This window comes from Gastrolobium bilobum, unplaced genomic scaffold, assembly GCF_033153095.1.
Source record: "Gastrolobium bilobum isolate Gb01-03AN ecotype WA unplaced genomic scaffold, APGP_CSIRO_Gbil_v1 utg6655, whole genome shotgun sequence".
Lineage (NCBI taxonomy): Eukaryota > Viridiplantae > Streptophyta > Magnoliopsida > Fabales > Fabaceae > Gastrolobium > Gastrolobium bilobum.
This window is the reverse complement of record NW_026895291.1, coordinates 53849-125937: the sequence shown is the minus strand read 5'-3', so window position 1 is coordinate 125937 and position 72089 is coordinate 53849. Positions and strand designations below refer to the sequence as shown.

Genomic DNA, 72089 nt, shown 5'->3' with positions numbered 1-72089 from the left:
AGGTGGTCTACGCGGTGGCATAGTGTTGCACAGGTGTTACAGGGTACAACAAAGAGTTAAAGAATAATTCATGTCCTAAAGATCAAAAACTGCTCTGACACCATTAAATGTAACACCCTATTCTAAGAGCTGTGGTGTTATCATTGCTTACACTTATGCGCTATTTAGGGAGCTTACTGGCAGCGGAATAAATTCTGTCTTCTACTACTACTAATTAGATGGTTGCTTAAGTGTCTTATGCGGATGGTGACTTATCCTACCATAAAGGCTTGGTCTTAATCTAAGTCATATAATTTGAAACCTTTAAGATTTCTTATGAAAACGTTCCTTGCATAGGTTTCTCTTTCACTTATTGTTACGTCCGTATAAGGGTAAGGTTTCTCACACTAATTCCAATCATATTAGCGAAAATTATAAGACGTCTAAAGCTTAATCATGATAACCTCAAAGTATGATAGTTAGGTACAGTCATCCAAAAGTAAGTACTACTACTCAATGTCTAGAGATCCATCCAAAAGCTCATAATATCCTAACATCTCATCCAAAACGAAATACATAGCGTGCACATATAACTTGTTACAAACTAATTTACTACAGTCATCCGGCAATAAATGTAACGCATCTTTCTTTACTTCCAGGCATACTAGTCGCTTGCCATCCCTTACCCACATCTTCATTCTTGGCTTTTACCTGAAAGGGATTCCCCAAAGAGAGGTGAGATAGGGGGTCTCAGTAAGGACTCACAGTTGGAGCAACCTCCAAACCATGATGCTTACTCCTGCAACTGTCATATAATAACATATACAATAATAGAATGGGAGAAACATTGAAACATAGTTTGGAAAATAATCATGCTTTCTTTTCTTCATACCAATCCTGCCATGGCAATTACTCTCCATGGTCTTACGGACGAATACCCAGGGTCCTCGTCAGGTTGCCTCTGTGGTATTAGTGCACAGGCCATCATAATACAACTTGCATGAACAAAACATTAGTTCCAAACAACCAAACATATCACTGTAATGTATCACATAACAGATTGCAGTCAAACCAACACTTTAACATAAAGGGGCAGCAACCAAGCACCCTCGGGTGTCTGATGATGCTATCCGGTTGAGATTATTCCCTTTTGCTGTAAAGGGAGAAGCACTTAGCTGGCTGGAGAGGTAGCCTGCACGGAGCATAGCTACATGGGATGATTTGTCTACAAAGTTCTTTGCGGAGTTCTTTTCCATGGAGAGATACAATCAAATGGTGAATGATATCACCAACTTCACTCAAACTGATGGTGAAACATTGTGTGCAGCCTGGAACAGGTTCAAGGACTTGATGATGAGGTGCCCTCATTATAATTTGATTGCTGGTAATCAAGTCAAAATATTTTTCAATGGCATCACACCTGAAGATAGAATGGTTTTGAATGGTGCAGCTGGTGGTACTATTAAAACCATGAGGGCGAATGAAACTCTGGAGCTGATAGAGAGGATGGCCAGGAATGAAAATAAGAGGGGTATCTTCAAAGTCTAAGAAAGGTAGCCTTCATCTAGAAGGTAATGAGTCAGTTCTGGCTGAAAATAAATTGCTAGCTCAACAAATGGCTAGTTTGACTTCCAGGCTTGACAAGATGCAGATCGCGGGAGTTCAAGCTCAGTCTGTTGCCTTTGTCTGTGACTACTGTACGGACAGTCATGCTCCTAATGAATGTCTATCTCTTGCTTCTTCTGATTCACCTCAACAAATGCAGGTGAATGGTGGTATATGGTATGACCAGCGCCCTCAGCAGCCAAATCTTCAGAGAAATCAGAATTTTTCTGGTGGTGGTGGTAACAATTTTCAGCGGAGAGCTCAAGGAGTTGGCATGGATTTCAAATCTAATAATTATACTCAGCCTTCACAGAATCAACAACGAGAGCCTGCTGAGTGGGAAAAAGCCTTTGCACAAATGGCCAAGACTTCGAATGAGATGGCTCAGACCACTAATACCTTTATGGAGGAGACTAGAGCCAACAACAAAAATACAAATGCTTCTATAAAGAACCTGGAGAATCAGATAGGCCAATTGGCAAAGCAAGTTTCAGAAAGAATTCCAGGTACTTTTCCTAGTAACACAGTTACAAATCCCAAGGAGGATTGTATGTTTGTCACAACTAGAAGTGGAAAAGTGGTAGCAGCTCCAGAAAAGCCGAGAATAAATATGGAAGCTGAAAAGAAGCTAAAGGAGGTTAAGGAGCCAGAAAATGAAATTGAAAAATCTGCTGAAGTGGAGAAGCCAGTTGAAAAGAAGAAGTTTGAGTTGAGTCCTGAATATGTGAGAGCCATGGCACCTTATCCTGACAGATTCAAGAAGGAGGATCAGAAGCAACAATATGGAAGGTTTCTTGATATATTCAAGAAATTGCATATCAATATCCCTTTTGCTGAAGCCTTGGCTAGCATGCCAAATTATGCCAAGTTCATGAAGGATTTGTTGTCAAGAAAGCACAAGTTGCAAGAATGCCAAACGGTGACACTCGCTGAGGAGTGTAGTGCTATTATTACAAAGAAGTTCCCGCCTAAGCGTCATGATCCAGGGAGCTTCAATATTTCTGTTGAAATTGGTAACACAAAAATTGGCAGAGCATTATGTGATCTAGGGGCTAGCATTAATTTGATGCCCCTTTCTATTTGTAATTCCTTGGGGATCACCGAGTTGAAGCCTACTTTAGCATCTCTTCAACTTGCTGATAAGTCTTTAAGGAAGCCTAGTGGTATTATTGAAGATGTTCTTGTGAAGGTGGACAAGTTCATCTTCCCTGCTGATTTTATGGTGTTGGACATGGAAGGGGGAGCTGAAATGCCTCTTTTGCTGGGTAGACCTTTCTTAGCTACATCTCGTGCACTGATTGATGTTGAAAGCGGGAAGCTCGAGCTAAGAATGAATGATGAAACTATTACTATTCACATCTTCGATTCTCTAAAACAGTCTTCTCACAAAGACGATTGTTTTAGTTTTGAAGTCGTAAAGAAAGAAAAAGATGTAGCGATTGAGGTTCCTGAAAAAGCAGATGATTACAAGGAAGATGGAACCTCAAAAGTGGAATTGAAGGATCTTCCTCAAACTCTAAAAGATGATGTCAAAGAGGTGAAGACGTCTCAAAGGAGGCGTAATCCGATACTGAAGAAGGTACTAAGAAAGAAAGTGGTGAAACTCTTTGATACGAGTTGGAAGAGACACCGGGAGCTGAAGTTTGACAAGAGACACCGAGACTCTATCTCTCGGAAAAATCAAAGCTTGAAAGAGTTCTTAACATGGCTTCATGGTTTGGAACAAATCTGGGAATGGTGGTCTCATACACCAAAGCATCCAGTACCACCGGATCCTCCATTTGCTGGGTCATCCCACGCTGCTGAGGGGGATGACATGGAGGGTTGATTATATCTCCTTGCTGACGGAGATTTTGTACATTAGTTTATTTTTTTGTTTCGTATTTTTAGTTGTTTTGTGTTGGTATATCTCTTTCTGATGTTTTAATGTGCGCATTATAGTTTATCCTATATGCCACTGTTTGTTCCATTGTGCAGGTTTTTCTTCCTTCTTGTGGTTTAATTACTGCTGAGGACATCAGTGTTCTAAATCTGGGAATGGAAGGCCAAGCATGCTAATGGATTACAACGTTATCAGGGGAGATATTCTAACCAATTGTTTTAGTTTTATTTTTTTTAGTTGTTTGTGTGCTCTTTTCAAGAAATTTTTTTGGAAATTTTGGAAAATATGATTCTAAAGCATGCCCAGGTTTAAATGTGTTCCCTATGCAACTTGCATGATTATATTTGAGGAAGCATATTTGTTATAAAAATCTAGCATGACATTACTTGGGCATGATTAGTTTTCATGATTGCTCGTTTGATTGAATTCTGTGATTTGAAAGATTAATGATGTTTGATGTTCTTGTGATTAAGTCTAGCTTGATAGCCATAGCTAGTGAGGTTTGAGCCTATACAGTTAAATTTTTCTTGAGAGGCCTCACTAGAATAGCACTCTAGAACTTGCTCTATTTCTCTGTTATGCATGCATTGATTGAAATGATAAAGGCATTTTATTCTTGTTAGCCTCTGGACAAATAGCTCACCTTATGAATTTTCCATTGTTAGCCCCTTTGAGCCTGAGCCTATTTGTTCATGATACCTGATTGATTGTTTAACCTTGTCCATGCCTATCTTGATTGAGATTGAAATTGATATGTTGAAAAATAAATAAGAAATTGAGGTAAGCTCCACTAAGGTTAAGTAATTAAGGGTCACCCACAAAGAAAAAAACAGAAAAAGAGAAAATTCTGGAAAAGAAAGAAAGATGATATGTATGAAGATCTTAAGAATAAATGTGGGTGAAAGGAATTGATTCCCGAAATTCTGTGGGAATGTTAGTGGAGCAACATCGTTGAGTTGAAAATGTCTTTGAGTTGTGAATTTATCAGTTTTTCAATCTCATCGTAAATTAGCCACTATCCATATATCCTTACCCCTAGTCAGGCCAAGATACAACCCGTGAAGTCCTTTTGATCAATTGTTGCATGTGTAATATTCCTTATTTTTAGGAATTTAGAGAATATGGTCAAGCTTATGGTAGTGCTATTGTTGTGATGGACTGAGTGATTTCTATCCCCCTAAACACTAAGTGTTGAGTGATACATGTTTATCTTGGTGAGGGGTGATCAAGTTATATTCTAATGTTCATGAGGGCAGAGAGCATTGTTAAGATTTCTTTGCATTGAATCAGTCATGCTTAGTATAGTGATTTCTTGATTGTTTGAGTAATGGTATGGTGGATTGATGATTGCTTGTTTCTCCATGTGAAATATAGTTTGTTGCTAGGGACAGCAACATTTAAATCTAGGAATGATTTGATGTGGTTGAAATATATTTGAGTTTCCAAGTTAAAATACTAAGCTTTAAGGTCAAAAGAGCATATTTATCAATACATTTTATGGATTAATTGTTAGTTTTTCATTTTCAATGTTATTTCTCACTCAAGTTTATATTTGGATAGGAATTTAGCATGGAAAAATGAGAATTTGCGCAAAAGGAAAATTTGGATCAAATGGGTGGCGCTATCAGCGCGGAATAAATGCATTTTCAGTGAAAATTCTGCGCCATCAGCGCAGAAGAAGTATGATCGGCGCCATCAGCGCGGATTAATTCAAATTCAGTGCAAAAACGGCGCCATCAGCGCCGGTTTTCGAACAGGAAGACACCGTGTTTTGAACGTGTGCGAGCAAAATAAAAGGAGGGGGATCAAAAGACAAGAAAAAAAAAGAGACGAAGAGGAGGAGAGAACTTCTGGAGCTTTTTGGGTGGAGATTGATCTTGGAGATTATTTTCTTTTCCTTTTGAATTCAGCTATTATTCTTTTTTTATGAATCATTGTAATTCAGCTATGACCATGTCTGGCTAGTTTCCTTCATTGTGGGTAGGGTCACAAACCCTATGTGAACCTTTTGTTTATTTATGGAATGGATTACTTTTCGCTCTTTAATTTAATTGATTTATGCCTACTCTGTGCGTATTGCTTATCGTTTTTATGAAATCTGATCAATTTAGTATTGAATGATAATCTGAGGGTTAGAACCCTAGATAGGAATATTGTGGTTTTGGTCCAGAAAGGGGGTAGGATAATAATTAACATGCGTGCTAGGAATAGACGCATTCTTGATTACAAACGTTTAATTTATCTGTGTAATGCTTGATCTCAATTGAAACATTGCAAGGAATTGGGGTTTTAATTGTGATTAAAGGGCTAAATTTGCAAGGGATTGAGGTTTAGGTAATAATTGTTTGGATGATAAATTGTTTGATTGTTTATTTTAATTGAGCATTGTGAATCAATCCGTAGTGAAAAGAGGGGATCATAGGGCGAGTGTACTTACCTACAATATCTCTCATATTTTTATCCAAATCATTTTGCATCATTCTCTTATTTTTAAAATCCAAAAATATGTCTTTGTCTTTAATTTCTATTGTTCTTCAAATCACTTGGGTTTTATATCTTGAAAGGACGTTTATAAGACATTCGCTCACAATCCCTGTGGAGACGATAACTTACTTATCACTTTATTACTTGAACGATCGGTACACTTGCCAGTTTGCAACAGTCTCCATAATACGATTTAGATCACCTCCAATGGACATATTACTATTTACAACTTTAATTACAACACCATAGCTTTCAAATGAAACATAATAAATAACCACTAAATTTAGCCAAAAAGAGACATGAACAAGATGACAATATGAATGGTCATAGCTCAAAATAATGTTCATGTCCTAAGTCTAGCTTATGTCATGTGACCCCAAAATACAAAATCCACAATATGCCCATGAGCATCATCCTACGGGCCTCTTGCCCATCGCTCCAACACCACTGACACTACCTGAAATAAATTCCCCAAAGCGGGGTGAGATATACGAATATATCTCAGTAACCCAGAGGTTCTGAAGAATACTCCGTCCAATGGCTCACTTCGATACATATCAATAACATAATATAACATTTAAAAACAGGATAAAGCAATGGATTTAGTGAAATAGGGGAGCATATGAAAACAAAATACGACGAAGCTGGAATGGTCAATGCCAAAACCACACAACGTCCAGCCTATTGGCTCGGCATATAAGCCTACAGGTTTCAAACCAAGGCGTGTTCCCAGAACATCAACCAAAGCACCCTCCATCCATATCCACCCGAGACTTCCTAGTGTGCTCCTATCCAGATCACACACCACGACCCCAGGTCAACTGGAACTCCCTCTCGTAGACCTATCCAGTGGAAGTATGTAACGCCCGAAGGCAACTGTCTACTTGCCAGAGACTCGGTACATCCAATGTACCACTAACATACAAAATGCATGAACATGTTATACTACATTATTCACATACACTTCCAACCACTACCCTCAACAGGCATGGTGGAGCACACACGGGGATCAAACTCCAGTCAAGGGATTACCTGAATAATCTCTTCTGCTTGATATCTCCTAATCACAATATCTCCAAGCTTGGTTTCACCATAAATGCCTACACATAGGCCATTTCCATCTCAATTTCATCCAACCAAATACATGCAAGTTTATCAAGTATACATGCATAGGTTCAAGAGCACTTAACAAAATCCCTTTGGTCCGGGACCAAAGGCAACCCACCAAGCTCACGGTTCTCATTTCAATTCTGTGGGAGGCAACCTACAATGATCGCACAAGGATCATTAATAGAGGTGAAATCCACAAAGATTACAAAACATCAAAAATCCTCCCCTACACATGGTAGGTTCGGCCAACATAAGCTTAAATCCCAAAATATTTTCCTAAATTTTCTTTTTATTTTTCTTTAGAATCCTAAGGCTACCACAACACCATTTTAGGTGCTACTTTCCATCCCACACCATCACAACATCATTTTTCCAATTATTCCTCTCTAGGTCCAAATGTACATCACACACAATCCAATTATTTTTCCTTAAATGTCCAATGCATCAACTCAACACACAACTCATTTAAACACCATTTTTAATCATACAACATACATTAAACAATTTTTTGCATCATCACACCCAATATACCCTATCATGGCCGAATTCTAGGGGAAATCATACCAAGGGGCTTCCAATCCAATTCAACACTTTCACATACCTTACAATCCTATAATTAACTCATACAAACTCTCCACAACTCAATTACACAATCATAACACAAAGTGTTGAATTCCCACATCAAATTTTCCTAAGTTATACAATTATTTCCTCAATAATTTTTACGGTTTCTATCACTCTAAAACATCATTCTATGCCACTTTTATCTAATACACAATTTCAATTTGAGCTCTCTAACTACATCAATCAAGCATGCAAGCTCTAGGGTTCATGAATTTGGATCCATCAATTCAACCAATCAAAAGTGTGGAAACTTACTCACAAGCAAGGCCTAGGACTCCTCTCCAACATACCAAAGCATTGGAGGATCAATCAACTCCAAGAACTCCAAAATTCCTCAAATGGTCGCTGCTTTAAATGTGTGATTTCTCCCAAATGAATGAGTTTCAAGGGTTGGGAGTAGCATTGTTGCGTGCGGATGATGTTTTACTTCAAATTTCATGTAGTGGAACATTAATTTTGGTGGAGATTTGATGTAGTTTTGGTGAAATGAAGTTTTCAAAGCCATTTTTGCACAATAATAAAGGGGCTGCGAGTTTGGAGAAGAAGGGGGTGATGCAATAGTGATTTGGCCAAGTGGCACAAGTCACTCAAGTGTGGTGGGTCCCACCGCCACCTCACGCGATTCAAACTAATACAAATCTCCCGGTTAAACCACTAAACGTCCATGAACTCTTAGACTATTTAGAAACTCTAATTTTTAACATTAAACATTGTCCTTTAATTACCCTTTATCAGATCAATCCGCAGTTTTTCGATCGTTCGGAGAAATCGCAGTTTTAAGCTGTTATGTGCCTCACGCTTCCCCAAACACACTAATTTTCATCATTTTTTTTTCCAGAAATCATATTTCCTAGTCCTAGGTACGATTTATAACTTATATCCAAACCTAGAGCTCAAAATTCATTCGGCACATTTTACGGTGCAACTGTACCGCGGTATTTTTACCCGGTAAAAACACTATTCACCAAATTTTCAGAAACTTTCCTAACCACTCAATTTTTCGTTCTGAATCCATGTCCAGGTTATTTTTATCATTTGAGACCTCCTACTCAATTTTACCTTCCTAGGGTTACGTGTTTGGCTAATTACCGTTTTACTCTTCCTTTGTATTTTGGCCTTAATTTCACGATTTTCGCGAATCCTACCCTTTAATCCACATTTAATATATTAATATATATTTTAGAAATGTGGGGTGTTATAATTAGGCCGTAGCAGATTATGAAAAGAGTGAGATTAGTGGACTATCAACTTGCCTTACCTCCACAGTTGTCGAATCTACATGACATTTTTCATGTGTCACAGCTATGACGTCATGTTCCGGATGAATTACACGTGGTGATACCGGACGACGTTGAAATTTGAGAGAACTTGAAAACTCTTATAGGTCCTATTGAGGTACTTGACCGCAGTGAGAAGTGGCTTAGAAGCAAGATTATTCCGATGTTAAAGATTCAGTGGGAATAACGTACACCTGAGGAGGCTACTTGGGAGCGGAAAGATGAGATTCTCTGGCTATATCCTGAGTTAGCGGACATGTATGATTTAATTTTACGGACAAAATTTCAAAAAGGAGGGGTTAATATAATACCTCATAATTCTAAATCATATAATTATAGTTTAAAATATGGATTACAGGGTAGGATTAGTGAAAATCCTGAATTCGGAGTCAAAATATGTAAAAAGGGTAAAACGGTAATTTTCCAAACACGTAACCATAGGAAATAAAATGTGAGTAGAAGGTCTCAAATGGGAAAACTAACCATGGAAATGGATTAAGAACAAAAAATTGAGTGGTTAGCCAAGTTTATGGAAAAATGATGAAAAATGTTTTACCGGGTAAAAATACAACGATACATAATGAGGTAGGCTTGGAAATAAGTTATAAATGATACATAGGACTAAGATTTCTGATTTCTGATGAAAATTAATTGAAATTAGGGTTTTTGGGGAAACGTGTCCACAATGCACATAACAGCTTAAAACTGTGATTTCATCGAACGACCAGAAAACTCCGGATTCATCTGATCAAGGGCAATTAAAGAACATTGGTGAATATGAAAAATTGAAGTTTCTAAACAGTCTAGGAATTATTTGGAGAGTAGTGGTTTAAGCAGGAGATTTGAAATGCACGAGGTGGCAGTGGACTCACCCCACTTAAGTGGGCTTAAGACACATGTGCAAAGAAACTATTCACCATCTTCCTCCCCTTGTCTCTCTCCACAACCCGCGGCCCCCCCCCCCTTTGGTGTGCATTTTTCTCTTTGATTTTCCTCCATCAAAATTCCATCAAAATCAACAAAGTTCAACACCAAACTTCAAGTAAAACATTATATAAACCCAACCATGCTACTCCGAAGCCTTGAAAATCACTAATTTGGGAGAAAACCTTTCCCCATGCGCACGATTTTGTGAAGGAAAATAGGAGTTCTTGGTGTTGATTGATCCACCATTGCTTGTTAGGCCTTGATCCTTGGTAAGTTTCAACACATTTCATTGGATAAATTGTTGGATTTAATTCTTGAACCCTAGAGCATGTGTTGTGTGATTGACGTGGTTGGGGATCTCGAATTGAAAATATGTATTAGATAAAAGTGTCTTAGAATGATGTTTTATGATGATTGAGCTCATAAAAATTATTGATGAAAAGTATGGTAACTTAGACAAATTTTGTGATGGATATGCATGACTTTGTGAAATGGAATTGTGGTGGGATTGTGTAATTGAGTTGTGGAGTAATTATATGGGTTAATTATAAGATTGTAAGATGTGCGGAAGTGTGAAATTGAATTGAAAACCCTTGGATGCACATGCATGCATATTTCGGCCAAGTGAGGAGAAATAAGAATGGATGTTGTAAAATTCATGTAGTTGGTGTTGTGAGGTTTGGAGCTAAGTTTAAATAGATTGTGTGTGGGTGTGATGCATGTGAATTGGAAGCAAAACCATTGGGTGTGTGTGATGTGATTTTCGGCCATAATGAGGTATGCTAGGGAAAATGGTGTTGAGTGGTAATTGAATGGAATTAAGGATTTGAATTAGTATTGCAGTGAGCTTAGGGAACCATTGGAACCTTGTAATAAAATTAACAACATGGTTAGTTGTTTTTGGGCCTAATGGCCGAACCTATGTGTGAGTGTGGGAGTGTTTGTTTTGTAATTCAATTTGTTTACAATTGGATTGATGATCCTTGTGTGATCATTGTAGGTTGCCTCCCACGGACGTAATCTTTGAATAGTGAGCTTGGTGGATTGCCTTTGGTCCTTGACCAAAAGGATTGTGGCTTTTCTGGTTGGACCAAGTTCAATTGTATCTTGCATTGGAGCTTCAATAAGGTAATCCCTTGGTACTGTGATTAATCCCCGTGTGTGCTCCACCATGCCCATTGGGGTAATGGTTGGAAGTTGTATGTTCAATGATGTGATTATAACATGCTCATGCATATGTATATATATTGGGTACATAGGATGTACCATATCTCTGGCCAGTAGATAGTTGCCTTCGGGCGTTACGGACTTCCACTGGATAAGTCTCTGTGAGGGAGTTCCAGCTGACCTGTGGTCATAGAGCTGTTATCTGTTGAGGAGCACTCTAGGAATGTCTCGGGTGTATTGGTAACAGATCAAATTTGAAGGGAAAATAAGAGAATTTCAATGTTTAAGCTCACCCTTTTCAAGAATTCATGCAAGAATTAATTAAAACATAAAAGTAATTATCATAATCTTTTATACGAATTTAATATGACATATATCGAGAATCAAAACAAAATTTAATTGATAGAAATCAAAAGAGATAGGGTAAGGAAGAATCACACCGGGGTTTATCTTGGTTCACTCTCTAAACCACTTGAGAGCTACGTCCAGACTGAGGTTGATCGTTTTCAATATCATCAAGCTTCCAACAGGTGCTTGAAGGAACCATTTTACAACTGGAATTTCACAAGTCTATGATCACACTTAACCTAAGCCTTTAGGGTCACTCCAATTGTCTTTCCAACAATTACAACAATTCACTCTTTCTAAACAGATATAGAGTCACCTCTCTACGTTCAAACAAAAAAGAATGAACTGAAAAAGATTCAGAGATGAGAGAGTAATTGAGATTTTTCTCAAGGATGTGCAAAAAAAGCAAGCCAATATGGGTTCAATTATGAGATTTCTTGATTTTGAGTGTTTCAATGTTAATTCTTTTTATTCAAAACCCTAAATATATGTATTTATAGGTGCCCAATGAGTTATTAGTCGTTTATAGCCGTTGGGCGTCAAAAAATTTGAATTTCTTCGAGTTTAAGTCACTAATAACAGAAAGTATTCGATTACTTTTCGGAGAGTATTCGAATACTTATTCAAACCCAAAAAGTATTCGGATACTTTTCATAAGGTATTCGATTACTTTTCTGCCTAGAAAAGTATTCGATTACTATGCAAAAAGTATTCGATTACTTTTGTGCAGAAATCAATTTTCAGTTGATTTTTCGAAATTTAATGCAACTTTATGATTTTCAGTGACTTCTAAATGATTCTAAGTGACTTCTAATATATGTATGATCATGTTTCAAACTTGCATAACAACTCTTGATGTGTGTGAACATTGTATGCATGATCAAAATGAATATGTGTCACCTATATGAGTTTTTGGTTTATTTTTGCACTTCCAAGTTAAAAACTTAATAAACTCAATCATAATAAGTTCTAAGACTCTTAATGTACTATATAACTAGTAAGTGCTTGAGTCTCCATTGATCTTCATGTTTTGAGTCTTCTAGTACTCTTTTTAGCTTGAAATCTTTGACTTGACCTTTGACTTTTCATATTTGAGTCTTCTCTTCATGTTTGCACTTTGTTACAGACTTCTAGTATCATTTAGAACTTGTTGCCATGCCTTTCATTGAGAGCTTTCATATTGAGTTATGTTGGTACTTCTTGTTGCTTTATTATCATCAAAACTTCATAAACATAGTCTTCTTGACCTATGATTCAACAAGGTTAAATGCTTTCAGGAAGAACAAGCCCCTAGATTTCCTCAAGATTATGTTTTGTATCACTCATGGTTACTGTTTCGCTCATAGTTCGGGAGGAATTTTTGTTCCTTGAACTTGGATTGCCTTTGCTTTCCTATAAATCACTTGATCTCTTCAATCAAAGGAGATTTTTAAGGCTTGTAATGGGGATTAAGCTTGGGTGGTCATGTTTGGAGTTGGGTAGTTTAGAGAAGGAACAATTGATCTCTTTGTTGTTGGGAAAAATTCATTGTGGATTTTCTAGGAACACCTTTGTTTCTAACTGCCTTTTCTATTTCCCTTTTTGGGAAACATAATTCTTATTTCTTCTTTGTTGGCAGTTGCTTTCTTCTTTTTATTTTGGGCATTCCTCAAAAGTCTTTGAACTTTTCTTTTGTTGATGTTCCTGACTGTTCTTCTAACGCCCTAATTTGATAATCAAATTGTTAACTAACTTACTGATATAAAGCACATCTAACTAGATTAAATTAGCGGAAGACTGAATAAAATTTCTAATCTAAAAATCGGATTGTTAACTTACTTATGGTACTTTAAGCGCAAAATACTTAAATTCTGAAGCGGAAGATTTAATAAAATTTCTAATTACCTGATATAATTTCACTGTATAACTTTTTCTTTCAATTAACTTCTACTATTTATTACAATTATTTGTACAGTCCCATACCTGTACAAATTTAAAATTAAATTCCAAGATATCATAATCAATTACTAATCACTATCTGAATATGATAATTTATACCATTTAGTATAGAGTTAAACGGACAGCATAACGGCTATAAATCGGACTATACCAGGGATTAAATCCCATTGATTTAACATGTTCCTAAAATATAGAAAAGTGAAACCAATATATATATACTGATTATGGCTCCGTGCCAATACAACATCAAACTGCTTGACTTGCTAATACACACATAGGCAAACACATGCCTCTCAAAATGATTATCACTGTACACATGCATGGTCATATACTTCATGCACTAGCAAAATAATTAAATGTTTCCTCCTGTTGAATTATCATTGCACTGGTCTAGTGCTCATACGACTAATGTACTTGCGATTTAAATCACATCTCCACGACGGGGTGAGAAATGAATCCCAATAAGACTCTGGATTTATGGAGTAGTCTCCACCCAAGAATTCACTTTCTGTATGAAAGGTCAGATATAAAGCGTATAATACAACATGTAATTTTATCATTTTATCCTACTGATTATATCCCACTTCCTTATATTACGAAAGATTTATACTTTCCTGCCTAATGATAATACGATAGATTTATACTTCCCTGCCTGATGATAGTACGGAAGATTTATACTTCCGTTATCTCTCTTATATTTTTACCACGGAAGATTTGTACTTCCATTATTCTTCTTTCTACTTGACTACTAGCATTTTGTCTATTCATATGCCTGGATTAAACACATCACATTACAATATCATTGTACATAAATTTAAACACATCATCAATGTATCTGTCTATATGAATGCACATGTATGCATCTATACTATCTCACTGTCAATCATATATACAATGTAACCATCTTCTTTAATGCACTTTGGTGGAACAACAAGAACAGAGAAAATTCCTAAACCAAGAGCTTATCTGAAAAAGCTCAAATCAAATGCATACTTGAATCTCACAAATTCAATCCAATGCTTCTAAAATTTGCTCGTCAACTATGTGCCATCCAAATTATAATTAATACCAATTCATGCCACCATGCAAGTCAAGGACAACTACCACATGTTTTCAGATTTATTACATATTACTATTTCCACATGGATAGTAGGTAAAACAAGGTTTTTAATACCATAAGCCTACATACAAGACCCAAATAGGACCTCACTCATTTTCTTTGTTTTAACTACTAACCAATCATCATTAAATGTCCTATGGATCATAGTTTTACATAGCCAATGAATTAAACACTTAATTTGCATAATTATTTCAATATGGCCAAAATGCACACAAAATTTCCAGCATTAGCATCCTATACCATTTTAATCATGAAATCTTCATTTCTTATCCTAATTTTTGATATGTTATACTAGAAACATGTACCTTTAATTTGCAACAAACCAAGCTTCATTTGGAGTCTTATAGCTTCAGATATGATTTTTATAAAATGACAGCCCCAAATTGACCTATAACCAAGTTCATGCATCTTAACATCTTGTATTGATTGTTTTACCACTTGAATCTTAAATACAATCATACCATGACATCAATTTCACTTTGACATTATTACAAACACATGGTACACCCTATTTAACACTATATGGCTGATTGGTTCATTGATGAATCATTAATCCCACATGCTTGTTTTTAATCTTTTCTATGCATAGTTTTACATAGATTTAATAAACAAATCAAGCATCGTTGTTACTCTATTTTGAATGAAGCTTTATTTTTACTCTGTTTTGAATGAAGCATCCTTTTTACACTATTTTGAATGAAGCATCCTTGTTACTCTATTTTGAATGAAGAATCCTAGTTACTCTATTTTGAATGAATCATTATTGTTAGTGTATTTTAAATGAACCATTATTGTTACTCTGTTTTGAATGAATCATTGTTGTTAGTGTATTTTGAATGAACCATTGTTGTTACTCTATTTTGAATGAAGCATCCTTATTACTCTGTTTCGAAGGAAGCATCGCTGTTACTTTATTTTGAATGAACCATCATTGTTACTGTGTTATGAATGGAACATCGTTGTTACTCAGTTTTGAAAGAACCATCATTAGTACTCTATTTCGAATGAAGATTCGTTGTTACTTTGTTTTGAAGGAAGCATCGTTGTTACTCTATTTTGAATTAAGCATCCTTGTTACTCTATTTTGAATGAAGCTTCCTTGTTACTCTGTTGTGAATGAAGCATCTTTGTTACACTATTTTGAATGAAGCATCCTTGTTACTTTATTTTGAATAAAGCATTCTTGTTACTCTATTTTGAATGAAGCATCTGTTTTAATGGAAGCCTCGTTGTTACTCTATTTTGAATGAAGAATCCTACTTACTTTGTTTTGAATGAAGCATCGATGGTAGTGTATTTTGAATGAACCATTGTTGTTACTCTATTTTCAATGAAGCATCCTTATTACTCTGTTTTGAAGGAAGCATCAGTGTCACTCTGTTTTGAATGAACTATCATTGTTACTCTATTATGAATGAAACATCGTTGTTACTCAGTTTTGAATGAACCATCATTATTACTCTATTTCGAATTAAGATTCATTGTTACTTTGTTTTGAATGAAGCATCGTTATTAGTGTGTTTTGAATGAAGCATCGTTGTTACTCTATTTTGAATGAAGCATCGTTGTTACTTTGTTTTGAATGAAGCATCGCTATTACTCTGTTTTGAATTAAGCATCTGTTTTGAAGGAAGCATCGTTGTTACTCTATTTTGAATTAAGCATCCCTGTTACTCTATTTTGAATTAAGGATAGTTGTCACTTTTTTTTGAATGAACCATTGTTGTTTACTCTATTTTGAATGAAGCTTCGTTGTTACTCTATTTTGAATGAAGCTTCGTTGTTACTCTGTTTTGAATGAAGTATCCTTGTTATACTATTTTGAATGATGCATCCTTGTTACTCTATTTTGAATGAAGCATCTGTTTTGAAGGAAGCTTCGTTGTTACTCTATTTTGAATTAAGCATCTCTGTTACTCTATTTTGAATTAAGGATCGTTGTTACTCTTTTTTGAATGAACCATTGTTGTTTACTCTGTTTTGAATGAAGCATCATTGTTACTCTATTTTGAATGAAGCTTCGTTGTTACTCTATTTTGAATGCAGTATCCTTGTTATACTATTTTGAATGAGCATTACTCAATTTTGAATGAAGCATCTGCTTTAAAGGAAGCTTCGTTGTTACTCTATTTTGAATTAAGCATCCCTGTTACTCTATTTTGAATTAAGGATCGTTGTTACTCTTTTTTGAATGAACCATTGTTGTTTACTCTGTTTTGAATGGAGCATCGTTGTTACTCTATTTTGAATGAAGCTTCGTTGTTACTCTGTTTTGAATGCAGTATCCTTTTTATATTATTTTGAATGAAGCATCATTGTTACTCTATTTTGAATGAAGCATCTGCTTTAAAGGAACCATCGTTGTTACTTTATTTTGAATAAAGCATCGATGTTACTCTGTTTTGAATGAACCATCATTGTTACTGTAACAGCCCGCTGTTACCGGTATTGTTAACATTAATTATGATATTAAGCGCAGTTACAATCACAACAATTCATTTATAAAAGTCCGAGTAAACTTTTTCCGTTTATTACGCGAGCATTTAAAACTATAAAAAGCGTAATAAATAAAAGATGTGACCATAACTGTAAACTCTTGAGGAATACTTATTTAGACTATTTTTATATCTGATTTTTCTCAATACAAGACACTAAGGGGTTCCCATAAACCCACTTAGCCAATTTCTCAATCTTATGTTTTCTACCTATCCGAACATGGTTCGCTAATTATTTTTCTGCGGACACACTGCACAAAACCAGTCCTTCCTCTTTAGCTATCTTTTTTTCTTACTTAATTACCTTTCCAATGAGCCATCACACGAGTCATTTTGATATTGCCATTTGAAGTTGGACAAGGAAAACTGCCAACCATCCCCAAAACAGCTCCAAACATCTTTCACTCCACGAATTACTTCAGAAACACCACTCACTCAAATTCTCTCAAATTTTATACCATAAACTAGACACCTCAAGCTTCAATTTGACATATCATACACTTAATTTGACCGAGAAAAGAAGCGGGAATAAAATTCCCAAAAACTGCCAGAAACAGCCCCTGCACAGGTGCGTTCTGGACAGTCTGTGTTCACAGGACTGTACAGGGCTGCGTGTAACCCAGAAATTTCTCAAATTTTAACACAATGTAGGGAACATCTCAAGATTTAAAATGACATATGGAACGTCCCTATTATACCTCTGAGGAGAGAGATATGCTCTCCCGAAGTTCATCTAAAATCTACCAATTCTACAAATAATTCGCCAGAGTTTCCTTTGTTTTTCCTAAAATCTCCAAATTTGCAAAAGCTCACTAGTACCTCAAATGTACCTAATAACCAATGGGTGGCACACACAAGGACCAACAATGCCTTGGGGCACTTACAACCCAACTCAGTTTATATTTATTACACATTTCATACTATATAGCTCACTTTATAAATCTTTAACTTGTTTCAATCACCAAAGTCCATTTACAGGCAATTTCTCAACATAAGCATATAATCATAATCCTAAAATAGGCCTAAAGCCCTTCCATCATATTACATCAATATCCATGTATACTTACAACATCTCATACAAATATTACAACTTACCAATATTACAACTTTAACTTACAATTTGAAACATAAGCTTAAATGACATAAACTACTAGACTTAGGCAAAGCGACATGAACAAATATGACTATGAGACTCATTGATGTGCCTCTGGCATGTGATGTTTTCCAAGCCAAAAATAATAAGAAATCAGTCATAAAAGAGCATTTCTTGTATATTAATTACTTTTATTAGTTAGTTTTCCTATTTCAGTTTATTTTTCATCTTTTATATCATTTTTGCAGGTTAAATTTAGAAGAAATAGAAAAATTGAGAAAAATTGAAAAAGGAAAGTGGCGCTACCCGCGCCACTTTGGCGCTGTTGCAGCGCCGGAAAAATATAGAGAACACGGATTTGGCGCGAGACCCGCGCCAGACTGGCGCTACTCGCGCGAGAAATCGACCCAATGCAAAAAAGTGGCGCTAGACCTACGCCAGAATGGCGCTACCCGTGCGGACTTCAGCGTTGAAGCAATTTCGAACTTAAAAGGACGCTGCGAGGGTTCTTTAGGAGAGACTTTTGGACGACGGAGCAGAACAAGGATTCGTGAAGGAGGAGAAGAGCAGAGGATTGCTCTTAGTTTCTCATTGTAATTACATTCTTTCATCTTTATCTTTTATAATTTTATGTCAGCCATGTCTATGGCTGGCTAATTTCCTTTATTGTAGTTAGGGTCACAATCCTTATGTGAACCCTTGTTACGACGGATTGGTTATTTTACTTGTTTATATAAATTTCTTAATCTTTTCCTTGTGCGAAATTTCTATTTTCTTTATTAGACTTGATCAATCTAATAGTGGATGATAGCTTGAGGGTTAGAACCCTAGATAGGAATATTGGAGTTTTTGATCTTGAAAGGGGGTAAGATAACAATTATTATGCATGCTAGAAATAGATGTATAATTAATTGCAGATGCTTTAATTATCGTGTTCATTGCTTAATTTTCATGAGGGGTTACTAAGGGATTAAGATTCCAATTGAAATTAAAGGGTTAAACTGCCAAGTGATTGAGATTTAACTAATTATTCTAGATGATAATTATCTGAGTATTTATATAAATAAGTATTTTAAATCAATCCAAAGTAAGAAGTGGGGATCATATGGTGAGTGCACTCTAGCTACGATGCTTCTCTTATTTACAAAAATCATTCTCTGTTCTTTTTCTCATAAACAAAAATTCAAAAATACGTCTTACTTTTAATTCTTATTATTCTCAAATCCACGGCAATATTTGTCACAAACTATTTGAACTCCTCCATTCTTGAAAGGACTATTAATTGATATACGATCACAATCCCTGTGGAGACGAACTTGTCTTATCATTATTTTACTTGTGCGATCGATATACTTGCCAGTGAGCATCAAGTTTTTGGCGCCGTTGCCGGGGATTGGCGTATCTTTTATCAATTAATTTTGATTTTTAAGATTGGATTTTTATTTTATTTTTATTTTTGATTTCTCTGTGATTCTTGAACAGTGCTACTAGACCCTTTTCTGAGTTGTATGCGAGGTAAAGAGCCGAAATTTTCCCTTTACTTGGAGATTACAAAAACAGAAAAGAGAAACAGGAAACTTGCTCGGAAGAAGCTTGCATTCAACAATTTGGGAATTCTGTCTGAAAAAGCACACAAGATGGTAGGGAATAATGAAGCGGACAATCTATTCTTGGACACCATTCTGACACCACTATTTAATAGGCCCAATTCAAGTATTGTCCATCTGAAGTTTGCAACAATAATTGGGTGCTCAAGTCTGATAATATTCGACTGGTGGAGAGAGCTCAGTTTGGTGGAGAGGATGATGAAGACCCTCATAGGTTCATAAACAGATTCCTGATGATCTGTGACTTGACTAAACATCCTCAAGTGTCTAATGATGCAGTCCGACTGAGACTGTTTCCTTTTGCTCTTAAAGGAAAAGCTTTGAATTGGTTGGAGAGGCAGCCTGCGAGAAGTATTCCCTCATGGGAGAATTTATCAAACAAGTTCTTTGCGGAGTTCTTCTCGATGGAAAGATACAATCAAATGGTGAATGATATCACCAATTTCACTCAAGCTGAGGGTGAAACTATGTGTGCAGCCTGGAACCGATTCAAAGATCTAATGAGGAGATGTCCCCATTACCCCATGACTAATGGTGATCAGGTCCGAATCTTCTTCTTCAACGGTTGCAAACCTGAAATTCGGATGGTTCTGAATGGTGCAACAGGTGGTAGCATTAAATCAATGAGAGCAAATGAGACTCTTGAGTTGATTGAAAGAATGGCTGCCAATGAAAAAGAAGGGTTATCATCTAAGCCTAAGAGAGGCATTCTTCACCTAGACAACAATGATGCAGCATTGGCTGAAAATAAATTGTTATCACAGCAGATGGCGAATTTGACATCAAGGCTTGATAAAATGCAGCTCTCTAGCGTTCAAGCTAAAGCTGCTTCAGTTATTTATGAATATTGCAAGGAAGGTCATGAAACTAATGAATGTCCTACCTTGCTATCTGACGATCCTCCTCAATAGGTGCATGTAAATGGCGTGTTGTATGATCAGAGGCCCCCACCACAAAATGTTCCGAGAAATCAGAATTTTCCTTCTGGAAACAATAACTTCCAGAGGAGGGTGCAGGGTACTGGTTTTGACTTCAAGTCCAATAATTATCTGCAACCACCACCAGTTCAATCGAAGGAACCTTCTGATTTAAAGAAGCTAGTGGGACAAATGGCCCAACATTCTAATGCTTTCATGGAAGAGACTCGGGCAAATACCAGAAATACACAGGCTTCTATCAAGAATTTGGAGAATCAAATTGGCCAGCTGGATAAACAAATGGCTGACAGAACTCAGGGTACCTTCCCTAGCAATACGGTTACTAATCCCAAGGAGGATTGTATGGCTATCACAACTAGAAGTGGTAAAGTGGTAGCAGCTCCAGAAAAGCCAAACACAAATATGGAAGCTGATGAGAAGCTTAAGGCGGTTAAGGAGCCAGAAAAAGAGGTGGTGATTCCTTCTGATGTTGAGAAACCTATTCAGAAAGGTAAAGAAGAGGAGCTACCAATTATTGCTGAAAAGAAGAAATTTGAGCTGAATCCGGAATATGTGAGAGCCATGGCACCTTATCCAGAACGATTCAAGAATGATGCTCAGAAGCAACACTATGCTAGGTTCCTAGATATTTTCGAAAAGCTTCACATTAATATTCCATTTGCTGAAGCCTTACCTAGCATGCCAAATTATGCCAAGTTCATGAAGGATTTGTTGTCTAGGAAACATAAGCTGCAAGAATGCCAAACTGTTGCACTTACTGAAAGAGTGCAGTGCTATTATACAGAAAAAGTTTCCTCGTAAGCATCGTGATCCATGGAGTTTTAACATTCTATTGTCATTGGTAACAAAAATGTTGGCAAAACTTTGTGTGATCTTGGGGCTAGTATAAATTTGATGCCCTTGTCTGTGTATAAATCTTTGGGAACCTCTGAGCTCAAGCCTACTAAGATTTCCTTGCAACTTGCTGATAGATCTTTGAGGAAACCGAGTGGTATTATTGAAGATGTTCTTGTTAAAGTGGACAAGTTCATCTTCCCAGCAAATTTTGTAGTGTTGGATATGGAAGAGGGTACTAAAATGCCTCTGTTGTTGGGTAGACCTTTCTTGGCTACTGCTCGGGCTACGATAGATGTTGAAGAAGGGAAACTCGAGTTAAGGATGATGATGATGAGACTATCACCATCAATGTATTTGATTCTATGAGACAAGCTTCTAATGAAGGTGATTGTTTCAGACTTGATGCTTTAGAAGAAGTGGTGGAAGAAGAGAAATCTTCTATTCAAGAGCTTGAGGAAGAACTAGAGGCGCGAGATATTGTTCCTTTTGAGGAAGAAGAAAGTGTTGTGTTTGAAGTTCTTGAGAAGAAGGATTCTTACAAAGAAGATGGTGCCCCAAAAGTGGAGTTGAAGGAGCTTCCTGAAACTCTTAAATACATCTTCTTGAGTGATGAGGAAACTTACCCTGTTATCATTAATAAGGGGTTGTCTTCTGAGCAGGAAATGAAGTTGACAGAAGTGCTGAAAGAACATAAGACTGCCATAGCGTGGTCTATTTCTGATTTGAAAGATAAAGATCCCTCTTCTCGTACTCACAAAATTATTAATAAGGATGATATCAAACATATGAGGAAGCCTCAAGGGAGGAATCATCCTACAATGAAGAAGGTAATGAGAAAGGAAGTGGTAAAACTCTTTAATACTGGTTGGAAGATGTGTGCGGATCACCGACAAATGAAGGCCTAAAAAAGAAGAGTCTTTGACAAGAGACACCGAGACTCTATCTCTCAGAAAAATCAATGCTTCAAAGAGTTCTTAACATGGCTTCATGGTTTGGACCAAATCTGGGAATGATGGTCTCATCCCATGCTGCTGAGGGGGATGACATGGATGATTGATATCTCCTTGCTGATGGAGATTTTGTATATTAGTTTATTTTTTCTGTTTCGTATTTTTAGTTACTTTGTGTTGGTATATTTCTCTCTGATGTTTTAATGTGCGCATTATAGTTCATCCTATATGCCACTGTTTGTTCCATTGTGCAGGTTTTTCTTCCTTCTTGTGGCTTAATTATTGCTGAGGACAACAATTCTCTAAATCTGAGAATGGTAGGTGTTGTCAAATTTAGCAAGTGTACTAGTCGAACAAGTAATAAAATGATGAGTAAAGATCGTTCCCACGAGGATTTGTGTCAAGCACCGACTAACCATATATACTTAAGTTGAATCAACCAAAAGATCATTGATTGCATTGGTTTCTTGTCACCAGAAACTACACTTAATTGAATTAAAACTTGATAAATAAATAAAATATGAATTGGGATTTAATAAAACAAGTAGTCAGAAAACAATTTCCCTCAACAATAAACTCATGTAAAAATCAATCATATGATGAATTCTCTTCCATGTGATGTTAATCAACCCTTTACTTATCATCAAGATCTAATCCCTTACTACCCTGATAGATACATTAATCAGAAACCTCAATCCCTTGGTGATTCCTTTCTTAATACATGCATTAAACACTAAGGTCTTAAGATTACATCAAAATTCTAGCATCAATCCCTTGAATACTAGAATCCTGATGATGAAATTGCCAGATATAGGAGTAGTGTAAACATTCATGTTCTACACTACTCCCTTAGTAGAAAGAATTGAATAAGACAATCTCACATCAACACATGAAAGATACTTCATAATATTAATCAAACATACATAAGAACATCATTGATTCCATTGAATTTAGACTACAAGGACTCTACTAAGACATAATTCAAATACAAACAAGAGAAGAAAGATCAAACTCCATTGACATGATAGTTGAGTCTTCAATCTCCAACTGCAATTACATAGAAAATACTAACTATTACAAGAACTAATCCTAAGAATTTGGAAATTCAGAGAAAATGAGGAGTCAGATCAGATCTATGAAAGACCTGACCTGATCTCCCTTCTCCTAGTGTGATGGGAAAAGTCAAAATGAGATATGATAGGATTGGATATCAGAGTATGAAGGCCCCTTGTCCTTTTATAGTTTACAAATTACAACTGAAAACAGACATGGACGCTAAAACGTTCACTTCTGGGCGTTTTAGCGTCCAACTTTGACGGATGCCCAACTGCTTTCAACTGTCTTGGGCGCTAAAACATTCGATTTAGGCGTTTTAGCGCTCATCAGGGCGCTAAAATGTTCGATTTGGGCGTTTTAGCGCTGAGCACCAGCAATTTAAGGCCTCAATATGCAGCAGGGCGCTAAAACTCTTGATTTTGGGCGTTTTAGCGCCCAACACTTAGAATTTTCCCATTCTTCAGAATCTTCTTCCTTCTCTCTTTGCTTCATTGAGCTTCATTTCCCTACAAGAACAATACAAATTTTCAACAAAGCTTTCAGAACTTGTATTTAGGACTTTCTAGGACATTAACCCTCTTTTCTATCCATTTAATCACACAAATTAAACTAATTCATGCTTTAAAACCTTATAAACCAAGGGTTTATCTGTAGGCTTGCATCTTAGAACTGCAATTCTTCTATCAGGGGAGATATTCTAACTCTTTTAATTTTCTTAGTTATTTTAGTAGTTATTTTGTGTGCTATATATATATATATATATATAAAAAATTGGAAAAGGTTTTCTGAGCAAGTCCCAGGTTTAGATATGCTTCCCCTAGTTAACTTGACTGATTCATCATAGAAAACATGTTTTGTATGAACTTCTGGCATGATATTGTATGGGCATGAGTAGATTTCATGATTGCTCGTTTGTCTGAATTTTGTGCTTGAATGTTTAATGATGCCTGATGTTTCTTTTGGAAGTCTAGCTTGACATCATAGCTGGTGAGGTTTTGTGCTTAAACATTTATTTTATTTTGAGAGACCTCACTATGATAGCATTCTAGAACTTGCTATGTTTTTCTGAGATGCATGCATTGATTGAAATGATTAAGGCAATTTTAATCTGTTAGCCATGGCCAGATAGCCCACCTGTTTGATTTCTCCATTGTTAACCCCTTTGAGCCTGAGCCTTTTTGCCCATAATTCCTGCTGATTGCTTAGCCATATTTCTATTGTCTTACCTTTGTTGAGATTGAAACACTTGAAAAGAAAAGAAAAATCGATTGGGGTAAGTTTCATTGAAGCTAAGTAATATGTCAAAAAGAAAAGAAGAAATATAAAATATTTCTTTGAAAAATTTAGAAAGGGTCTATAGCAGTGTAACACCCTCCTTTGTATACATCCAAGAGAGTTGTTTGCTAAGCGGATTAGAGACTTAACGTTAACGTGTGAAATTCTCGTTTAGAAAAAACTTTTTCATTTAATATCAATTAGAAAATCTTGCTTAGACACTGACTTGAAGAAATAAAACAACAAGAAAATTCAAAAAGGCTTTCGCTGCGAAACTCTGATTTTTCCCGAAAACGATCTATCTTGAAAATATTAAAAAAAAATCCGAGTACAAAAATTTACAAAACTTTTCTTTGCTACTAAGAAACTAGACATATGGGGCTTCACATACATATAAATTATACGCGAATCAGAGGTCTCTAGCCCCACGAAACAGAACTCGCAAGTTCCTTAAAAATTCAGTGTATTTTCCAAAAACCTCCTGACTGGTAAAATTTATAATAATTCTAGTTTTCAAAATTTCATGGTAAGGGTTACATAATCTGAAAGTACACAGCTGGGGCTTTGCATCCATATAAAATATACCTCAATCGGAGGTTCGTAGCCCCAGAACGTCAACTCGCAAAGTGCTCGCAAATCCGTTTAAAAATCAGCATATAATAAAATGTTCAGAGATTACTTTCGCACACATTTCAGAATTTTTCCAATGTTACCAACTGATCATAAAGGTCTTAAAAACAGAAACAAAATCATAATCCAACTGTAATCCAAGCTACTCAATTGAATACAGTCATCCATCAAACATCAGCAACAACAATAGTCCATACAACAGCAAATAACAGAAAATATCCAATTAAACATGTCTTCAAATGCTTTTCCGTCCTCCTGCCATTTTGTAAAATAGCAGTCCCAAAGGGGTGAGAAAAATCCCAGTAGTGTGGCAACAAAACCAATAATGCAACAGTATTAAGCTAGGCACAAAATTATAAACAGTCGCTACAAACATTAAATCCTTTTCATCATAGTTCCTTTTCATAATATATCATATTGCGTATATAACGCCTTCTTCACGCTCATAGCACCGTCGTGCGCGTGCATACACAGTGGAAATTCCATGCACGACACCATCATTTGGGGAATTCCACTGTGGCCTATGCGGACTGACGCCAACTGTCCCAGTACCCTGATATCAAGGGATGCCTATATGATGCGTGCTCAGTCACATGATCCTGTATATAACTATTCTAAATTTTCAAGGCTAACATGAATTCGGAGTATGCATGCCATGCTATGCTGTCACACACAAACAGAAAACAAATGCGGTATGATGCAAGGTGCATGCTTATATCATCATTGTCATAACATATATTTCATGTATATGGGATATCATACTGCCAAGCCATACTTTCTTTTTATAACAGAATTTCCATAATCATAACATTTCCATAGGCAGAATAATTCATCAATTATGGCAGAATAATCATAAGGCACATGTGAGCAACAATTCACAATTCATACACTAGTTAATAGTCACATCAGGTAATACCACCTAACACATACCTTGTGTCCAAGCAATAATCAATAGCACCAAAATTCAGCTCACTCATTAAGAGTTACGTGCACCTAATTACATGTGTGACAAGTCAGAATCGGTCTCATGTTATTCCTATAATTTATCAACAAATTTTCATGCTTCTAATTCTTATTCCGTAATCGGTTTCCATACATACAATTCAGTTTTCCATGGTCCCAAGACTAAATTAAATTTTCTGATTTAGAGTTAATACCCCAATTCGTTAACAGTTAAAAACCCATATTAATCCTATAATTTCCAAGTCATTTCCATTCTTCTCATTCTGGTATTTTTTTCTATTTACGAATCAACCAACACTAATATTTCACTGCCTAAATCTTTGTCCCAACAATTGCTAGAAAACAAAATCTCCAAGGTTTCACAAGCATGCAGAATCGGTTTTGAGAGACATTCTCTAAGAACCCACAATTTTCATTTAAATAAATTATTTGCTTGGCTTACGCAGGATTCAATATACTTGTAATGTGCTGCCCACTCAGTTTGATTATGTGTAGGTTCATAAATTTAATACATATAAGGCCTAATTAATCTAGTTAATGCAAGGAATATTCAAAAGGGCTATTTTCTAATCTCATAATAAAATAATTTTAGCTTGCATACCTCAAAAATTTGTTGTTTACCTACTGAACAGAATGGAATGGAACTAACATAACAAAAATACATTTTCCTAGCCTACCTTAAGAAACCGAACAGTGAGGATGAGATGGAGGCTTGGTCTTCGGTTTACAGCCCTCAAGTATGTACCCAAAGTTTTCATCAACCGCTTGGAGGGAGCAGCAACCACAGGTTATGCGCAAGCCCTCACCTTTCCTTTCCAAGAATCACTCTTCACCGCTCCTTGAAATTTACGTCACGGCTGGACAAGGATGATAACAAATGAGCAGATGTTAGGATCTGCACTCAAGAAGGAAGCTCCAATAACCCCAAGTGAAGCAGAGAGGAAATCCGAGTTTAGGGAGGACCTATTTACCCCCTTGATACTAACGACTCTACCACCATGAAAAAAGGAAAAGGAATAGGTACATTTAGGCATTTAGGTTCTCCTCTTTTGGGACTTATGACTTTGAGGAAATGAGGAGGACGCTGAGTTTCATTTTCTGGACCAACAGATAAACATGCAAGAAGATTCGGGTTGCTATGCGCATAGGAGGAGTGAGGGAATGGCTTGTGATTCTGAACCAAGAGGAAGGACAAGTAGTTGGATTAATCTGTGTATTTTTCTTGATTTCTCATTCACACAAGATGAGAGGATGAAATGGGTGGTGCGCTGTTTTCTTAATCAGTAGAGGTACATGTATTTCAGGTATGTGTCTCTGTAGTGTGCGCCCAAGATGAGGGAAATTGAGGGGCTGTTCTTTCTTTCCTAAATCTAAAATATTTTAATCAGCTTAGTTCCACCTTTCAATGTGCAAGAAAGAACGGTTAAGGTGGCTGGTTGATTTGGAAATTGGACAGCCATTCAAATTTGGTCCGTCACCTACCCAGCGCACAAGGAGAGCAAGTGAGAAGGTGCTAAAGCTTGCTGGTAATTAAAGTTAATGGCTAGCAAGAAAAGAATTTAGCTTTGTCATGCTCTTCTAGGCGCACAAGAGAGGAGTAGGGTTGGAAGGGTTAGTAGTGAGTTTTGTGGCTTGTTCCCCAACGCATAGAGATGAGAAAAAGGATGAGACTATGGCCTCACCATCTGACTCAAAGTTTCACCAAGAATGAAACAACATCATGCTTGTTATTTCCTCAAATGTGCGCACGGTGGGAAGAGATACAACACTAAAGGATGTGATACCATCAACCAATAGAAAGACATCCATTTAAAATGGACCAATAAGGAAACATGCAGCAAATTTTTCTTTCTTCCCATTGGCTACAAGGAGGGGCAGCGCTGAATGGCTTTGAACAAGGGTACAAGCAATCAGAATTCCCATTTTTCTATTACACCATGCGCATGAAGGGATAAGGGGAACAAGGGTTGATTCTAGACCAATAATAAGCTGACATGTAGAACTTGCTTGGGATGAGATAAGGAGTCATGTGGAGAAAGTACCTTGGGCTGATTTTGGCTCCTCATTTGGAGACTTGGGTCGTGGCCCTTAAAGAAGGTGGTTTAAAAAACAAAGGCCCAATTGTTTTCCTATTTAGGAATTAACCCAAGCCTTCTAATTTTTTACGTACCTCTAATTATTTACTAAGGGTTTACTCATTAACTTAAAATTAATCACATACTTTTAATGAGTACCCATATAATTCTAAGTAGAGTTATGCTTTCTATATGTAATAATAAAATTATCCCTATACTCATAACTAAAATTTCATATGCCTTAAATAGGTATTCACTTACCATGGTAATACAAATAATTTCCCTAATTTAATTTAACTCCATTCTAAAGCAAACCTTCCTATAATACGAGGTCAAGTACTCTACCCCATTCCTAATTGCCATTTAAATAGGTTCCTAATTAGACGGGATCTTATACTCTCCCCAACTTGTTTGGAAGTTTGTCCCCAAACTTCGTCTTATTATTCCAAAATCTCAGAGCATACACAGTTCACTGCATTCATACATCCAGCTATAAGAATCATTAACATCTCAGAGCATTACCAACAATTTTGTATTTTATATGATTAGTATATAATATAGACCTAACACAATTTGTTCGTACGGAAGAAAAGAAAAAAAAATCTTCCTAGGCTTAACCATGATACGAGCAGTTTCCTGGGTTCTTCTTAAACATCAACAAATACCAGATCACACAAGTGGACTAAAACGGACAAAAATCTCTCTAAACCAAGAAACTCCAGCTATATAAGAAAACTGTAATAGGGTTTTAGTGCACAATTAACAGACAACCAAACAAACCCATGTGCAGCACACTTCTTTACTTTATAAACTTTAATAATTAATACTAGCGTGGGTATAAATGATTAAATTTTTATGTACCCAATTCCAAAATTACAACCTATGTAGCAAAACCTGACATTAGATAGAGGGCATCACAAAATTTTGATATCGTCACTCACCCTTGACGTCACACCCTACCGCTACTCATCCGATCCTAAGTTTAAGGGTTTCCATACTACTGCGATTAACAAATCAGTGGCCCAAACCCAAAAGTTCCTAAGAATGTAGGGGTCCATTTAACAAGGAAGTAATTATTACCTTTATTACCTGTGCACATATAAAAGCTAATTAACTAGGGTCTCCAATTTTAAATATTTCATCTTAGTAATATACATGTTACAAGTTAGAAGTGCCATCACCTCCTACTTAATCCTTTCTATGATAATGGTTCAATTCACTCGCTAAACCATCACACATTTGCCTCACATTCAAACTTCTACATCAATCACCTTACTAAATACAATCACAAACAGGATTTGATATATTTATTAGCCTTCAAGAATTCAAGCAATTAAAATAAGACACATCTCATTTCCATTTTCAACAAACAGAGTCTTCATAAAATCACAAAACTTCTATCCTACTTTACAGACATATCATGTTAAGTAGTACCCCTCATACAGCTCATCAAAACACCCATATGGGGAAACTTCCTCGTGCTTTCCGCTGTCCTAAGTACCTCAGATGTAATTGACTTCACTGATCAGAGGACCCATTAACCATGATATGACTTTCCAATTATCGACACATTTTACAATTTTGAAATAGCTACCCCACATAATCCACTAACAAAGACCACACTGTCATAATTCAAGTTCACAAATTTCCGAGTTGCAATTAAATTTCCTTCTATAATGACAAGTCACAAGCACGGCACAAACCTCTTGCAGAAAAACACCAAATCCAAAGTCCACTTAAACAGAAAACTAATCTCTTCCATACAAGCAACAATACATCCATCCGGTGAGAGCATTTAAAAAATAATAATAATAATTCATGCTGTATTGAAACAATTTCAAAATGAATATCAAACTTTTAACATGAGGTTTACAGCAGCATATTTAATTCACAGGTTGAATATTGTTTCGATTAAACAACAATTAACCAAAATCAGGATGCTTAAGTTAAATTCAACTCTTACATTATGCACTCAGTTTTTATATGCGATGTTCATGGAACCATGCAGGTATAACATAAGAGTTCTAAGTGGTACTAGCTAGAATGGCCTATACAAAGATGATTAACAGCTCCAAGCAAACATGTGCAAAAGGTATGAATGGTTCATATTAATTTATATCTAGGATTTGAACACGCATGCAATCAGATCAAGAGAATGGTTGATCCCAGAATTTAACATAGAGTAGAAAAATTATAACCCGCAGTTTCTCAATTAATAATTTAATCAAAGCATAAGGTGAATAGATGCAGTTTAAGGTTTGACATTCATGGTAAAATATATTGTTCTTTTGGAAAACTGATATGGTGCAACATGGTGGGAACATAATAAACAATGCTACATCAATTCGGGTTATGGGACAGACATAAGGTATTAATCAAGAAGGTTGGACAACTCATACGTCAAGTGCAACGTACTTAATTAAAACAAAATTTTCTTTCAATTCACATTAGCCCACCAAAGAAATTCAAGTGTACTTCAGTCGTTACTTTAACAGTATATACAAAGAACAGATTAAATCAAGAACCAAGCACAATGCACTGTTCAACAAGTTCAGTTGTAATTCATTCAGCAGGAAAACTGAATTATGCAGTTAAAAATTTACATGTGACCAGTATTAAATGATTTAAATGTAGATGTTCATTAGAGGCAGCAAATTGATTTGACCAAGTTAATATTACAGTGCTCATAAAAATAAACCAAACTTAAAGTCCTATGTACCAGCAGACATCAGATTTCCAAACCCCCAATTTAACAAAACTAACAGGCGTGAGCTCATAACAGTCAAAGCTTATTACAGTCAAATTCCATTATCTCTGTTCAATCCAATTATGTCATTAGTGCAGATGATCCATGCCCATACACGATTAAATAAAATTTTAGTAACCAGTTTGAACCTTCTGTTGTTTACTCGAATATTAGCTTTAGCAAAGTGTCAATCAATCAACATAATAAAACAAGCCAAATAAGGTGTAGTTCTATGTAATTACAATTTACCTATTCAGTCCACTATATTTTAATTTCAGTTCAGATAACCTTTCTTTAATTATGCATTCAGTTCCAATGAAATGTTAAAAATCTAAACTGGTAAATTCAAATAATCACCACATAAAATTGGTTGTTACAATCAGAGACAATAAATTTACATGCAAGTCTAAAAGTGGTCAAAATCACACAAGGCCATCCAATACGTACGAAGTAAAATGACAAGTATCACTCACAAGAAGGACATAGAGATAGGAGTCAAGTACCTGACCTTACACATCACCACTTTATTTAACAGCTTCTTTCTCAAGAATTATGTCTAGTGCCAATTCACCATTAGGAGATTTGCAAAGGCGCAGACCCACCTGTCTAAGCCTTAATTAGTTCCAACTCTACTTTCTAAGGGCATTAACTGGATCTACTTTGATAAAGGATCTATCTTAACATAGGTTTGTCTACGTATAGTTTCAGGTCAAATAACAAGTCCTTCGTAAAACTAAATAACTACATCAATTGTCATGATTTTATCCCTGCTACCCTTACTAAATTATGAAACCCAACAGAATTAGTGAAAAGGAATAACAGTTTCTATTACCCAGCAAGGTAATACCATTATAAGACACAAGAAAGGTCATAAATCAGGAAAACAAGTATATATAATAGCAACCATTATTTAAAGATGACTTATTATAATTCACAGCTTAGACTATCACAAAAATAATCACATCAAGCATAGATATATAAAACCTTCCTTATAATCCATAATAAACAGAATTTAGGAATTAACCCAAGCCTTCTAATTTTTTATGTACCTCTAATTATTTACTAAGGGTCTACTCATTAACTTAAAATTAATCACATACGTTTAATGAGTACCCATATAATTCTAAGTAGAGTTATGCTTTCTATATGTAATAATAAAATTATCCCTATACTCATAACTAAAATTTCACATGCCTTAAGTAGGTATTCACCTACCATGGTAATACAAATAATTTTCCTAATTTAATTTAACTCCATTCTAAAGAAAACCTTCCTATAATACGAGGTCAAGTACTCTACCCCATTCCTAATTGCCATTTAAATAGGTTCCTAATTAAACGGGATGTTACAAGCAATGTTAAAAAAAAAAAAAAAGGTGGAAAATAAAAGGGATGGACCCCTGATCTTAAAGAATATTGGAGCTGAAATTTGTTTGAAATTTGATTATTTTCAAGAATATATCAGTATTCCAATCTCAACTAACAATTTTAGCTACTTCCCATAAATTCCTACCCTTAAGCCTGGCCAAATTATATCCATGTGAAGTCCTTTTGATCAATTGTGCATGTGTTAATGTTCCTCATCTTTAGGAACTTGAGAATATGATCAAGCTTATGGTAGTGTTATTGATGTGATGGATTGAGTGATTGTTACTCCCCAAACACTTGAGTGCTGAGCGTTATATGTTTATCTTGGTGAGGAGTGTTCAAGCTAGATTCTGATATTTTCATGAGAATAGAAGGCATTGTTAGGAGTTCTATGCATTTATTCAGTCATGCTTAGCATAGTGATCTATTGATTGTCTGTGTGATGTTATGTTGGAATAATTGAATATTTCCTGAATTGAGTCTTGTACATTGCTGGGGACAACAACGTTTAAATCTGGGAATGATTTGATGTGCCTCTGGCATGTGATGTTTTCCAAGCCAAAAATAATAAGACATCAGTCATAAAAGAGCATTTCTTGTATATTAATTACTTTTATTAGTTAGTTTTCCTATTTCAGTTTATTTTTCATCTTTTATATCATTTTTGCAGGTTAAAGCAAGAAGAAATAGAAAAATTGAAAAAGGAAAGTGGCGCTACCCGCGCAACTTTGGCGCTGCTACAGCGCCAGAAAAATACAAAGACCAGGGATTTGGCGCGAGACCCGCGCCAGAATGGCGCTACCCGCGCGAGAAATCGACCCAGTGCAAAAAAGTGGCGCTACACCCGCGCGGACTTCAGCGTGGAAGCAATTTCAAACTTAAGAGGACGCTGCGACGGTTCTTTAGGAGAGACTTTTGGACGATGGAGCATAACAAGGATTCGTGAAGGAGGAGAAGAGCAGAGGATTGTTCTTAGTTTCTCATTGTAATTACATTCTTTCATCTTTATCTTTTATAATTTTATGTTAGCCATGTCTATGGCTGGCTAATTTCCTTTATTGTAGTTAGGGTCACAATCCTTATGTGAACCCTTGTTACGACATATTGGTTATTTTACTTGTTTATATAAATTTCTTTATCTTTTCCTTGTGCGAAATTTCTATTTTCTTTATTAGACTTGATCAATCTAATATTGGATGATAGCTTGAGGGTTAGAACCCTAGATAGGAATATTGGGGTTTTTGATCTTGAAAGGGGGTAAGATAACAATTATTATGCATGCTAGAAATAGATGTATAATTAATTGCAAATGCTTTAATTATCGTGTTCATTGCTTAATTTTCATGAGGGGTTACTAAGGGAATAGGATTGCAATTGAGATTAAAAGGTTAAATTGCCAAGGGATTGGGATTTAACTAATTATTCTAGATGATAATTATCTGAGTATTTATATAAATAAGTATTTTTAAATCAATCCAAAGTAAGAAGTGGGGATCATATGGTGAGTGCACTCTAGCTACAATGTTTTCTCTTATTTACAAAAATCATTCTCTGTTCTTTTTCTCTTAAACAAAAATTCAAAAATACGTTTTACTTTTAATTCTTATTATTCTCAAATCCACGACAATATTTGTCACAAACTATTTGAACTCCTCCATTCTTGAAAGGACTATTAATTGATATACGATCACAATCCCTGTGGAGACGAACTTTTCTTATCATTATATTACTTGTGCGATCGGAATACTTGCCGGTGAGCATCACTCATCCTACGTACATATGAGATGTTTATACCCTAAGTCTCGCCTAGGCCAAGTGGCCATCAAAATGCAAAAAGGTGCTAATCCTCCAATGACTGAACCTAAGGGCTTCTTGCCCGCCGCTCCGGTGCCACTGCTACCTCCTGAAATAAAGCCCTCCAGACAAGGTGAGATATACGAATATATCTCAGTAACCTAGAGGTTCTGGAGAAAATTCCGCCCAATGGCTCACTTCGATGCATATAAATAATATAAAATAACCACTTTTCAAAACGGGATAAAGCAAGGGATTTAGAGAAACTGGGAAATATAGGGATACAAAATACGACGAAGCTGGAATGGTAGCTACCAATACCAAGCAACGTCTTCGGCATATATAAGCCTATGGGTATCATCCAAGGCGTGTTCCTAGAACATCCAACCAAGGTACCCCTTCCATCCATATACACCCGAGACATTCCTAGTGTGCTTCTATCCGGATTACACACCACGACCCTAGGTCAACTGGAACTCCCTCTCGGAGACCTATCCAGTGGAAGTCCGTAACGCCCGAAGGCAAAAACTGTCTACTGGCCAGAGACTCGATACATAAGTACCCTCATAAATACTACATGCATGCTCATGTTATTCTACACTACTCATATACATTTCCTACCATCACCCTCAACGAGTATGGTGGAACACACAAGGGGAACAAACCCCAGTACCAAGAGGTTACCTCAATATGTTCCTCCACTTAGCTCTGCAGCAGCTTATTTTCCAAACTTGTTATTCAACAGAATGCCTACACAGAGGACATTCCCAATTACTCAAAAACTCATACAACACATGCCAATTTACAATTATACATGCATTGATCCAACCACTTACCTCAATCCACTTGGTCCTGGACCAAAGGCAATCCACCGACTCACAGTTCGGGGTTCAAATCAACGTACGGCAACCTACATATCCATGTACGAATCGTCAGTACACGGCAATTCTATCAAAACGCGAAAAATGTCAAATTTCCCTCCTATACCTTATAGGTTCCGCCTTCTTAGGCATTTTTCAAAATTTATTTTTCTATTTTTTCTTTCTCATTTTATTATACATCCTTAGGTTGCCAAGAGGCCATACCAAGTGTCGTTTTCCCATTTTACGTCTTTTAAGCGTCGTTTTACTTAATAATTCGCTCTAAGATCCTTTATGACATTTTACATCATCAATTATTTTTCATTGATTCTTCCACTTTCCAACCACCACACAACCCATTTAAATACCGTTTAACACTTGAAACATCATCCAATCAATACAAACAACATCAAATTCCTAAAAACTCTCTAAATGGCCGAATTGTGACCTAAGTAATACCAAGGGATTTCCTTCAATTTTCAACCCTTCCACACTTCACACAATACCATTATATCCACATATAATCATCCAACAACTCACCACTAAAATCCTAACACATTTTCCAAGTTCAAAGTCATGACGCCTCAAAATTTTCTAAGTTACAAAATCATATTTTTCACCTAAAATTTTCATTGCATTTATAGCTAATACACATTATTCTAAGATATTATCATCTAATGCACATTTTCCATTAGAGCTCTCTAACATCACACATCAACAATTTAAGACTTAGGGTTCATGATTTTGATCTACACAATAAACCACAAAATGATGCAAACATACTCACAATCAAAGCTTGACACTCCTCCAAGGCTTATCCAAGCAATGAGAGACCAAATGACTCCATAAAGAGGCGATTTCAAGGCTTGGGAGTATCACCAATGGCTTTAGAATGGGTTTTCCAACGAATTTCAAAACAAAATTCAAGGGTTTTGGTGGAGAAATGAGTGATTTAGGAGGAAAATAAATTTTTGGGAGGAATGGCTATAGTGGGCTGCACTTCACAGGAGGGAGAAGAGAATGGAGAGAGAAAGTGTCATGAAATTGTGACTTTTGAGTCACTTAAACCATAGGTGGGTTCCACATGCGATTTAACTTTTATCAGTCACCTAATTTACACCACAAATTCATAACCTACGTATTTTTCTCGTCCATGTCATATTTTTACTTCCTAAAAATACTAATTATATTTTGACGCTTATGGGTACAATTATACCGTAGTATTTTACACCGGAAAAATCATTATTCATCAATTTTTCTCAAATTTGCCTATCCACTCGATTTTTCGTCCTGAGTCCGTTTCTGGCATTATTTTTGTCATTTGAGGTCTTCAAATTAACTTTTATCTTCCTAGGGTTGCGTGTTGGCTAATTACCATTTTGCCCTTTCTTTGTATTTTGGCCTATTTTCAGGATTTTCCCTAGTCCTTCCCTTTAATTCTCACTTAATATTTTAATACTTGATCTAGAATTGCGAGGTGTTATAATCACCCCACCTTTTAGAATTTTGTCCGCAAAATTAATATCCTAACGATCCCGTAACTCGGGATGTAACCGGAGAATCTCATCTTTCCACTCTCAACTAGCCTCCTTAGGTGTGCATCTTTACAATTGTACTTTCGTCACAGGCATAACCTCATTTTTTTGTGGTATTCTTCGTTACCCAATCCTTCTCAAAACTTGACCATTTCGGGGATCTGGCCTCTTAATTCACTATATCTTCACTGTTTCCATAGACTACGGTTGCATTTTCGTTAATTTGTAGGTCATAATATACCCATATTACAAACGTGCCTGTCAAATTTCACCTCATTTTCATCCTTATCTATCTTTCTGACCCAACGTCGTTCCCAAAAGCCTCTAACCGTATTCATAATAGACTCTAATCGTTCCCATGTATATTTACTGATTATTCCTAGGATATTTTCAACTCGCCCTTTCTTTAGTACTTACTCTTTTTGTTGTCCCTACTGTTTCAACACTACCCCAAAATATCAGTCCTTTCCATTTAGGCTACTAATCTTACCATTCTCCGTTATTTCCTTATCTTGCACGCAAGCGCATACCTTCTAGTTTCAATGGCATGCTACAGCATCCGAACAATCCCAACTCACATTACATTCCATTTTTACAACTTTACTTTACTTTGTCATGTGTCTTTACATCTTCTTAGATACTCACAACTATATTTTTCTCCTTGTGATACGAAACTAACAACCTTCACATAGTTTATATTTCGGATTAGCCATTCGAGGCTTTCAGCCCCCATTCATTCAGGAGTTTTCCATCTACAACGCTATATTTATGATTTACACTCATTGTTAATCTCTTATTAACCTAACCATCTCAACTTTATCAACTCAGTCAGCTCAACTCCATAAACTTAGCCCTATCAAAGTTTAAACACCACACTCATCAATGACCTCCACATCAAGTCCTCATACTTAATATTTTCTTCAGCTAACTATTTTTAACTTTTCATTCAATCCCGATGTTGCAATTTAACCATACGTTCCACTTATTTATACCACTTTTTCGTAATCATCGTCATTTCATCGTGGACGTCAAACTCAAAACACTATTACCTTACAGCTCTACTAACTTCTACTAACACATTGGCGAATCAATTTCCAAACCCATTTCACTATTTCCTGATAGACCATTCGAAAATGCCATATCTCTCACATACAAGTCCCATTCTATAGGAATTTTTGAAACTTAATTATCAGGTCGCATTAATCTAAATCCATCATTGCCATTACTTCTACAATTCACCATCAGTGGGTATACTAGCCTCTCGGAATATTCAAGCTACCACACGCACTCGATCATACATCATTAGTACCTAGTCAAAACAACATCAACATTGTACATTTTCCACACACTTTCCACCATAAGTGGCATATGCAATATATAACACTCCTCAATCCGCTCTACCAGTAAAGCCAAGCTATCAACTCTTAGGTAACCAATTTAAATTCCAGTTTCCAGCTATTATTACACATTCGTACTTGACTCCCTTACAACTTACCTTTCATTAAAGGCTATGACAATCTTCACACTTTCCTTGGAACCCAAAATTCATATCACCCCACTCGGTGTACACATACACACATTTCCTAGTGCTCGGAACTTGTAACAGCCCGTTGTGCACCGGTATTGTTAACATTTATTTATGATATTAAGCGCAGTTACGATCACAGCAGTTCATTTATAAAAATGCGAATAAACTTTTTTCGATTATTACGCGAGCATTTAAAACAATAAAAAACGTAATAATTAAAAGTTGTGACCGTAACTGTAAACTCTTGCGGAATACTTATTTTAACTACTTTTACATCTTACTTTACTTATTATAAGTTACTAAGGGATTCCCATAAACCCACTTAGCCAATTTCTCAACTTTACGTTTTTACCTTTTCGAACATGGTTCACTAATTAATTTTCTGCGAACACACCGCTCACAACCAGACCTTTCTTTCAAATTATATTTTTGTCTTACTTAATTACCTTTCTAATAAGCTATCACACACTTTAATAGGAGCTCGTTTGCTCCGGTTATCGCCGTTTGGAGTTGGACAAGCAAAACAGCCAACCAACCCCAAAACAGCTCAAAACACCTCTCACTCCACGAATTACTACAGCAAATCCTCTCAATCAATTGCTCTCAAATTTTTAGCAACAAACTAGACACCAGCTTTTATTTGATATATTATACGCTTAATTTGACTGAGAAACGAAGCGGGAATTAATTTCCCAAAAACTACCAGAAACAGCCCCGGCATAAGGGGGTTCTGGACAGTCCGTGTTCTTTTAATCATACAGGGCTGCGTGCAACCCGGAATTTTCTCATATTTTAACACAACGTAGGGGACATCTCAAGATTTAAAATGGCATATTGAACGTCCCTATCGGACCTCTGTGGAGGGAGATATGCTCTCCTGAATTTCGTCTAAAATCTGCCAATTCTACAGAAAATTCGCCAGAGTTTCCTTTGTTTTTCTTAAAATCCCCAAATTGCAAATGATCACTAAAACCTCAAATGTACCTAATAATCCAATGGGTGGCACACACAAGGACCAACAATGCCTTGGGGCACTTACGACCCAACTCAGTTTATAGTTATTACACAATTCATATTATATGGCTCACTTTATAATTCCTTAACTCATTTCAATCACCAAGTCCATTTACATGCAATTTCTCAACATAAGCATATAATCATAATTCTAACATAGGCCTAAAGTCCTTCCATCATATTACATCAATATTCAGGCATACTTACAACATCTCATTTAAATATAACAAAGTACATATTCATAACTTGAATTTACAACATGAAATATGAACTTGAATTTACAACTATAAACATAACATTGAATGACATAATAACTAACTAGACTTAGGAAAAAAATATATATATCATGAACAAATAATGACAATGCTCCCATGACTCATCCTATGGGCCTCTTGCCCGCCACTCCTATGCCACTGCTACCTCTTGAAATAAATGCCCCAAGACGGGGTGAGATATACGAATATATCTCAGTAACCCAGAGGTTCTGGAGAAAACTCCGCCCAATGGTTCACTTCGATGCATATAAGTAATATAAAACAACCACTTTCAAAACGGGATATAGCAAGGGATTTAGAGAAACTGGGGAATATCGGGATATAAAATACGACGAAGCTGGAATGGTAGCTACCAATACCACGCAACGTCCTCGGCATATAAGCCTACGGGTATCATCCAAGGTGTGTTCCAAGAACCACAACCAAGGTACCCCTTCCATGCATATACACCCGAGACATTCCTAGTGTGCTCCTACCTGGATGACACACCACGACCCTAGGTCAACTGGAACTCCCTCTCGGAGACCTATCCTGTGGAAGTCCGAAACTGCCCGAAGGCTAACTGTCTACTGGCCAGAGACTCGGTACATAAGTACCCACTGTAATAATGCATGCATGCTCATGCTGTTCTACACTACTCATATACACTTCCTACCATTACCCTCGACGGGTATGGTGGAACAAAAAAGGGGAACAAGCCCCAGTACCAAGAGGTTACCTTAGTATGCCTCTTCACTAACTCCACAGCAGCTTATTTTCCAAACTTGTTACTCAACAGAATGCCTACACAGAGGACATTCCCTAATTACTCAAAATTCATATAAACTCATGAAATTTACATTATACTTGCATTGATTCCTCCACTTACCTCAACTCACTTGGTCCAGGACCAAGGGCACTCTTCTGATTCACGGTTCGGGATTCAAGTCGACGTACGGCAACCTATACAACCATATGCAGTTATCAGTATACGCCAATTTCCATTCGAACGCGAAAACACAAAATCACCTCCCTTCCCATTGGAAGGTTCGCCAAGCAAGGCCATTTTTCAACTTTATTTTTCTAAATTTTCTTTCTCATTTTATTACACGTCCCTAGGTTGCACAGAGGCCAATTCAAGTGTCGTTTTTCCATTTTACGTCTTTTAAGCATCGTTTTGCTAAATCATTCCCTTTACGTTCTTTTATGTCCATAAATACAACTTAATATTTTCCATGGATTCCACCACTTTCCAACCACCACACAACCCATTTTAATATCATTCAACACTTGATATATTATCCAATCAACACAAACAACATTAAACTCCAAAAACAAACCCTATGGCCGAATTGCACACTAGGGGTTTCTAAAGAATGCTCACTCAATTTTAATCATTCTACACCTCCTACAATACCATTATATCAACATATAATTATCCAACAACTCATTAATCTAATCCCAACACATTTCCAATTTTCAAAGTCATGACACCTCAAATGATGTACGATGCATGCATATATCATCATTTCATAACATATACTTCATGTACATTGGATGCCATACTGCCAAGCCATTCTTTCTTTTCATAACAGAATTTCCATAATCATAACATTTCCATAGGCAGAATAATTTCATCATTTATGGCAGAATAATCATAAGGCACATGTGAGCAACAATTCACAATCCATACACTAGTCAATAGTCACATCAGGTAATACCGCCTAACACATACCTGTGACGTTTACAACTTTTTAAACAGACGTATCTCCAATTCAGTCCACTTTCTTAGCAGTTCGCGGACCTAAACCAATATATAACAAAAATCAGAATTTTATTTGACATTATTCCTATATGTTACATAAAGTTCCCATTCTTCTAAGTCCTTGGTTCCCAATCAGTTCTTGTGGTTCTCTCACTAGATAAATTTTCTGGTCTAAAGTTACATTACCAAATATTATCAAAAGACAGAACTAAGGTTATTTATGCAAATGGTTCGGTTTTGACCATTAACAAAGGTTTCCAAGTTCTCATTATGCCACCTTACTCATGCGGCCAAGGAATGCGCTCTCAAGACCACAACTTGTTGTTCTTAAGGTTAATTGGCACATGCAAGCTAGTTTATCATCCAAGTCCGTTTATCATCCAAGTCCAAAGGCAGTCCGTACAAGGCAGTGAGCTAGCTCCCAAAGCTCCAAAACCGGTCCTTTGAGCTTAATTTCATTAAAGGTTTGAGGTTGTCTTAACGAAACAGAGGTGGGGACAAAGAGAACAATAAAATGACATTATCCTAGGATGCATACAAAGCCGAGACAGAGAAGGATGAGAGGGCTAGGTTCATGCCATGATGCCCTCTTTGTATGCGATCAAGAGTCCAACCAAAACAGCCCCACAATTTTATAAAATGGTTCTACTCCAAGTTCCTAAAATCTGTTTTTATACATGCATGCACACTAGTTCACGGTTTAAAACAGAATTAGAGAAATGATTACAAAGAAAACAGATTTTATTCCCTATGAATTTTATGCCAGCGGAAACCATGTGGAGTGGAAAGAAAGTTTGGAGCTCATCTTACAGGTTCCTTTTTGAGTTTTCAGCCCTATGTTCAATAGGTCCAATAGGGCAGAGACAAGGGAAAGATCATTAATTAAAACTAACCTCTTAATATGTTTGCAAATCGAATAGGAAAAGAAAGAAAGGAGGAGTGGAATTCGAGTTACCTCCTTGGCTGTACACCAATGATCCTAGCCGAAACAGAAACAGCCTGCTACTCATTCCTAACTTTCAAGGGCCGAATCCGGCTGCATACAAGGGTGAGGATGGACTCAATTAGCGCTGGTTGAAGGGCATGCAACGGAAGGAAAAGAAAACGAACTCATTTAGAAACAAGAAGTGAGACAACATTCGATCACCTTGCTTGTAATGTACAGCCGAACATGGAAAGAGGGAACAATGGCAGTAGCGAGAATGCTTCCCCCTTGCTTCTAAGTGCATGATTTAGTTAAGGGAAGAGGAAAATGGAATTGGATCCTGAGTCTCTCTCTCTTGAGGAATCCACGGTTTAGGAGGAGATTGGGATAACAATGTTTTCTGTTTTTATTTAACGGTTTGCAGGCTCATCTTTTCTGTTTTGTTCTCTAACCTACGCATAAGGAGATGGTGAGGATGATGACTAACTTTTTGTTTTCTTTCACGCTTCTTGGAAATGGAATGGGATCAGTTTGGGTCATGGATAAATTGATCCCTTGTTCAAGGGAGTCTTTTGCCGAGACATATAATGAAGGGCACAAGGATTTTTCTCAGCTTAGTTGTCGAACATGCAAGAGGGGAGAGCAGATTACTGTGACACATACTACACATGCATAGGCTGATTCGGTTTTGGATAAGGTAGCAAGAAAAATTTGAAATTTCCTACACATCCTAGGCGCACATGTAGAGGGAGGACAAGGATGGGGCTTTGCCAAGTGGTGCATCTTGGCCAATGAGCATTTAGCATTCAGATTTTTATGATAAGCTAAGGGATGAACTTAAGAGGGCTTTGGGCTGAAATAAACTCCCCACCAAAGGCTTGGGTCGTGGCCCTTAAAGACATAAGGACCAAAGTTTTATTCTCTAATAGGTCATATTTTTCAATTACCTTTCTAAAGATTATCTAGGATTTTATTAAGGGATATAGTTTAAAATTAAACCTCTCCTACATTTACATGTAATTTGATTTCATAACATCGCCCCAAACTCCCAATTGTAATTTAAATAATTTCTTAACCATTGCTATTCCATAGAACCACTAGTTAGTAGTTAATGTTTCTAGATACAAAGAAATTAAAAGTATTGAAATTCACCCTACCCTAGGGATATGTATGAAAATTGAGTTCATGACATGCACTCCCACTTCTAATGGCAATTTAATTTAGCTCCTAATTCTCACGGGGTGTTACACTCTTCCCAACTGGTTTTGAAGTTTGTCCTCAAACTTCGTCTTACCATCCCAACGCTTACCTAAGTCTGACGCTTATCACCATCACCCCAGGCCATACCGTTTACTGCATTCTGACAACTAGCTATAAAAACCATCAGACATCTCAGGGCATTACCAACAAATTTGTACTTTGCATGGTCATTAAATAACATAGGCATGACACAATTTTGTTCGTACGGAAAGAGTAAATTTTTTTCCTAATTTTAATCATGATACAAGCAATTTCCTGAGTTCTTTTTAAACATCAACAAATACCAGATCACACAAGTGGAATAAAACAAACAAAAGTCTCACTAAACCAAAAAAAAAAAAAAAACTTCAGCTATATAAGAAGACTGTAATAGGGTTCTAGTGCATAACGGTTAGACAACTAAACAATTCCAATTGCAACACTTCTTTACTATATAAATTTTAGTAATTATTACTAGTGTAGACATAAGTGCTTAACCTTTTATTCACCCGATTCAAAATTATGACCTATGAAGGGAAACATGACAATAGACAAAGGGCCTCCTAACATTCCTATCTCATAATTCATCTTTGATGTCTCCCTATACTATGACTCAACCGATCATAAATTTCAATGTTTCCAAATAAAAATGTAATTAACAATTCAGTGGCTTATATCAAAGTTCTTAGAATGTAGGAGTCTATTTAACAAGAAGGTAAGATTACCTCCATTACCTGCGCACATATACGAGCTAATTAACTAAGGTCTCCAACTTTAAATATTTTGTCTTTGTAATATACAAGTTACAACTTAGAAGTGCCATCCCCTCCTACGTAATCCTCATCTAGGATAATGGTTCAGATCACTCGCTAAAATATCACACATTTGCCTCATATTCAGACTTCTACATCAATCACCTTACTAAATACAATCACAAACAGAATTCAATATATTTATTAGTCTTCAAGAATTCAAGCAAATAAAATAGGACACATCTCATTCCAATTTTCAAACAAACGGAGTCTTCATAAAATCACAAAATTTCTATCCTACTTTACAGACATATCATGTTAAGTGGTACCCCTCATACAGCTCGTCAAAACACCCATATGAGGAAACTTCCTCGAGCTTTCCGTTGTCCTTGGTACCTCAGATGTAATTGACTCCATTGATCAGAGGATCCATTAACCATGTTATGACTTTCCAATTATTAACACATATCACAATCATAAAATAGTTATCAAACATACCCCACCAAAACAGACCGGACCTTCGTACTTCATGTTCACCATAATCATATTCAACATTCCTATCTGTAATTAAACTTGCATTCAGAGGACAAATAATATTTTACAGTATGAGACCTCATGCATGAACAACACTGAATTCAAAATTCTTCATACCAATGACTAATCACATCAATTCATGCAGCAATATATTTATCCGATGAGAACCTTTCAAACATAATAATAATATTTCATGATGTATTTAAACAATTTCAAAATAAATATCAACTTTTAATCATGAAATTTACAACAGCGTATTTAAGTCACAGGTTGGATATTGTTTCGATTAAACAGCAATTAAACAAAAATCAAAGTGTTCAAGTTAAATTCAACTTTTACATTATGCACTCAGTTTTTTTTTTTATATATATGAGGTGTTCATGGGACCATGCAGACATAACAAAATAAAAAATAAAAAAATAATTGTAAGTGATACTAGCTCGAATGGCTTATCCAAAATGATGATCAGTTCTTAACAAACATGTGCAGAAGGTAAGGAAGGTTCATATTAATTTAACCTAGAACAATAAAATTATAGACCCACTGTTTTTCCGTTTATAGTTCAATCAAATTATGTAGTGGCTAAATGCAATTTAAAGGTCAATACTTATGGCAGCAAAATATATATACATAGGGGTTCAGAGGCCGTGTATCTCCACTAGAAGATAATGAACATCGCTAAGTAATTTGAGTTGCGGCATAAACAGAATGCACAAAATAATTTTTTAACAACTTATACGTCAGGTGTAGGGTTTTTTAGGCAAAACAAAATTTTCCTTTCAGTTCACTTTAACCAACCAAGGAGGATCAAATGTAATTTCAGACGCTGCTCTTCACGTTACATAAGTAATACAAACTGTCTTGAATATCTTGGACATAAAATTGTGTAGTTTGGGAAAATAGAGCTTTGAAATTTCGAGGTATCAAATGCTGTTAAGGTTTCTCAATATTCATTTCAACCAAAGTCAATCAAAACTGTAGCAAGGTTAGGTTGATCACAATTCCTACACTAGACACTTCATTCTCTTAATTTAAAGTACCAATCCATCATAATAGTAAACATACCAGGGTTTCAACAGCCGTAATCAAAACAAACAGTGAAAGATTGAAAGTATGGAAACTTACTTTTTTATTAATTCTAACCTGACAACATCCCCTAAAGCTATCGTGGAGCAAATGCATTTAGACTTTCTCTGATAACTATGGATCATGTATGACACAGTACATCATGGATATAATGTTTGGTTAGATGCAGTCAATTCATGAGCTAACATGATATCTAACTGATGTGTGTGTCATTAACTAGTAAGTTCTGTGTGTTGAGTCCATGAAGAATTCGAATTAGTACAAAGAAAGATTCAAAGTCCTTACCACTCACAAAATTAAAATGAATTTAGGCAGTCCAAATAATACAGGTTTACACAATATCATTCTCATTCATAATTTGACTCATAGTAATCATAAAAGATATATATATATATATATATATAAGTCATCAGATTGTTCTAGAATAACACATAACAGCATAAAATGGAATCAAGTTTTCAGCAACAAAGTTTCAAGCACCATAATGTGACAAATCTAAACTGGTAAGTTTACAATCATTACATAAAATTTGCTACGGTAATCAGAAACAATAAATTTACATGCAAGTCTAAAAGTGATCAAATGCACACAAGGCATTCCAATACGTACAAAGTAGAATGACAAGTTTCATTCACAAGAATAACACAGAGACAGGAGTCAAGTACCATACCCTACACATCACCACTTTGTTTAACAGCTTCTTTCTCAAGAATCATGTTTAGTGCCAATTCACCATTAGAAGATTTGTAAAAACAGCAGACCCACATGTCTAAGTCTTGATTAGTTCCAACTTCTACTTTCTAAGGGCATCAACTGGATCTACTTAAATAAGTGTCCTGTTCCTACATAAGTTTGTCCCCATACATTTTTCAGGACAGACAACAAGGCTTCTTAATGCTAGTTAACTAAGTCAATTATCAGAGTTCTGGCACTGCTACTCTTACTCAGTTAGGGGACCCAACAGGATTAGTGAAAAAGAATAACAGTGTCTATGACCCAGCTACATGCTACATTCACAACCCCCTATAAAATCATAAATCAGAAAAACAACTATGTAACAGCAACCATTGTAAAAATAACTTACCATCATCCACAGCTTAGAATATCACAAAAATCTTCACATCAAGCATATATAGATATAAAACCCTACTTATAATTCATAGAAAACAGAATCATTAATTAAAGTAGCAATTCACTATTTCAAACATAGTGCTCAGACACACGCGTACCCAGTGACAACCATGATTGTGCACACACGACTTGCGCGACAGTGAGTTGATCAGGCTCACCACCTAGCAAGTGAATGGGCACAGCCATGCTTAACACCGTGTACTACCAGTATCATCACACCTCCACATATAAGACACTTTTAATCAGTAACTCATTCACAGCTATATCCAATCAGCAACAATTCAGCGAAAATATACCAACAGCCAATAAATTCAAACAACAACCATCCAACAACCAGGCACAAACAGCAAGCATTTCATCAATACAAGCACCTTGAATCAAAACTGCTCTGATACCAATTAGTGTAACACCCTCCCTTGTGTGCACCCAAGAGAGTTGTTTGCTAAGCGGAATTAGAGTTCGTTCGTCATATATTTTAAGTACTGAAAAATCACTTTTACAGTGCCAATTAAAAACTTATAATTGAAATCGGGTTCGTCACAAAAATCAGAGTATACTTTCAAAATTTCTCAACTACTGAAAATATAACTTTCCTGGCAGACCTTGCTGTCTTTAAAAATTCGTATAAAATTCACTTCAACGATTCAAAACAATATTCTTTGTAATCTAGAAACTAGACATCGGGGGCTTCACGTTCATATAAAATAATAGTAATTTGAAGTTCGTTTTCCCCTCGAAACATAACTCGCAAAATAAGGGGTAAAACAGTGACAATATCACAAATGTCTTGGCTGGTAAAATTCATAATAAATCTAGCTTTCAGAATTTCTTTGAAAGGTTTATATAAAATGAAACTAAACACTTGGGGCTACGCGTGCATATAAATTATAGGAAAATCGGAGCTCCGTAGCCCCAGCACGCTAACTTGCAAAGTGCTCGCAAAACAGTTTGCACTTAGCTTTCAAAACATCAGAATTCAGTTTTCGTAAAACGTTTCTAAAATCCGTTTCCAAAATACTTGCAGGTCATAAAATCATAATGCAATAATAAAATCATAGTTCACAGTAATATAAGCTTCTCTATTTCATACAGTCATCCATAAAATTAATACAATCACAGTAACATGCCCAACAGTAGAAACCAACAGCAAATACCCAAGTCCTCATATGCTTTTGCGTCCTCCTGCCATTTTATAAAAATAGCAGCCCCAAAGGGGTGAGAGAAATCCCAGTAGTGTGGCAACAAAACCAATAATGTAACAATATTAAACTAGACACAAAATTATAAACAGTCGCTTCAAACATGAAATCCTTTTCATCATATAACCTTTTCATCATATATCCTTTCTTCATATATCATATTAACGCCTTCATCACGCTCATAGCACCGTCGTGCGCGTGCCATCACAGTGGAAATTCCATGCACGGCACCATCATTTGGGGAATTCCACTGTGGCCTATGCGGACTGACGCCAATTGTCCCAGTACCCTGATATCAAGGGATGCCTATATGATGCGTGCTCAATCACATGATCCTGTAGATAACTATTCTAAGACTCAAGACTAACATGAATTTGGTACATGCATGCCATGCTATGCTGTCACACACAAACAGAAAGACAAGTGCGGTATGATGTACGGTGCATGCATATATCATCATTTCATAACATATACTTCATGTACATTGGATGCCATACTGCCAAGCCATTCTTTCTTTTCATAACAGAATTTCCATAATCATAACATTTCCATAGGCAGAATAATTTCATCATTTATGGCAGAATAATCATAAGGCACATGTGAGCAACAATTCACAATCCATACACTAGTCAATAGTCACATCAGGTAATACCGCCTAACACATACCTGTGACGTTTACAACTTTTTAAACAGACGAATCACCAATTCAGTCCACTTTCTTAGCAGTTCGCGGACCTAAACCAATATATAACAAAAATCAGAATTTTATTTGACATTATTCCTATATGTTACATAAAGTTCCCATTCTTCTAAGTCCTTGGTTCCCAATCGATTCTTGTGGTTCTCTCACTAGATAAATTTTCTGGTCTAAAGTTACATTACCAAATATTATCAAAAGACAGAACCAAGGTTATTTATGCAAGTGGTTCGGTTTTGACCATTAACAAAGGTTTCCAAGTTCTCATTATGCCACCTTACTCATGCGGCCAAGGAATGCGCTCTCAAGACCACAACTTGTTGTTCTTAAGGTTAATTGGCACATGAAAGCTAGTTTATCATCCAAGTCCAAAGGCAGTCCGTACAAGGCAGTGAGCTAGCTCCCAAAGCTCCAAAACCGGTCCTTTGAGCTTAATTTCATTAAAGGTTTGAGGTTGTCTTCAGGAAACAGAGGTGGGGACAAAGAGAACAATAAAATGACATTATCCTAGGATACATACAAAGCCGAGACAGAGAGGGATGAGAGGGCTAGGTTCATGCCATTATGCCCTCTTTGTATGCGATCAAGAGTCCAACCAAAACAGCCCCACAATTTTATAAAATGGTTCTACTCCAAGTTCCTAGAATCTGTTTTTACACATGCATGCACACTAGTTCACGGTTTAAAACAGAATTAGAGAAATGATTACAAAGAAAACAGATTTTATTTCCTATGAATTTTATGCCAGCCGAAACCATGTGGAGTGGAAAGAAAGTTTAGAGCTCATCTTACAGGTTCCTTTTTGAGTTTTCAGCCCTATGTTCAAGAGGTCCAATAGGGCAGAGACAAGGGAAGGATCATCAATTAAAACTAACCTCTTAATATGTTTGCAAATCGAATAGGAAAAGAAAGAAAGGAGGAGTGGAATTCGAGTTACCTCCTTGGCTGCACACTAATGATCCTAGCCGAAACAGAAACAGCCTGCTACTCATTCCTAACTCCCAAGGGCCGAATCCGGCTGCATGCAAGGGTGAGGATGGACTCAATTAGCGCTGGTTGAAGGGCATGCAACGGAAGGAAGAGAAAATGAACTCATTCAGAGTCATCCGAAAAGAAAGAAACAAGAAGTGAGACAACATTCGATCACCTTGCTTGTAATGTACAGCCGAACATGGAAAGAGGGAACAATGGCAGTAGCGAGAATGCTTCCCCCTTGCTTCTAAGTGCACGATTTAGTTAAGGGAAGAGGAAAATGGAATTGGATCCTGAGTCTCTCTCTTGAGGAATCCACGGTTTAGGAGGAGATTAGGATAACAATGTTTTCTGTTTTTATTTAACGGTTTGCAGGCTCATCTTTTCTGTTTTGTTCTCTAACCTACGCATAAGGAGATGGTGAGGATGATGACTAACTTTTTGTTTTCTTTCACGCTGCTTGGAGATGGAATGGGATCAGTTTGGGTCATGGATAAATCGATCCCTTGTTCAAGGGAGTCTTTAGCCGAGACATATCATTAAGGGCACAAGGATTTTTCTCAGCTTAGTTGTCGAACATGCAAGAGGGGAGAGCAGATTACTGTGACACATACTACACATGCATAGGCTGATTCGGTTTTGGATAAGGTAGCAAGAAAAATTCGAAATTTCCTACACATCCTAGGCGCACATGTAGAGGGAGGACAAGGATGGGGCTTTGCCAAGTGGTTCATTTTGGCCAATGAGCATTTAGCATTCAGATTTTTATGATAAGCTAAGGGATGAACTTAAGAGGGCTTTGGGCTGAAATAAACTCCCCACTAAAGGCTTGGGCCGTGGCCCTTAAAGACATAAGGACCAAAGTTTTATTCTCTAATAGTTCATATTTTTCAATTACCTTTCTAAAGATTATCTAGGATTTTATTAAGGGATATAGTTTAAAATTAAACCTCTCCTACATTTACATGTAATTTGATTTCATAACATGGCCCCAAACTCCCATTTGTAATTTAAATAATTTCTTAATCATTGCTATTCCATATAACCACTAGTTAGTAGTTAATGTTTCTAGATACAAAGTAATTAAAAGTATTGAAATTCACCCTACCCTAGGGATATGTATGAAAATCGAGTTCATGACATGCACTCCCACTTCTAATGGCAATTTAATTTAGCTCCTAATTCTCACGGGGTGTTAAGACTCCTCCAAGCAATGGAAGATCAAAAAGCTCCATGAACATCCATTTTTCCTCAAATTTTTGCAGCTGAAATTGAGCAATATCTCCCCATAGAATCGGTTTCAAGGTTCAAGAGTGGTACCAATGTGTTTAGAAGGTGTTTTCCATCACGATTCAAAACAAAAATCGTTGGATTCGGTGGAGAAACGGCTAAGTTATGATGAAATGAAATTTTTGCACAATGAAGGTAATGGAGGGGCTGTCACCGTGAAGAAGAAGGAGGGAAGGAGAGAGAAAATGAGAGGAAAATGGGGTTGTGAAGTCACTTAAGTGATTTATGACTTAGGTGGGTCCCACACGCGTTTTAAATTTAATCAATCACCTAATTTCGACCACAAATTCATAACCTACATATTTTTCTGGTTCATGACATATTTTTGTTTCCTAAAAATAATGATAAAAATTTCACGCTTATCGGTACAATTATACCGCAGTATTTTTACACTGGAAAAATCACTATTCATCAAAATTTTTGAAACTTGCCTACCCACTCAATTTTTCATTCTGAATCCATTTCCAGGGTTATTTTTATCATCTGAGACCTTTTACTAAATTTTTATCTTCCTAGGGTTGCGTGTTGGCTAATTACCGTTTTGCTCTTTCTTTGTATTTTGGCCTAATCTTTAGGATTTTCACTAATCCTTCACTTAATCACTCACTTAATATTTTAATACTTAATTTAGAATTCCGAGGTGTTATAATCACCCCCACCTTTTAGAATTTTGTCCGCAAAATTAACATCCTAACGATCCCGTAACATGGGGTGTAATCGAAGAATCTTATCTTTCCACTCTCTACTAGCCTTCTTAGGCGTGCATCTTTAAAATTTTACATTCGTCACAGGCATAACCTCGTTTTTGTGGTATCCATCATTACTCAATCCTTCACAAACTTGATAATTTCGGGGATCTGGCCACTTAATTCATTATATTTTCACTGTTTCCATAAACCACTGTTGCATTTTCGTTAATTGTAGTTCATAATATACCCATCTTACCAACTTGACACTTATGGTGCCACGACCTTTAATTTACAATACTTTAAGCTTTTCATGGTTTACGATTGCACTTTCACTAATTTATAGGTAATATATAACCACATTACAATTTGTCTGTCTCACTTCATCTCATTCTCATCTTTTCATTCTGACCCAATGTCGTTCCCAAAAGCATATAACCGTATCTATAATAGACTCTAATCGTTCTTATGTATACTTACTGATTATTCCTGGAATGCTTCCAACTCACACTTTCGTTAGTACTTAAATTCTCCCGTTGTCCTTACTGTTTCGACAATACCCCAACATACCAGTCCTTTCCATTACTATTACTACTCTTATCATTTCGTTGTTTTCCTAGCTTTCACCCAAGCACATACTTTCTATTTTCAATGGCACTTTGTCGTATCCTATAATTCCGACTCACATTAATTTCTATACTTATATACTTTATTTCTCCTTGTCACGAGTCTTCACCTCTTCTTAGGTACTCACCACCATATCTTTCTCTTTGTGATGCAAAACTAACAATCCTCACAACAGCTCATACTCCCTGTCAGTCATTTCCAAGTCTTCTCCCACAATTCTATTCATGAATCTCTCCATCTACAACATCATATTTATAATTTACACTCCATGTTAACCTGTTTATCACTTAACCGTTTAAACTCTATAAATTTAGCCCTCTCGTAGCCTAACCTCAACATCCATCAATGCCTTCCGCATTAAAGGCCTATTCCCTAATCTCTTTAGCAATTAACACTTTCTACTCCTCATTCTGTAACACTGTTATAGATTTCAACATATTTTTCATTCGATGTCAAAGTTGTAATTTAAACACTTGTTCCACTTATTTGTACCTCAATTTCGTAATCATCGACATTTAATCCTGGATGTCCAACTCAACATACTATACCATAATCCTCACATATAAGTCTCCTTATATTACTAATCTCCAAGCATAATCGTTCTATCACCTGGCACTACTTTCATCCCTAAACAAATTTCAAAATTTTATCAATACCATGTATCTTCCAAAGATATACCTCTCTCACTTAGCATGTATCACATACCGTGCTCCAAGTCACTCCATTGAGTTATCAACCTTTCTTGAATCACTAAAATTTAAGTCACTGGTCCTTATTAACATTTTCACCTAATTCCATCACAACTAACTCCTTATGAAAGGCCATCAGGCCACCATTTTAACTACACATTTATTCCTCATTAGTCCCTTCCAATACAACACTCACTCAATTCATCAATATTAACATGTTGCTATTTGTATCATAAGGCAATAATTCCCGACAATCTTCACACTTTCCTTGGAACCTAAAATTCATATCACCAATACTCGGTGTACATGTACCCACATGTCCTAGTGCTCGGAACTTACACCTCAAACTACCTTCTCATGACGTCTCATATTTTATATTACACTCGATATATTTCTGTTCACATAAAGTTACCTGATATCTTGTGTTGCGTTCTTCACACGACACAATCCTCCCAATACGGTGGGTAAAATATCCCCAGGTCAAACCCCTCGAGCTCTAGCTGTCCTACGGGCCCCAGATGTAAATGACCCACCGATCAAAGAATCTGCCCTTATGATTCACGTAGTAATAGGTAATCTACCACCAGTTGCCCTTGTGCTAGGAGCATCACCAATTGTTTCTTATCTGTGCATTTATATAAAACACCTCAACTATATTAGCAATCCCATCAATGCGGGATACTTCCTCGTCTCATATTACTCCTATTAAATACTAATAGTCTCCGGGAACATAATCCGCACGGAGATAGCTATACACTCTGGGCACATAAGCCGCACAGAGAAAGTAATATCAATTCATATAATGTGCACCCAGTGCATAGGGAAATTCATATATATATTATATCCGTATATAATGGCAAAACGTGTACCTAGTACACCCCAGATCACACCTGGACCCAGTCCATTTGGTGTCTGTATCATTTCCGTATATAACGGCCAAATGTGTTTGGTATATTCACATGGGACGACCCCCCATAATAGTAGTAGTGGTATAATATACACATATTACATATAAGTAAATTCATTATACTTCCTCGTTTGATTCTCCCCACCGATAGTTTACTTTCCTCTTGGTTAACCCTCAGACCTGGTTTATAACATATTCAGTAATATAATAATTCATATTCTCTTCACAATCTCGTACACATTCCCTAACTCTTAATAGTTTCTTCTATCATGTTACCGTTCAAATCATATAGAACTAAGTGCATCATTAACACAATTTATAATTTTATTGTACATCAGTCCTTGCACTAATGATACAATTCACAATTTTTCTGTATATCAGTCCTTGCACTGATCATACAATGCACAATTTATTGTACATCAGTCCTTGCACTGATGATACAATTCACAATTTTATGTATATCAGTCTTTGCACTGATAATGCAACACACAACTTTATTGTACATCATCAGTCCTTGCACTGATAATACAATACACAATTTTACTGTACATCAGTCCTTGCACTGATAATACAATACACAACTTTCTGTATATCAATCCTTGCACTGATAATGCAACACACAACTTTATTGTACATCAGTCCTTGCACAGATAATACAATACACAACTTTATTGTACATCAGTCCTTGCACTGATAATACAATACACAACTTTCTGTATATCAGTCCTTGCACTGATAATGCAACACACAACTTTATTGTACATCAGTCCTTGCACTGATAATACAATACACAACTTCATTGTACATCAGTCCTTGCATTGATAATACAATGCACAACTTTCTATATATCAGTCCTTGCACTGATAATGCAACACACAACTTTATTGTACACCAGTCCTTGCACTGATAATACAATACACAACTTTATTGTACATCAGTCCTTGCACTGATAATACAATTTCATCATTCAATGGTACCCTAGTCCTTTCACTAGTCATATCATTTTCACACTCAATTTCATTTTACTCTTATGCATGTATCTACACTTAATGTAATTACCTATCAATTTTCGTCACACTAGATGAGTATTATTTAGAAAACATTTCTAAAATTTCATACCTTTAGCTATCCTGAGGTTTTCCTCCCCAGTAAGTGGCTCATATATATAAGTCTGACCTCCTGCTTGAGACCCATCAATTTTCCTGCGCACTTCCACCCTTGGTGGCTGTAGAATATTCATTACATTGAAAATACATCCACTCCGTCCATCAACCCATATCAAATACCAAATGATTTCACAAGCATACTACTATTAGTGGTACATATACATAGATCACTAGATCATAATTCCTTTACAATTCTCATTACTGTCTTACACATGACTATACATTTCAACCATCCTATTCATTTATCACTGACACGTCTCCCAATTTAAATCGACATCCATTAACTACAATAGTGCCTTCATCGTACATTTATCTTATGTCATCCATGGTGATTTTCTCAATTTCATCCTTCTACACATACTACGTAATTACTTCATCTCACTCAACACTAACTCCTTATGGATTTCAATCCCATATTTCAATGTCTCTCAAATTAACAATTCACCAGCACAATAATTTCAAGTGGTCAAATCCCTTAGGATTAGACATCAAATATTCCATTTGTTTCTCTACATTAACCACCCCAATTTATTCAAGTGTACACCATCTATCAGGGACTTATAACTTCTAATCAAACATAAAATATTCAAACTCATACTAAGCATACATGTTCACATTTTTCAATAATCCATCAGGTTCTAAGTCACTCACCTTAATGAAGTCCATTCACCAAGTCCACCTGTACATAATTATTGTACTACACTACACAAGCATAAGAATCTTACTAATACTATCTTCATACTATACACTCCTCTCAAATATATATTTATTATCCACAGTACTACAATTTCACCTATGCTGATACTGTACATATCATAGGTTTGTTTATGATTTTTACTTATAATACAACTTTAGAATTTTCCTCTACAAGGTCAGACAAAACATTTAAGTCTGTTTCCCTTAAGTTCTATAATATTCACATTTTACATAATGCCATCTCTTGTCCATGGAGCAGTCAATACTGCAGCCACAACATCAGGCTAAGGACTTACACCCGGTGCTTCAGGGTTGCCACGCACAGTGTTGTTAAAACGTCGAGTCAACTCGGTAGAAACGGACGAGTTTACGTTTTTTGTTCCAAAATCGTATTGAAACGTTAGTTGAAACGGAAATTGAGCTGACTCAGTTGAAACGACGAGTCAACTCGGTAAACTCGGTTGACTCGGCGAGTTTACCGAGTCGACTCAGTTTTTTAAAAAAATCAGATAAGAGGGGGAGGAGGAGATTCCGCCGTCACCGCTCTTCTCTGTGTTCTTGGTCTCATCGCCGCTCACGCTACACCTGTCTCCGCCGCTCACGTCTATCCTCCACCGCCGCTGCGCAACCTGCTCCTCCTCCGGCCGTAGTTCTGTGCTTCAGATCTTTGGCAAAAATAACCAGAGAGCGAGAGATAGAGAAAGAGAAAGAGAAAGAGAAAGAAAGAGAAGAGGAAAAGACTTTTAGATAAAAGAGCATTGGACAGAGCGAGAGAAAGAAAGGAAATGACTTTTTGAAAAGGGCATTGGACCATGTAAAAGAGAGTCAGATAGATAAAATATTTTAAATAAGCCATAAAGATAAAAACTGACAAAGGAGATGACTTTTCATATGCCATTTTACACAAATTTAAAATCTTATCCCTTACTATTCTTTATTATTATTATTATTACTATTATTATTTAATTTAAATTTTGTTTTCAATTAAATTTAATTTTTTATTTTCACTCTTTTCTATTTTTTTATTTGAATTAAGAGGTTAATTTTTTTATATAATTAACAAAAATTAATTGTTAAATACATTATTAATAATTTAACGTTTTTAATTAAATTTAATATTAATTTATTTATATTTATATTTATATTTATATATATATATATATATATATATACTAATTATAATTTTCTTTGATACATAGTAAACTCTTACGTTTCGTTTACGTTTCACGATTTTACGTTTTTATTCACCCCTACCGTTTCTAGGTAGACTCTACGCTTTAACAACATTGGCCACGCAGGCTTCTTACGATGACTACACATGTAACACAAAGGAATGGGATGATCAGACCCACACTAAGGAATCACATATGCAGGAATCGAAAAGAATCTACATACAACTATGCAGCACATAACACATATATACTTTATCAGGCTGTTTAAGTAAATTATTCTGCCCCTATTTAAAAAAAAAAAAAAAAAAGGGTCAGCTCCTCTGCTCCAAAAATTTCGCTCAAAGAGCTCAAGTCATCAAGGTGAGAGCAAGAGCCGCTCAAAGAGCATACTGTTGAAGGTCAGCCCTATGCAAAGACAAGGGTAATTGACTTCCAGTTAAAAGACCTGAAAAGAAAGAAATAGAGAAGGGAGCTAGAAAGTAAGAGAAGAAATCAAGCCAAAAAGTTCAATACGGAAGCAACTCTGTGGGAAACTGACTAAAAGAGTGGAAGAGTTCACACACACAATGAAGCTGGTGAAACTCACAAGTCAGATGAGTGCTCTAATGAAGCAATGGAAAGAGTTAAGTTAACTCTTCATCGATAATCTCAAGGAGCATTAGCCTGTCACAAGAAGATTGTTGGTTGTGAAGGATTACTTGGGACGAGTAATATCTAGTTTTGGGGTGTTGATAGTCCTCAAGAGTTGAGACCCATTAAGTGTAAATTGTTCCACAAAACCCATGTTTTGGTTATAAATCACCCCCTTCAACCTTCTTCTTTTCATATAGAGCAACTGTTTTGAATAGTGGACCAGAGCAATGCCGAAAGTGGGAATTAAGGTAGACCTGGAGCAAATTTAACATTATCTTTTTCACATATGACTATTGGGTTAGTTTGCTTTGTTCAGGACACCTAAGGCCCATCAAAAGGAACCATAAAATGAAGAGAGAAGAAGGAGTGTTGCGCAGAAAGGAAAAAGAAGTCTGCTATAGTACAACAGCAGTCAAAGGAAGCAATGGGGAGCCGCCACATCAGCTCCAGCAGAGAAGGTGGAGGTGTTGCCTCTGCTACAATACGAAAGCAAAGAAGTTGAGCAATGGGGAGCCGCCACGTCAGCTACAGCAGAAGGAGTGGAGGTGCCTCCCTGAATCCGATACTTCTACTCACAAAGGGAGCCAAAAGCAAGGGGGACCACTTCCATTTAAGGCCAAGCTGGCAAGAAGCAAAGCTACCATTGGAGAGGATTTAGACAAAGCACAACCCTTGATGAAAGGAACAATGGAGATCAAATGAAGAACCCTATAAAAGGAACAAGCAATCCTCATAAAGGGGATCATCAGCACCCATCCTAGGACTCGTTGTCCCTTTGTTTTTTTTTTTTTTTTTTGTAAAAATGCTCACTAGGAGCTAACTTCCTCTAAGTAGGTGAGGGTTCTATAGAAGTAATCCCTTTTGTCTTAGGATAGCTTTGTAAGGAACACATATTTTATAAATGAATTTTGAGCTGCTCTTTGGTTTAATTTATTGATTTTGTGAAACCCTTTGGGCTGGCAACCTCATCCTGGGACCACTCGGTTGATGAAACACTGACAAAGGCGTGTGGAGCATTCTCAAAATCCTGGGGTAGTTTAGCCTGAAGAAAGGAGGGAGAAACACCTGGAATGGGGAGCACTGCCATGTGAATCCATGCTCTTTTGAGAAGGCAGCATGGTTTCCTTGCATATAACTCCAAGCACTATGGAGTAACGTGGAGAGTAAGGCCTTACCCTCTGCTTATCTATAGCAAAACAAGGGAAGGAGCAAAATCCACTTGTAAAATATGCTACCAAGCAGGGTTAACCAAAGGGATGAAAACATGGAACCCGTAACACCTACTTGATCTCTTTCTTTCTGAAATTAATCTTAACTCAACTTCTATCACAACCTTTTCTTCACGATAACTGAACTGTGTTTTACCAGCTGATGCTCTTACTTTCATTTCGTTGACTGCTCTTAAAGTTACTTCAATTGATGCCTTTTTATTCGATGACCGTGCTAAGTCATTCACTACTCTCATCTGGTTCAGAATGGTTAACATTGTTTAACTAGCTGCTCAGAGATTGCTCTTTGTGAAGCTTAGCTGAGAATAGTAATTTCTTTTATTGCTCCATTTTACAAATTAAGTTTCCTTTAGCGTTTCTTACTTCACAACTGCTCCTTGAGGACGATAAATCTGGGGCTACAATACCCTATATTGCTTGGTACGTACGCTTGCGTATAGTTGAAGAGGGTTGCTCTTAGTCAGAGTAGATTGCTCCTGTTGGCAATCCTGATTACTACTCTACACTCTTGCTCTCTGAAAGAAATATTCCCGAGCAGCTCTCGGTTCGACCAAGCATCAGCTCCTCGTAACGAATCCCAATGAGCGTTGACCTCCAATACGTAAGCCCTAACGGATCAGACTCCTGGACTCCTATAAATACCACCCTTGGGCACAAGGGAAGAGGAGCTATCTTTTATGAACTGTTGTTATGCCCATTTACTTCCAAGTTATACTCTTACTATTTGTCTGCCATTAATATCAGCTTGCTACCTCTTGGAACACTACCTTCTAGCCTGGTCTTTACCTCAGCTAGGGGTATAATCCATATAATAACATTACCCTCAAGGGTACATAGTGGGCTCACAGTATCGAACAGTACACTATTATTACACAAAAAGATAATTATACTCGTTGTTGAATACATTCCCCCCACGTTCAAGAAACCATGTGAAAACATTATTTTACTGTGATTATCTAACAAAGTTTCAAACTTAGAACCTTCGCAAATCTTGTTGATAGTAGCCAAGTAACGCTTAAAAATTAAAAACTTCATGCTCCTACATTGCCTATTAAATAAGCCACCCCCACATTTATAAAAAAAAAATGAAATAAAATAAGCCACCCCCACATGTGAACTTGTCGACTAGGTGCATGTTTGAATCCTCTTTTTTTTAAGCTAGAAGCTACTTATAAGAATAAGCTAGGCCAAATAAGTTTTGGAAAAAGAAGAAAAAAAGCTGAAAACTAAAAGCTCCTAGGAGGAGCTTTTTTTTAAGCTCTTATATATTTTTCTTGAATTGTGTGATTTTCTTTTAAATGAAGAGTTATAAAAATAGAGAGAGAAATAATTTTCTTGAAACATGTGCTTTTGAGTAATTTTTAAGCTAAATTTTTTATGTAATTACCAAACAGCTTTTAGCTTCTTTTTTTAAGCTCTTATTTTTAGCTTTAGCTTATAAGTAGCTTCTAGCTTAAAAATAAGAGGATCCAAACAAGCTCTAGATCTATCACAAATAAGAGCCACCCCTTCTCCATGTAAACTACCTGCAGACCCGGGAAACATGGTTTTATTTAGAAATGATATAAACAAAACCACAAGACAGAGAAATTACCTCAATTTCTGACATCTGCAATTGAAGCAAATTGTTAAGTGCACTTTCTCTTCCACAAATATATATATAATTCCTCATGTTTAAGAACCTCAAAAGAATTTTTTTCAATTAAAAAAAAACTATTTTGTTACTTCTTACACCAAATATAGAAGCCAAAATGTCAAAATTGAAGCTTCTTGTGGAAATCTCCAAATTCCTCACCATAAGAAGCACTAGGAGCTGCAGATCCTTCATCACTGCTTCTTCAAGACCCTTGCAGGCATGTCTCTTTGATTTCATTTAATGAGTGAATATCAATTTTACATCTTGGGTTGATGAATGGATATGGGTTAACCAAGTTTTGGTTTCTTAATTAAATGTAGGATATAAAAAGGGATGACAAGGGAAGGAGGAATGAGAAGAAAGAAAAAGCCGCAGATAAGACAATAGAACAAGCGGAAGCAGTTAAAGAAGCAGCAAAAGAAGTGAGGAAGACATGTGAATTCGTGAGAGACACTGGCGCAAGTGTAAGACCAAATTAATTTGCTCTCTTGTTTTGGCTTTTAATTAAAATTTATCAGAGAATCTAATATAAAATTATTAATATAGATATCATTTACAAAATTAATTTTTAGGTTGAATGGTTGTTCGTATGATATCAAAACTCTTGACTAAATGATCACAAATTTTTTCCACGCCGTTCTCATTCTTTTAGTAAATATTTAACTATGAAATTTCTTAGTATAGGTAAATGAATTTGTGCATTATCCATATTTAAAGTCCAATAAACTTTTGTGTGAGGAGTTGTTTAATAAAATTTAAATTGTTTTGAAGAGAAAACTTTGTAATTACAAAACTAACTAGGAGACTAATTAAGGTTTCTTCACATCAACAAAATAAGTATGGTATTTTTCATATGGATCAGATGCATTTCAGTCCAATGGCGGAGTTACATGTGGTTAGGATGGGTGATTTCCAAAAAATTCATAAAAAATTCATCTTAGTAGATCCGTTCAAACTTCAAATGTAAATTGTCTTCAAACTTTTTTGTTATTATTATTACTTAATTATCAAAAAAATCACAATTCTTTAAATTTGACTACATATATAAATTATGCTTCCTTCGCATATTACAAATTTTTTGGCTCTAGCTTGGGTGTAAATGACTCAGATTTTAGCTTAAATTGGTTAGATATGTGTAAAATATTCTAGTTTAGCTTAACTTATTAGATAGATACAAGCTAAAATATAAGTTTAATCTAACTTATTTTTAAAAAATATAAGGTTTGTCTGACCTATCATATCTAGCAAACCTTCAAATATGGCATATCACACTATATAAATGATTAAATGGTAGATTATGACTATTTTATTTCTTTTGTATATTTAAGTTTATGAAAAGTCAAAGCACAATAGCTAAAATTAAACCACAACCCAAAATATTAATAATATAACTATGTTGCTGGAAATAAAAAATAAAATAATGGTACAGATGCAAAAGGTTTAATTAATTTTTTTTTAAAATGAAACATATTCACTCACTCATACATTAACATTACATAAAAGAATTAGATTAGAAGGAGCTTAAGAGTTTAGGAGGAGGGTTAGAAAAGATGAAAAATTATAAAATATTATTTTATTAAAATATAATAATTTTTTTATTAAAGCATAATAAAATATTGTTTTGTGTTTACCAAAAGTAAAATAAAATATTGTTTTGTTAAAATTTATTAAAATATTATTTATTAAAATACAAAATAATATTACTTATTAAAAAATACAAGCCAATTTTTTTGAAATAGGTCTGTGACTAAATTTCTAAATACATTTTTTATTAAACTCAGATTTGTGTTATTTTTAAAATAGATCAAACCAAATTAGATCAGAGAAAATCAAATATCCGCCTGATCAATTTTTATTGTACAATTGATAAACAGTAAGGCCACACGGGAAGATTTGAATAAGGCTATACAATCGTTGTGTCTTATAGCGAGATTAGAAACAAGTAATTTGCAAAATAAAATATTATTAAACACACAGTTTTTTATGAACTTATCAGCATCATATTTGAGATTTTTTGAACGTTCAGGTGATCGATATGACAAAGAATGCTACTGACAAAGTATGTGAAGCAGCTGAGACCATAACAGAGAAAGCAAAAGGTGCATGGGGAACAGCAAAAAATACTACAGACATTATCAAGGACAAGATTATTGGAAAGTGAGCTAAAAAAGAGGTGCATGGGGAACAGAAAAAATACTACAGACATTATCAAGGACAAGATTATTGGAAAGTGAACTAAAAAAGTTGATGCTACTTGAAAAAAATATTGAAGTTACGATGATTTTATTGGAATATTTTTACTATTAAAATTTTTTATTATCAATTTACTATTTATCTAATTATTATTAAATAAATATTTTCTTTTTTTTCAAATTTTTTTTAGCATTTTTTTTTGATTCAATAGTAATTAAATAAATAGTAAGTTAGTAATAAAAAATTTTGACAGTAAGAATATCCATCCTCTTTATTTATAAATGAAACAGTGTTCCCTAGCGTTTAATAATAGAAAACATAATCTCAAATAGGCCTCTTGTATATAAATTTTTAGGCCAATCATTTATTCTTTCTTATATTTCTTCATAGCTATTGTTTTTTTATTAAGAGTGTGGACGATCGTTTCGTTCTCTAGCTTTGATTTTAGAGATTTTTTTTTTTATATATTTAGGAAGAATTTCTGGGCATAAAAATGTATTTGATAACACATATTATGATGTGTGTATTTAATAAATAGAGGGAGTTTACTTTCTTTTATTTTCTAATCCTGATAACACATTTTATGATGTGTGTAAGAAAAATAAAAATAAAAATATATTTCTTTATTAAAAAAATTTGTTAGTACTGTTCTATCGGTTTATTTTCTGAAACAGAAAATTAAATCAGTTTTTTTATCATATACAACTTATAATCATTTCTGTTCTCCAAACTAAATATTAAAAGAAAAAATGTTTTGGGAATATTATCATACACCCTAGGGTAGTGTTTGGTTGAAGGTTTATTTTAGGATTGATGGGAAAGTGTAGGTGGATATTGGAAAATACCACGTTTGGTTCAGGTTTTTTCAAGAAATACCAGACAAATAGGATAAATGGGAAAATGACTTTTGTGTTGATTTTTGGATGAAATTCACTGTTACAAAATACCACTTGAGATGTGGTATTGTGAGATGACTGAGGAAGTGAAAAAAACAGGTGCAAAGTTTCTCTCAAACATAGATTTTGCATATTTAAATAAATTTCTCTGGTAATATTTGGGTCAACCAAACAACTTTTTTTACATTTTCCTATCAAACTCACCTTCCAACCATTTTTCTATCAATTACATTTCCCTAGTAAAATTTTTTTTCTCCCGAACCAAACACTACCTAAGGGATCTTTTGTTCTCATTTATTTCTTGCATGTTGTTTTGATTTATTTAAAAGAAAAAAACGACATTTTACACAAAATGTGTGTGTCTTTGCTGTATGAAAAAATATAAAGCTAGTCTCTTCCATGGCTTGATTCATGTACTCCGTTATATACACAAAACCTTGCAAGTGATGCTGTCCTCGTCTGTTATGCGAATTCAAGATGGTGAGAATGTGCACATAGAAGTATTAATTAAAATATATCTATTGTCTACTTTATATATACATATGGAATTTACATTTCTAAAGTTGTTGTACGTGTAGCAATCAAATACTTGCCATATATATATTTGAAAGCATTAAATGCGGAGAATCATAACCATACAAAGGATGAAAGTATTAAATGTGGAGAATCATAACCATACAAAGGATGAAAGCATTAAATGTGGGAAATCATCAAGATGTAATGTCTTACTACCCTGACTGATACATTAATAAGAAACCCCAATGTCTTGGTGATTCCCTTCTTAATACATGCATTAATTACTAAGATCTTAAGATCATATCAGAATCCTAGCATCAATGTCTTGACTACTAGAACACTGATGATGAAGTTGTCAAATATAGAAACAATGTAAATATGTCTGTTCTACACTATTCCTTAACATGAAGAATTAATCAAGACAACTTTATACAAATCACATAATAGATAAACAAAATATCTAATTAACCATTCATAAATTCACACTTGAGTTCCATTGAATCAGACTACAAAGGACTCTACTCAGACATAATTGAAATACAAACAAGAGAAGAAGAAAGATCAAACTCCATTGTCATGATAGTTGAGTCTTCAATCTTCAAGTACAATTACATAAAGAAGTACTAACTATTACATAAAGTAATCCTAAGGAATTTGGAAATTCAGAGAGAATGAGGAGTCAGATCAAATCTATGAAAGATCTGATCTGATCTCCCCTCTCCTAGTGTGATGAGAAAGGTCAGATTCGAATATGAGAGAATATGATAGGATATGAAGGCCCTTGCCTTTTATAGAGTTACAAAATACAACTGAAAAACAACCAGAAACTGACATGGACGCTAAAACGCTCATTCTTGGACGTTTTAGCACTCAACTTGGACGGATGAGCACCCACTTTTAATTGTCCTGAGCGCTAAAACATTCTACTTGGATGTTTTAACGCTCAAGACTAGAACATTTTTGCACATCAGAGCAGCAGGGCGCTAAAACTCTTGACTTTGGGCGTTTTAGCGCCCAACACTTAGAATTTTCCCATTCTTCAGAATCTTCTTCCTTCTCTCTTTTGCTTCATTGAGCTTCATTTCCCTACAAGAACAACGTAAATTTTCAATAAAAATTTCAGAACTTGTATTCAGACTTTCTAGGACATTAACCCTCTTTTCTATCCATTTAATCACACAAATTAAACTAATTCATGCTTTAAAACCTTATAAACCAATGGTTTATCACAATTCCCAGATTTGAACATTGTTGTCCTCAGCAATGAATTAAAAACAGAGAAGAAATTGAGATTCTTAACAGATGAAATTCATGAGGATAGACTTCAATTAACAAAAGATCACATTTCATTATACAAGCTTATAACCATGCATGATTTGCCCAACATCCTATGTGACTTTTCAACAGATCAGTAAAGATGATATACAAAGACTTCCAAACAACAACACCCCCTTACTAGGAACTTCTCAAAAATTGTGAGAATTTAACTCTCTTGCACTCTAGTGTTTAAGGATGCATTTATCACTCATTCTTCACTGAACTTAAACTACCATAGGCTTGCCTATCTTCTCACTGTTCATAGTAACAATGATCCATAAGGCAGATCAAAAAGGTCTTGGTGTGATTAGTAATGAGGCTTGGTATGTGGCTTGATTAGAGGTAGGGATTTGTGTTTAAGGAGGGTTCAGATTAAATGAATCAGATTCAGATAAGAGGAGGATCACAATTGTATTTATCCATATTCTTCTTAATTCTCCCAACTTTCTTCCTTTTAATTCCTTGTACCTTCTTTGAACCTTTCTTCCTCCTTTTTCTTCCAGACACTTTGTGTCTTTAATTTTTTTTCTTTTTCTCCCTTCTTTTTCTTTTAGACACTTTGTGTCTTTAATCCCCTTTCTTTTTCTTCCTTCTTTTCTATATCTCTAACACTTTGTAACACTTTGTGCATTCATTCATTACAGAAAACACTTTTCTCCCAACAGAACTTTTCATCCGTTATCACTTATCTGAACCTTTTAATCTGAAGGATTGGAATGAATGTAGGTTCTTGGTTTTATAGACAAACAGGCTTAAGCTCAAGAGTTTCATGCAATGGAAATATTAAGGTTGGTCATTTAAACTTTCTGATTCAAGAAGGAAGTGCCTCATCATTCTACCCTATACATCATAAACCATTTCAAGTAAGAAACAAGGCAAGTTCTAGAGTTATTCATGCAGTGAAGTGCTCTCCGAACAAAAATTTTCTGTATAGGCTCAAATCCTCACAGTTCAGAGTGCATGCTTGACTTTCTCTATATGTATCAAAACTAATCTCTCTACTCTTACACATTGAATGAGTCATGCAATCATTTCATTTTTTTGCTCAACATGCAAGGTATAAGATTGTATCCTTAATTTGATCAATCATCTAAAACTTTGATCAGTCAAATCCTCATGGAATTCCATATCATAACTGAAATCCAAATTCAATATTACAGCTAAAATCTAAATCACACAGAAAACTTAGAAAAGAAAAAGATTGAGATATTTCCCTGTTTTGGCTCATCAATTTGTGTGACATCTCCTTGAAGTTTGCATGCCATTCAATCACACTCAATTCCCAGATTTAAATGTTGCTGTCCCCAGCAACTAATTTAAATTGAAAACAGCAATTGATCACTGAAACACATTCATATATAAACCTATAGCATCAGTACTATCGTAATGTGTATCATGCAAAAACAGCAATTATTCCAATGTACTTAACTGAATTACAAAAATAAACTAAGAGCAAAATAAAACTAAAAGAAACTAAAATCAGAACAACAGAAACTAAAGAGGAGTGAAATCAAAAGTCAATGTGGGACACAATAGAAGAACAACCCATGATGTTCTAAATGAGGAAGGAAGATTGTAACATACATTGTGGTTGATTGGTGGATGGATGCAGAAAAGAGGCAGAAGAATTTGAGAGTGTGTGAATATGAAAGTGAGTGAGTAGAATATGAGAGTGTGTGAAACATATGAGATAACCGAAAATCATATAAGTTGACCAGCGCTAAAATGTTGAAATCAAGCGTTTTAGCGCTGGTCTCCAGAGACACGTGCACATTGATGTGCGTCGCATCGCGCTAAAATGGTTACGTCTGAACATTTTAGCGCTCTGGACCATAAAGAACAAAACTTCACAAATACATATAAATTGCTGAAAAATAAAAATTCAATCTCAAATATTAATGATATCTATCAATGTTGAAGAAACAAATCCCTGGCAACGGCGCCAAAAACTTGTTGTGAGATTTGCAAGTGTACTAGTCAAACAAGTAATAAAATGATGAGTAAAGATCATTCCCACGAGGATTTATATTCAAGCACCGACTAACCATATATACTTAAGTTGAATAAACCAAAAGATCATTAATTGCATTGATTTCTTGTCACCAGAAATGAAGTTGAATTGCATAAAAACTAGATAAACAAATAAAATGTGGTTATAATTTAAACAAGTAGTCAGATGTCAATTTCCCTCAAGCATGAATTTATGGATGAACCAATTTCCATAATGAATTACCTACTATGTGATGTTGATAAACCTTTTTCTTATCATCAAGATGTAATGTCTTACAACCATGATTGATACATTAATAAGAAACCCCAATGTCTTGGTGATTCCTTTCATAATACATACATTAATTACTTAGGTCTTAAGATCACATCAGAAATCCTACCATCAATGTCTTGACTACTAGAACTCTGATGATGAAATTGTCAAATATAGAAATAATGTAAACAAGTATGTTCTACACTACTCCTTAACATGAAGAATTAATCAAGACAACTTCATACAAATCACATGATAGATAAACAAGATATCTAATTAACCATTCATAAATTCAAACTTGAGTTCCATTGAATCAGACTACAAAGGACTCTACTCAGACATAATTGAAATACAAACAAGAGAAGAAGAAATATCAAACTCTATTGTCATGATAGTTGAGTCTTCAATCTTCAAGTACAATTACATAAAGAAGTACTAACTATTACATAAACTAATCCGAAGGAATTTGGAAATTCAGAGAGAATGAGGAGTCAGATCAAATCTATGAAAGATCTGATCTGATCTCCCCTCTCCTAGTGTGATGGGAAAGGTCAGATTCGAATCTGAGAGAGAGAGAGAGAGAGAGTATGTCCAAATATGAAGGCCCTTGCCTTATATAGAGTTACAAAATACAACTGAATAACAACCAGAAACTGACATGGGCGCTAAAACGCTCATTCTTGGACGTTTTAGCGCTCAACATGGACGAATGAGCAACCACTTTTAACTGTCTTGGGCGCTAAAACATTCGATTTGGGCGTTTCAGCACTCAGCACCAGAACCTTTTCGCACAGCAGGGCGCTAAAATGTTCGATTTGGGCGTTTTAGCGCTCAGCACCAGCATCTTTTTAAACAGCAGGGCACTAAAACTCTTGACTTTGGGCGTTTTAGCGCCCAACACTTAGAATTTTCCCATTCTTCAGAATTTTCTTCCTTCTCTCTTTTGCTTCATTGAGCTTTATTTCCCTACAAGAACAATGCAAATTTTCAATAAAGCTTCCAGAACTTGTATTTAGGACTTTATAGGACATTAACTCTCTTTTCTATCCATTTAATCACACAAATTAAGCTAATTCATGCTTTAAAACCTCATAAACCAAGGGTTTATCAGCAAGGAGCCTGCGAAAGGCGACTGCCTTAAGCCCAAAGGAAAACCCAATAAAAGGAAAGGCAAAAAGAAAGGTAAGAGTGCACCCAAGGACAAAAGCGATGTTGTGTGCTTCCATTGTGGCGAGAATGACCATTGGAAGATGAATTGTCCATACTACCTGAAGAGTGTGAAGGACAAGAAGCATGGTGATGCTTCTACCTCAGGTATTTACATGATTGAGATAAATTATTTTTGTGTTAATCCGACTTCATGGGTATTGGATACCAGATGTGGTTCTCATAATCTGCAAGGTGTTGCAGGTGCTTAGGAGCCCTAGAAGATTGGAGAAGAACGAGGTGGACCTCCGCGTTGGTGATGGAGCAAGAGTTGCTGCTCATGCTGTTGGAGATACCGACCTCATTTTGCCTGCGGGCCTCTTATTGCATTTGAACAATTGTCTTTATGTTCCCAGCATTTCTAGAAACATTATTTCTATTTCTTGTTTAGAACAAGATGGTTTTGCTTTCACTATTAGGGATGGTACATTTTCTATCATTTCGAATGATATTGTTTTTGGTACTGCTTCTTTAATAAATGACTTATATGTTTTGGAAATGGGAACTGAAGTGCTCAATGTAGATGTGAAACGACCTAGGACAAATAATCAATCTTATCTTTGGCAATGTAGACTAAGGCACATAAATGAATCAAGATTGTCTAGGATGCATGCAAATGGATACCTAGATTCCATAGATTTGGAATCCTATGGACAATGTGAATCTTGTCTAGCTGGGAAAATGACTAATTACAAGCCCAAAGGGCTAGTGAGTTAATAGAACTTATTCACTCTAATGTATGTGGCCCAATGTCTATAGAGGCTAGAGGAGGATACTCCTATTTCATTACCTTTACAGATGATAAATCAAGATTTGGGTATATGTACCTAATGAGATATAAATCCGAAGCCTTTGAAAAATTCAAAGAGTTTAGGAATGGAATAGAGAAACAGCGTAGCAAGATGATTAAGACATTGCGATCAGATCGTGGTGGTGAATATCTGAGCCATGAGTTTCAGGATTATCTGAGAGAAAATGGAATTCTCTCGCAGTTTACTGCACCTTACACACCACACCAAAATGGTGTCTCCGAAAGGAGAAACAGGACCTTGTTAGACATGGTCAGGTCTATGATGAGTGAGACTCAACTTCCAAAATCGTTTTGAGGATATGCCTTAGACACGGCGGCAAACCTTCTAAATAGGGTGCCGTCTAAATCTGTTCAGACTACACCATATGAGATATGGAATGGTAAGAGACCCAACCTGAGTTACCTCATGGTATGGAGATCGCCAGCATATGTCAAAGGGTTGGCATCAGACAAGCTTAGTGCTAAGAGTACTAAATATCTACTTGTGGGGTATCCCAAAGGTACTAAGGGATACTACTTTTACTCCATGAATGAATACAAGGTGTTTGTGTCCAAGAAAGCTGAGTTCCTTGAGAAGGATTTGATCTCTCAAGGAGCCAGTGGGAGTAAGATTGATCTTGAAGAATTTCAAGGACCACAAGAACAGATTGAGGAACCCGAGTCTGCTTCGCAGGCGACGTTCTCCAATGGAGAAGTAAACACACAACTTCGTAGGTCTACTAGGGTCATCTATCCACCTGAGAGGTATGGGCTTGTGATGGAGAATCAACAAACCGTCGAGGATGATGAACCTAGTAACTATGAGGAGGCGGTCAAGGATGTTGACTCCTCTAAATGGCTTGAAGCCATGGAATCTGAAATAGATTCGATGCATCAAAACAAGGTATGGACCTTGGTTCCTAAACCGCAAGGAATAGTTCCTATCGGTAATAAATGGGTCTTTAAAAGAAAGACTGATGCAAATGGCAACATTCAAACCTACAAAGATAGGTTGGTTGCGAAAGGATATCGTCAAAGTCAAGGAGTTGGAATATTCGTTTTTATGAAGTCGTTAGGAGTAACGATTTCATCAAGAACGAGGATGAACCTTGTGTTTACAAGAAGGTTAGTGGGAGTAATGTCGTTTTCTTGGTACTTATGTAGATGACATATTACTTATAGGAAATGACATCCCCATATTACAAACAACGAAAGAATGGCTTTCAAAAAGCTTCACCATGAAGGATTTGGGAGAAGCGGCCTTTATACATAGTATAAAGATCTATAGAGATAGATCCAAGAGGCTGATGGGTTTATCTCAATCCACGTATGTTGACAAGATGATAAAGAGGTTTAGCATGGAAGGGTCCAAAAAGGGGTTTTCTTCCCGTCAATCATGGGGTACATCTTTCCAATGCTATGTGTCCTAAGTCACAGCCTGAGAAGGATCGCATGAGTGGAATTCCATACGCTTCGGCTATTGGATTCATCATGTATGCCATGATATGTACGAGACCAGATGTCTCATATGCTTTGAGCATTACGAGCAAATACCAGTTAGACCCTGGAGAAGGTCACTAAACAGCAGTCAAGACCATCCTTAAGTACTTGAGAAGAACTAAGGATACGTTTCTGGTCTATGGTGGGGTTGATGAGCTTTCAATGAAAGGATTCACTGATGCCAGCTTTCAGAGTGACAAAGATGTCTGTAAGTCACAGTCAGGATTCATATTCACCTTAAATGGTGGGGCAGTGTCTTGGAAGAGTTCCAAGCAAGAGACTACAACAGATTCAACGACAGAAGCTGAATACATAGCTGCTTCAGAAACGACTAAGGAGGCCGTGTGGATCAAGAAGTTCATATATGAACTAAGGGTGGTTCCAAGCGTGGATGAGCCCATACAGTTGCTTTGCGACAACACTGGAGCCATTGCGCAGTCAAAGGAACGTAGGTCTCATCAAAGATCTAAGCACGCGCTCCGCATATATCACCTGATTAGAGCAATCATTGATTGGATGGATGTAAATATGAATTATGTTCCCACAGATGATAACCTAGCCGATTCTCTGACAAATGCTGTTTCTCAGAGAAAACATGATAGTCATTATGAGGCTTTGGGTATAAGACTTAGGTCAGATTGGCTCTAGGCCAAGTGGGAGCTTGTTAGTATATGGATGTCCTAGAGATAATCTTTTGATTAGATTAGGACATATGTGGATCTTTTTATATTGTCGCAAATAAATAATAAGCACTCTTTATCCTGTTTCATATTTTGTCTCAATATTATTGTTAATATATTATATGAGTAACTGGATAAACCTCTTGGAATAAAATAGGTATCTATTGAGTATCTGTGATGAGATCACGATCATGAGAATTTAAGGATACCAAATGTTTA

General features: G+C 35.9%; 1 protein-coding gene and 1 long non-coding RNA gene across 19 annotated transcripts; one reads left to right on the top strand and one right to left on the bottom strand.

Moving 5' to 3' along the window:
• Positions 1 to 23344: 23344 nt before the first annotated feature.
• On the bottom strand, positions 23345 to 50415 carry LOC133304577 (uncharacterized). 18 transcript variants are annotated; one of them, XR_009750614.1, is made up of 12 exons: positions 49954 to 50415; positions 49744 to 49858; positions 48776 to 48844; positions 41214 to 41282; positions 40368 to 40441; positions 40218 to 40282; positions 35124 to 35197; positions 34972 to 35037; positions 31635 to 31732; positions 26983 to 27162; positions 26273 to 26335; positions 25387 to 25597 (listed from the first exon to the last, which is right to left on the bottom strand). It is a non-coding gene; the product is annotated as an uncharacterized LOC133304577 (long non-coding RNA). The 18 variants fall into 18 exon arrangements; XR_009750618.1 differs by having other exon boundaries at positions 31635 to 31728; XR_009750625.1 differs by lacking the exons at positions 25387 to 25597; positions 26273 to 26335; positions 26983 to 27162 and adding exons at positions 23345 to 23943; positions 24572 to 24682 and having other exon boundaries at positions 31630 to 31732.
• A 10209-nt stretch (positions 50416 to 60624) lies between these two features.
• On the top strand, positions 60625 to 62670 carry LOC133304638 (uncharacterized). Its single transcript, XM_061504685.1, has 3 exons — positions 60625 to 60726; positions 60866 to 60973; positions 62536 to 62670. The coding sequence occupies exons 1-3, from the start codon at positions 60625 to 60627 to the stop codon at positions 62668 to 62670; spliced, it is 345 nt and encodes a 114-aa protein (XP_061360669.1).
• Positions 62671 to 72089: the final 9419 nt, after the last annotated feature.

Bases quoted from the DNA above. Each gene is read 5' to 3' on its own strand.
- LOC133304638 (XM_061504685.1), top strand. From the start codon at position 60,625: ATGTCAAAATTGAAGCTTCTTGTGGAAATCTCCAAATTCCTCACCATA. The intron at 60,727-60,865 runs GCATGTCTCTTT...AGGAGGAATGAG, and splicing joins CTTCTTCAAGACCCTTGCAG to AAGAAAGAAAAAGCCGCAGA. The intron at 60,974-62,535 runs GTAAGACCAAAT...TTGAACGTTCAG, and splicing joins TGAGAGACACTGGCGCAAGT to GTGATCGATATGACAAAGAA.